Source organism: Suricata suricatta, chromosome 2 (genome assembly GCF_006229205.1).
Source record: "Suricata suricatta isolate VVHF042 chromosome 2, meerkat_22Aug2017_6uvM2_HiC, whole genome shotgun sequence".
NCBI lineage: Eukaryota > Metazoa > Chordata > Mammalia > Carnivora > Herpestidae > Suricata > Suricata suricatta.
In genome coordinates this window covers 32,725,923-32,798,011 of record NC_043701.1, presented here as the reverse complement: position 1 = coordinate 32,798,011, position 72,089 = coordinate 32,725,923, and the positions used below count along the sequence as shown (strand labels likewise).

The window sequence follows — 72,089 nt, the reverse complement described above, 5'->3', positions numbered from 1 at the left end:
ACCGAGATATTTGTTGGGCCTTATCAAAGGACTCTACAATCTGTCCAATAACTATAGTCCCCCACACCTGCTTTTCAAACACATTCACATTTCCTCTGAAGTAAGCTGAATTGATTGAAGGCAAAGCCAGCAGTGCAGAATTAATCCCATCCTCTATTATGTACAAAAGCTGATGTTGCAATCACAGATTATCTCTGAAATTAGTGAGAAAACTTAATGGTCAATATAAACTTATGCGTGTATATGTGTATATATATATTTTGGAGGTGAGGTGGGGGAAGAGTGAAATGCTTTATGATTAAGCATCATTGCCTCACAGGGAGTGGTTGTAGAGATAGATTTCCCCAGGTAAAAGCAACTCCTGGTAAACACTTCATTTACTATGGAAAGAGCCAAAAGGGAACAGAGTTTCCTTTGTTATATAACGGAGCTCTGACTTAAAGCCAGACAGGTTGGTTACAAAACAAAGGGCTTTTGTGGAGGCATCCTCTCAAATATTTACATTAACTTAAAAAAATACAGCATCTGGACACCTTGGTGGCTCAGTCGGTTAAGCGCCCAGCTTTGGCTTAGGTCATGATCTCACAGTCTGTGTGTTTGAGCCCCATGTTGAGCTCTGTGGTGACAGCTCAGAGCCTGCAGCCTGCTTCAGATTGTGTGTCTCCCTCTCTCTCTGCCTCTCCCTCGCTCACTCTCTGTCTTTCTCAAAAATAAAATAAAGACATTAAAAACATTTTTTAAATATATGGCATCTGTATCTCCTTATAATTTTTAGTAGTATTCAGGAGATAATGTTACTTTAATCTTTATCATTTCATTATAGTTAAAATGGAATTTTTAAATTAATTATTTGTAAAAATAAAATGTTTGATGTTCTAATATGCTGTTTACACCCTCTAGTAGTATATTATAAAATGGTAAATATTGCAGATATATGTTATATTACATTATATCATATTATATTTCATTGTCCTATTAGGTTTTTCTATGAGTTAGTCATAAGTTGATAAAACTTATTGAGTTTCCATACTTCTAAAGGGTGCTCATAATTTGGTTTTGCTTGAATAGGAGGAAATATAGTCATTGTCCACATATCTAAATATTTTTCCTCTCTCAGTTAGATATAATGTAGAAATTTTGTTTACCACTTTCCCCAATTTTTCTGAAAATTGCTATGTCCAAGCATTACATTAAATATTTTCAGTCCTGGGTTAGATAAGACTGTAACTATCACTTTTATTATTGATATAAATCTATCTAGATGAAAAAATGAGCCAAATATTTATTTACCTCTTATTTCATGCTTCCTGAATGCATTATGCCAAGCTTATATTATTACTGGGCTCTAAGTTTGGACGAAGATTTTCTCTACTTAAAGAATGCTAGACCAGTTATTTTCTTAGGACTACCATAATCCAGTTATTAAAATTGTCAAGATACGTAGATAACCCAATTTCATAGCAGTTAATTTGATTTCTTATGTCATGATAATGAGATGGTAAATTGAGCCTGGAATTTTGCATGGATCTAAGCACAAATTTAAAATAGCTCAAAGTGATTTGTGTTTGCTTCACTTATCATTTTGTCAATATTTAAATTTACTTTTAAGATGAAAAACCAGGGATACCTGGGTGGCTGAGTTAGTTAAGCGTCCAACATCAGCTCAGGTCATGATCTCACAGTTTGTGAGTTCGAGTCCCACATTAGGCTCTGTGCTGGCAGCTCAGAGTCTGGAGCCTGCTTCAGATTCTGTGTCCTCTCTCTCTGGCCCTCCCCTGTTGGCACTCTGTTTCTCTTTGTCTCTCAAAAATAAATAAAAACATTAAAAAATGTAAGATGAAAAACCAGATTCTTTTATGATTTTGCTTTAACTGCAATTTTTTTAATTTGTTAAAGACAGTATCTCAAAGAAAATATTTTACAGATAAAAGAAAATGTAAGGCTGTAAGTTTTGAATACCTATTTTTAGAGATAATATGTTGCCACATTTTCAAAGAAAACCACAAGTTTCATCAGAACAATAATAATAATAATCCAGAATAATTAATCCATACCAATAGTAATGGCGATGACAATGATAACAAGAGATAACCTAATGTTTTGAAAGTAAGATAAACTGTCAACTATCTTGAAAATCACATTCTGCTTTAAAGCAAGAGAGTGTATCCTGTGACTGGTCTAGGCTCCTCTCTGAGGCCCTCTGCCAAGCATCGTATGTGAGAATCTTCATATAGAAGTTTGCATTTAAGTTTAAGAGAAATTTTTTATGTTACAAACTATTTAATGGGAAGATTTTAAAAATATAAAGCTTTATGAGAATTAAATAAAAGATACCATAAAGTTATATCTCACAAACTAGATTAAAACATGGAAAATTGAAAACCAAAAGCCAGTCCCTAGTGACTAATACATTTAATGTAGATTTGTGTTCTTCACACCTTCCTGTATTCACATCCTTGCCATTGCCTCACCATTGTTGAAAGTCACTTCCCAAATCTTGACTTTAGGCTAGGTCACATGACTTGCCTGGGCCTACAGGATGGGGCAGAATAAACAGTGTGTTATTCCAGGTCTAAGCTTCTAGGAGCCTGTAGCATAATTTTCCTTGTCCCTTTTTGTGGCTGTGTTAGAAATAAGGCTATTTACCCAATCAAAGGAGGGACACGGAGACTGAGAGCACAATGAAGAGAGGCTTTAATCAATGTTCTTGCAAGAGTGTGTATCTGAAGGACAGGCACACTCAGGGCACTTACAGCTAACAATTTATCTCCTAGTATGCAAGTCCCTCCCCTGGTTCCTCATTGGCTGAGTATGACAGAGGTTACAGCCTTACTCAGAAGTTGCCTCTGCCCATCTAAGGCAAAAAGTAGTCTGATTGGAACAAGTGTAAATTCCCTAAAGTGACACAGAGACTTTTAGCCCCTCCTCCCTCTGTTCTTTGGTGCATGCTCATTGCGAAACCCATGAAAATAAGCCCCGGAAACAGAGAGGGTAAGAAGAACCAGGAAGTGAAGTGTCTAAGGGTTTGGAACTCCATTTGGGGTAGAGGTGGTTTGTACTTATTTCCAATAGGTTGCAAACCTATTGTTAATTAGACTGCACAGCTTTTATTTGTTATTTCAGAAAATGAATCATCTCCCTTATTTCTCATAGCTGCTACTTCTTGATCATGAGAAGAATCTTTCTGGTCCAAGGAGGAAAGAGATATGAAAGGGAGCCAGCACAGACTTGGAATGAAAAGCAGAGCTGCCCCAGCCACCCTAGACCACTTCAACTTCAACCCAACCTATAGATCTGTGTAAATAAGTGATTGTTCTTAAGCTGCTGGGTTTTGTTATAATTTATTTATGCCCAATTATTGCAGGAATATTTGATTGAAACACCCTAAAATTCAGCTTTAAAATGTGCATTGGATATATGATGACAAAGAAACGTGTTGGTTGAGGGACCCCTGGGTGCCCTGGGTGCCCAGTGGTTAAGCGTACAACCACAGTTTGTGAGTTATGATTTCACAGTTCTTGAGTTCAAGCCCTGGATCCTCTGTCTCCCTGTCTCTCTCCCTCCCCCTCCCCTCCAAATAAAATAAATAAAAATAAATTGATAAATAAAATCTTAAGAAATTAAAATTTTTTTAATTTTAAAAAGTGTTGTTTCTCATCATATTTCACTTTTAATCAGCTATTGTGATATCACTCAGACATAGCCATAAAGCCTCATCTGTACTGATTTAGTGTGTACAATACAACTACACCTTTACCAATTTTAGTTAGGACATGGAAAACAATTGTACTTTTCTATACAGGATTTGATACCCAAAAGTTTTCCCAAGAATTAATCTTCTTTCAATCATAATACATAACCAGATTTATTTGGACTTGAATAAAAAATATTTGATATAAAAATTATGAAGTAAACTGAGATGATAACTAAAGGCCAGATATATTATTCCACTATCAATATTTTTAGTTAATTAGCAAGATAAAAGCCTTATGCGAGGCTATCAATAAAATATAAATATTGACAGTAGTTCTACTATATTTAAATTTTGAGTTTAAGGGTTTGTTATAATTCAGAAATACTAGATAGGACTGAAGAGATGCTACTGGCAAAATCTTGGTAGGATTTGGTTGAAGGGAAAAAAGAAAACTGAAGGATGACACTTTAGAAATGTTAACTTAGGTTCTTTTCTGGGTGGCCCTGGAGCCCTCCCCTATCCTCACCTAACCCATGCCCAGGGAAGGATCTTACAGCAGAAAAGCAGAGATAAGGATTTTCTTGATTCCAAAAGCCTTGGTGAATCCCTTGGAAGAATTTAGGGCATAAAAAAAATTGTTAGGTGATGATGTGAGAAATAAAGACAGAAGGAAATGGCAGATAAAATTAACTTTCCTTATAACCTGCAGCCCATTGACAGATACTTGGGGCAGGTGGAGTATAATATTTCTCCAGGAACTCCCTAACGTCTTAATGTTAATGCTTTGCTAGAGGGAAAAACCACCTTAGCCTGACAATAACTAGGCCTCCAGGATCTTTGAGTCTTCTTTAGCTTATGAAAACTCCTTTGGAAATTTCCTCTTGACTTTACCTCCCCCAACTCCCAAGTATATAACCAGTTTCTTCTCAAGGTCCCAGTGCAGCTCTTCCTGTTCATGGGTACTGTCCTTTCCTTTAATAAAGTCACCTTTTCTGCATCAAAGACATCTCAAGAATTCTTTATTGGACATTAGCTCTGAACCCCTGTCAACCCAAAACCCCATCAGGTGATACATGAGTATGGCTTCCTGTGCAAGGGAGAGGAAAAATAAGCAAAATTATTTTTGACACATGTGTGTCATTAGCCCAGGTTCAGAAAAATTAAGAAGATCTAATAGCTGAGATATTTGGGCTAAAGGCCTATGAGACAGCAACTCACTAGAGTTTCTCTGCACCAAGGCAGGGTATTTCTTCTCTATACCACACTCACCATGGGAGGCTCCATGCTGCTACATCAGGCCTGCCCACCCAAATTCATTAGATGTAAGTAGACCCCAAGAAAAAAAGAGAAGTAGCAAAAAAGTGTCTGTAGCCCTTAAAAGGCATATTGAATGACCATGAAGGACAGAGTAGCAGTGCCTGAATGGACCAATAATTGAGGACAGAGAGGATGCTAATATATCTATCAGCAGATCTAAGGTGCAGAGCTAAGGAAAAGACTCCTCCACAGATTCACCCTGAGGAGGCTTGGCAATTCATATACCCCTGGAATTCTGATGCAATCCTAACAAAATGGCAGAAACCAGAAATGGACTAAGCCAAAGTTTCTGCCACTTTGAGGAATGGCGGCTTTTGGAAAGAAATTAAGTTCAGTTATGTTGAAGGGTTTTTTTTTCCCCACAATACTCAGGATTTATTGTCTCACAGCTTTAAAGCATGAAGAGGTGAACACAAAATGAGCAACAGGCAAAAGTTTCTTAGAGTATAAGATTAGAAAGGAAGAATAGTAGGAAAGCTCTCCTTACAGATCCTTACAGAGAGTGGACATTTGAAAGTGAATGCCTGCCAACAATAGGCAAGGGTCCTTGTTTTATAAGGCTCCGGTTGCCCCTCCCCTGTCCTCCTCCTTGTGTCTTCTCAGGTTTTATCCTTATTGGCCGGATAACTCTAGGTTCTGAGTTGTCCATTCTTGATTGGCTCGTTTCCATTGTATAAAGGGTGGTCTATGGCCATACCTTGTGGGTCATAGGTTTTATGGTCTACTTATTTTTAGGCAGGTCTTTTGTCAAATTCCTGAAGGAAACCTGAGGGGGAGTCACCTGAGGGAGTTTGCTGTGGTTAGACACTACCAGCATTATTCCAAAACATGTCTTTCCCTACCCAGGTTCTAATCCTTTCCCTTCCTGCCTGTTTTATCCTATTTTTCCCCGTATCATAGTTACAAAAAACAAAGAAAGTTGCATCCCACAAGGGATTGCAGTAGTATCCATATTTTCCATTTAAAAACAATCTGAAGCAAATAAAGCAAAATGGTATTACTTGATCAAGCTTGATAGTTGGTGTTCATTATACTATTTGCTGTATCTTGAAAGGATGAATTATTCTACAATTAAAAAACTTTAAAGTAAAATACATTTATTTCAATTCTGAATCTGTAGGCTGGAATGTGTTCCTAACCCTAGCATCTGGTATGATTTAGGCATTATCCTCGGTGCTTTAAATGCATCTACCCCATTAAATGTTCATAGCACTGTTACTGGGTAGATATCTTGCTTTAATATGTAGATGACTTACTGCTGGCTGGAAGGTCTCAGGAGGATTACATGGAAGGAACTCCTTACCCTCCTTTGGGAAACTGGGTATAAGGTCTCAAGGAAAAAGGCTCAAATCTGTAAAAAAAAAAACAAAAACAAACAAAAAAAAAAACCCAAGTACTTTGGCTTTTACCTCTCCCAGGGACAGTGCCAACTTGGCCCACCCGGAGAAAAAACAGGCCATTTGTTCGATCCCATCCCATTGACCCAATGTCAGGTTTGGGAGTTTCTTGGGGCCACACATTTCTGTAAAATCTGGATACCTAACTTCTCAATCTTGGCAAAACCTCTTGATGAGGCCACAAAAGGGGGAGAGTGGGAACCTCTGTTATGGGAGCAAGTATAGCAAAGGGCCTTTGAAGAGATCAAATGGGCCCTCTCCAACACACCTCATCTGGGGCTCTCAGACATGTCCAAGACCTTTTTCTTGTATGTTCATGAATGTATGGGCATAGTGGTGGAAGTCCTAAACCAGATGTTGGGGTCATGGCATCACCCAGTGGTATATCTCTACAAGCAGCTTCACTCTGTTGCCCAAAGCTGGCCACCCTACCTATGGGCACTTGGCAGCCATGGCCCTCTTAGTATCTGAAGATGACAAGTTAACTATAGGGCAAGAATTAACAATCCAAGTCAACATTCAGTACTGACGTTAATAGAATGCAAGGGACAATACTGGCTAACCAACACCAAGATGATCAGATTATCAGGGAATGATATGTGAGAACCTGCACATTCACTTAGAAGGACCCTAAACCCTGCAACTCTACTGCCTATCAGGCCAGGTCAACCGGATCATGATTGCATTGAAGTCATGAATGAGGTGTTCTTCAGCCGATCATAATTGAGGCACCAGCCCCTCAAGAACCCTGATGCGATTTCACCAATGGCAGTTTTGTAAAAGAGGGAGGAAGCCTTGAAGGGTATACCATGGTGACCCTGAATTCTATTATTGAGGCCAACCCCTTGCCAAAGCAGACTTCAGCACAGAAGGCAGAGCTCATTGTGTTAACCCAAGCCTTCCAACTGGTGGCAGGGATACATATATACAGACTCTAAATATGCATTCATCATCCTCCACATACATGGAACTTTATATAAAGATAAAGTTCTAATAAACTCAGGAGGAAAAGACATAAAGTATGGGAAAGAAATCCCTAAACTCGTAGACACTGTGTGGGCCCCTAAAAGAGTGGCAATCATTGATTGTCAGAGACATCAAAGGGGAGACACCAGGGCTGCATAGGAAAACCCTAAGGCAGACCAAGAGGCAAAGCTTGTGGCCTCCAAAGGAACAGCTAATCAGCGGCTTTAACCACAGCACTGTCCCCTAGTCCATTGGGCAGAATGGGACCCTAATTACTCATAACATAAGAGTACTTGGTTTAAGACCAAAAACAGAAGCTACCTCCCTGGTGGATGGTAGAAATTTGAAGACAGCCAAGTAACAATTCCTGAGGTCCTGGCTCCAGCTTTTGTCAAGCAGTTCCATCAGAAAACCCATATTGGCCAGACAGCTCTCAGGGCTATGTTGAGCCAACATTTCTACATCCCTTGACTCTCCAGCATAGCCCAAGCAGTATGTGACTAATGTGAAACGTGTGCCCACAATAACCCACATCAGGCACCCATGGCTGCCCCTGGGGTGTGGAGTGTCAGGGAAGCCCCATTTGAAAATATGATGGTGGACTTCACTGAGCTTCCCTGGGTCTGAGGCTATAAATATCTGTTGGTCTTCATGTACACTTTCTCAGCCTTGGTGGAAGCCTTCCCTACATGCACAGAAAGGGCACATGAAATGGCCCAACTTCTTCCAAAAGAAATCATTCCTCAATTTGGGATCCCTATCACTACGGGTCAGAATTTCTGGCTGAAGTGGTGCAGCTGGTGGCAAAGGGGTTAAAAGTCATGTGGAAGTTACACATGGCATAGGGACCCAGAGTTCCTGGAAGGTGGAACAAATGAAAATAACCCTGAAGCTGCAATTAAGTAAACTATGTTAGGAAACCCACCTACACTGGTGGTTGTCAACAAGGTATTACCAATCACCTAGTTAAAAATCAGGTTGTAGCCCCATGAAGCAGATGGGGTTCTCCCCCAATGAAATCCTTTATGGGCACCCTCCCCCCATTATCAAGGGCATGAGGGGGGATCTAAATGAGACAGGCAGTCTAACAGGCTACAGATGCAGGCTCTTGGCTCTACCCTAACCACCTTACACCACTGGATTAGGGAGTGGTTACTTATGAGTCTGACCACAGACGCTCACCCCTTTAAACAAGGAGATGCTCTATGGCTGAAGGAGTAGAATGTCCAACCCCTAAAATCCCTCTGGAGAGACCTGTTCACTGTCATTTTGTCCACCCCTATTGCAGAAAAGGTACCGGGGGTGGGTCCTGGATTCACCACAACAGAGTGAAGCTGGCATCTTGAAATTGGGAATGCATTAATGATCCATCAATGTTGTGCAAGCTGACCATATGGAAGAAGCAATTTGCAACTCCAGAGGCTCTGGGAGACTGCAGCCCTGCTTTAGTCACTCTGGAAGCTGATTAATCTACACAGAAGCTTGAGAAATTGACAGTTCAGTGGAACAAATAGATTATCTTCATTTTCTATATCTGTTTCCTTACTGTGATGCACTATCATCCCTTATTTCTCACTGTTATTGTAATTCTTGCTCTATTTTTCACCATAGGATTGGCAGAGGCCACCCCAGCCAGCTGGAAGTGTGGTGAGAGGTTTCTGTTAGCACTTACCTTCCTTTTGTGGATAGGATGCTTCGTTGGTATTGATTGCTTCTAATCTGGATCTCTTCTGTAGATCTACATTCCTCATTATATGACCCATGTATTCACATAAGAAGATCAGACCAGGGAGTCACTATACCATATCTACTTCTCATGCCAAGGAAAAAGTTATAGAGAAGCTTACAGGTAGAATGAAAAAGGTTGCTCATGTCCCAGTCGAGACCTGAAAAGTTTGGGACCCTGGGGAGTTATTGGTGGATGGTTTTCAACTCTCAGGAGATTTAAAACCCTCAAAAGTATTAACTCTCTTGATTTTGGAGGCTTGCTTAATCCTACCTTGCTTAGCTCCCCTGGTTATATGGTTCATCCTCAGGCTCACTGAGGTAATGGTTGAAAAGAAAACTGTCATGCATGTGATGATGTTATAGAAATACAAACCTCTAAACCAATATTATGTTCTTTGACCTAAAATAGGAGGGTCCAAGCATCAAAAGGGGGAATGTGGTGAATACCTTAAGACAAGGGAAGGCAACCTGGCTATGTATGCATCACAACATCCCAACTCTAACGTAGTCAACCCATTCAGACTGTGTGTTACAATATATGGGAGACAAAGGAGTAAAACTTGTACAAAAGGCAGTTCCCTGCTGGGCTGGGGGCTTAGCTTTTTGGGTCTTAGCCCATTGAGCCTGTGCTGGTACAAAGAAAGCTGCTTCCTGAAAAGAAAAACCACGGTGTCCTAAATCTTTGTGTGACTCACCACTACATGATAACCACTATTATGATCCAAAACTGTAATCCCTTTTCTGAACTCACTGACAAACTCATATTTGGGCAGTCTTGGGCTTCTGAATGTTGATAAATTGTGGGAAAGATGCTTCTTCTTAAAACCACGGATATCATCGTAAGTAGTCAAACCTTAGACTCCTAATCCTAGAGGGGAAATTATATGAACCCAGTTTAGCATAAGAGGACCTTGTGGTAACTGGAAAGGGAAGCTGGAGAGGTAGAGTGTGCAGGGAGGGGGGTGTGAGGGGAAAGAAGAGGCTAGACAAGATAAGAGAACACAAATGGCAATTAACTTCGCAATTATTTTTTAATGTGTATTTATTTTTAAGAGAGAGAGAGAGCACAAGCACCTGAGTGTGTGTGCTTGCAGGGGTGGAGGTGCAGAGAGAGAGGAAAGACAGAATACCAAGAAGGCTCCATGCTGTCAGCTGGAAGCACAGAGCCCAACGTGAGGATGGATTTCAGGAACTGTAAGATCCTGACCTGAACCCAAACCAAGAGACCAACACTTAACCGACTGAGCCACCCAGGAACCCCAATTAACTTCATAGTTTTACCATGAGTAGGTACTCACCAGACTACTAAAAAATTCTATGTACCAGAAATTGTTAATGATGAGGGACCATAAGGCAAACTGGGCACCAAGCACAAGCTAGCACACCACCACCACCCACCCACCCCAAGATGGGATGCCTGTGATCTTCCTCAGGCATTCCTGGTTGTCCAAAAACAAAGGAAAGGGCAGAAAACAATTGGTTAAAGTGATAAGAGTCTCCATCAGTTTAAAATATGTTAGTACAATTACAAAAAAAGGGCAATCCTTTCAATAGCTTAAAATCCAGGAATGCCCTACTGTCCTAATGTTAATGCTTTGCTAGAAAGAGAAACAACCTTAGCTTGACAATAGCCAGGCCTTCAGGATACTGTGAGTCTCCTTTAGCACATGGAAATCCCTTTAAGAAACTTTCCCTTGACTTTATCTCCCCCAACTCCATGGTATATAACCAATCACCCTTCATAATCCCAGTGCAGCACCTTCTGCCTATGGGTCTTGTCCTATTGCTTTAATAAAATCACCTTTTTGCACCAAAGATGTCTTCAAGAATTCTCTCTTGGCCATCAGCTCCAAACCTCCATCACAAAACCCCATCAGTTTACAGGTGCTCTAGTTACTTATCAACTTTAAACTGTTTCATTACCCCACAATACTCCTTAAGAACAAATCATTTTTATGTATTTAGACTTGAATTTCCTCATCTCTAAAATGGATGTGTTTGGATGAATGGTGTCCCTTTCAGCTCTATATTTTCAGTAACATATAATGCATAAGCTGGCCTTAAAGATTGTTTCTTTAAAAAAAAAATAGAGGCCATATGAGTTGCCATATACTCATTTTTTAGTAAATGATTTGGAGAAAGTTATTAACTTGACTCCAAGCCTAAAGTTATCTGTGAGGGCATCAAAGAAAAAATATTTTGTTTTCTACATCATCTATTCATTTCAAATCTTATACCTATGCTAACAATGTTCTTCTATCTTTATTTCTCATGAAGTTGGAGCCAGTTCCCCAGTTTAGCCCTTATAACCAGAATACACTCTGTTTCTTTTTGGTTCTAGCTTCTTGTTGAGGCAGGTTAGCAAAGAGTTTGTGGTTTTTCCTCTCATTAGGAATTCATTTTGGCGTTGACAACGCTTCAGTGATCATTATGATTCCCTGTGCTGCTGTTGATTTGGCTTCGCTATGGATTTCCCTCCAGTGAGTGCTAGTTAAGCATTCACTCACAGGCCTCCCCAGAAAGTCCGTTCCTTGCTGGAATGCAGGACACACTCTCTCCCTGTTCCTGTTGACTTTTTTTCATAGTCAGGATTACTCATCACAGCTGAAGACTGAATAACAATAGATGGGAAAGGGTTTCTACATTTTTCCATTGAGCATAACCACACTGCTTTGCAACCAACACTTATGAAGGAAGAGTCAGATGAACAGCAGTTTTTCAGCAATCATTAGAGATAGACTGAGCACCGCACAACACATTGACCCTGACACCATTCTTTCCTAGCATATCATGCTGTGTGTAGGTTAACACACAATTTGTTCAAAGAATTAAAATCACAATTTTTTAGAAGATCTTTAGTATTCTAATAATGACTAGAGAGCATAATTAAAGTAATGCCAACATTTGTGACATTTGCCCTGCCATGCAATTAAAAATTTTTTTAATTATATTGTTTTTTTGGTATCAGCAGTAGCCTGTCCTTTACAGTTTCTTTTATATTTTCATAACTTCTCTCCAACTAGATAATTAACTCTAAGGGTTCCATCTTCTTTTCCTCCTTCTCCTCCATTTGTGCCCCCATCTCTGTGTGCAGATTGCCTGTATTTTTGATCCAGCCTGTGCCCCTTCAGCTTATTCTCAGCTTTTAAATTCCAAGCCATAATTTTACTTCTGACTGCATATGGAACCTTAGTTAAAATGTCCTTCCTGAATAGTGAATTTCTTGACTTATTACAGCTGAAATGTAAAATGATTCCTTATTGTTTAATTCACCTTATGTTGCTTTATAATAAAGCAGCCCCAAACAAAGGAATAGATAAAACATTTTAATTGCTAACAATTTTTTAAACTTCTAATCAATCAATAGAAAAACCAAGTCTCCTCTAACAACCAAGTACATTAGGAAAAAAAGACACTCCATGATAAACTTGCAGCTCCAATTAAATATTTCTACAATTGTAAATATTTTATGTATTTTGCAAAAATGGCATAATGTGTCGGCATGAATTTCCTTTGTTCCAAAAAGGTCAGTAAACTTTAACATTTTCATTTATTTCAAAGCATTTGGGAAAATTTCACAAGTGGTTTGGGAAATATTAAATTCTGCATGTCTGCTTCTCCAAATTTCCATCCACACCGACTGGATGTAAAGGATTGTCACCAAAAGCACACCACACACACTCACCCACACAAATTCCTTCCTTGTGTTTAGATGAAATGCACCTAAAGGTCCGGGGCCATTTTTCATCCCTTCCTTTGTGAAACAGGGAGCTAGCTGTGTCTTGAGCGGCGTTGGAACGTGGGCGATGGGAAGAACGGTTCAGAACAGAGCAGAATTCTTTTTGAAGCTCTAGTGCCCATACTGGGCATCTCTGCTTGCGCGCCGGGTCCCTGCACTCCCCACCCCTTCAAACATGAGGCATTGCAAAAACATTCGCTCTCCGCAGGACGCCTCTCAGTGGTTCATAACTAGGAAAATCTTGCCCCGGGTTTAAAATATCTGCCCAAGCTACCCAGAGCGGGTGAAACGCTTTTTCATTGCTCTTTCCTCCCTGCGGGCGCTCCCCGCCCTCCGCTGCCAGAACCTTGGGGATGTGCCTAGACCCAGCGCAGCGCAAGTCCCGGCCAACCGCGAGCAGAACAAACCTTTGGCCGGCAGCCAGGAGGCTCCCTCCCAGCCACCGCCCCCCCGCCAGCGCCTTTTCCCCCCCGATACAATACAAGATCTTCCTTCCTCAGTTCCCTTAAATAACAGCCCAGGGAAATCTCAGAGCCTTCATCCAGCCACGAGCCAGCATGTCTGGGGGCAAATACGTAGACTCCGAGGTAGGCTTGGGTGGGCGCGCGCCGGACCCTGGGGAGCGCAAAGAGTACCTCCTTCTGCTATCTCCCACTCCAAATATTCCGACTGCTTTCCTTGCCCCAGCCCTCTCTTGACTTCAGAACACTCCTCTCGAGCTGGCACCTCTGAGGAATGGGCCTGGGCGGGGAGCTGAAGAGGAGGCAGGAATGTTTTAAATTTTCCTATTGAAATAGGGGCCCTGGGTCCCCTAAACGAGGGAGAGGCGGAAAAGGGGGCGGGGGTCATGAAATTAGATCTGCTTGCCGGACCGAGGACGAATTTTTCTAGGTGGGTCCGTGGTGCTACTTTATTTCGGGACTCCCTTGGTCCAACCGCTGACTGCTGGGAGTGGGCGAGCTGGAACTCAGAGTGGGAGTCATTCACCCGCAATCCTGGGGACAGTCCCCAAGACTCCCCGCCAGGCACCTGGACCGGCTGGCCGGAGCGGCAGAGTCATGTTTGCACTTTTCAAATCTCTTGGGCCACCTCAAGGACTCTACCTGCATCTTGGCGTCTAGCGGGGGTGTTTAGAGAAGGATGGACCTCTCCTCCCCCTCAACTACCACCACCCGGTCCAACCACCCTCCTGCGCTCGGGCTCCGCCTGAGTGTTGAGACTTCGTTTTCCCAAACCCGGCCGCCGCTCAGCCACCGGCCGGCAGCCTAAGAGTGACCTGAGGGTGGGTCGAGGGCGCAGTGCAGGTGAGATACCATTGTTCTAGGGAGTTTAGGGGGGCGTTGACACATAGCTTGCCCCAGAGATCGGGGCTTTAGGGTTGAGACCACGACGGGGGTGAGGAGAGCAGTGTAGGGACAAAGAGGGCAAAAGGACAGTGGGAGATGGGGCGAACAGGTGGAATAAGATGCGACCAGTAAGCAGCAAAAATGGGAACACCCCATGGGTCGGGGAGTTCAATCTGGATCTGAAAGATAAACTGGAAGAGATTACTGAGAGAAGGAACGGGGGTCGGGGGACGGGAAAATGGAGCACGTGAAGAACTCGGGGGAGCGTGGCGTGGCGGCGAAAGTGGCTGGACGGAAGTCAGACATCGGATCCCCTCCCCTGCCGGGGTCTCCGCGGGGTACCGCGGCAGGGCGAGCGCAGGGCGGGGGGCCTGGGCTGACAGCGCTGCGGGGTTTGCCCTGACCCCTGGCGGCGGACGGGGGAGACTGGAGCTCCCTGCCTGGTACGGAGGGGTGTGGTGTCCTCTGCTCGATCCTCTTAAAAAGCTAGCGGCGCCAAGGAGTTTACTGTGCGAGGAGCCACCGCTGCCTAAGCTGTTAGTTCGATTTTGAGCCTCGAGGTTTTCTCCGCCGCCAGCCTGATCTCTGATCACTTGTTTTTCTTTTTTGAAATTTTCTTCCCATCACCCGGGCCTCCCTCCCCCACCTGGCCATCTGCCCTCCGCAGGGACATCTCTACACGGTTCCCATCCGGGAACAGGGCAACATCTACAAACCCAACAACAAGGCCATGGCAGAAGAGATTAACGAGAAGCAAGTGTACGACGCGCACACCAAGGAGATCGATTTGGTCAACCGCGACCCCAAGCATCTCAACGATGACGTTGTCAAGGTAAGGTGAGGCGGCTAGGGTGTAAAGGACTCCCCCAGCCCAACCCCTTCCCCAGTGACGCTGTCAGGGGTTGAGACAGCTCTCCTCTGGCAAGGAGTCTGTGGATCCTTCTGTACCTTTGCCACACATACCGTTTTCTGGGCTTGATATGTGGGAGCTCCAGCAGTCTTTAGAAATGTCACATATCCCCTCCCCCCTCCTGCTGGTTAGTTCAGCGGGAATGTAGCTAATGGAGTTTCATATAACTGCACTTTTCCTATAACTGCACTTTTCTCTTGGCAAATGAACCTCCAGATCTCTGCAAACAGATTGACCCGCACTCCTTGGGAAGGTGGGACAGTTGCCCTGCAGGTCACCCTCTGTCCATTCCCAGGCTTAATGCCTTGTGCAGGGTGGTGCCCTATCGCACATAGATTTAAAGCAGGAAGGTCATTTTGTAAGGTCTGGTGCCAAGATGAAAACCAGAATGCAGGTTGGGCAGATTATCACGCCTCAAATCAAGATATTTTCTTGAAAATAATATAGTGGGTAAAAATGCTTCAGACTAAGTACAAAGAATACATATATATTATATAATAGGATATAATATTATATATGTGAAAGGTATTTTAACTGGAAAAAGGTGGTACTCATGCACAATCAAGGTAATTTACGCGAACAACAATAATGTGTGCTTCTTGATTTCTCCCATAGGCACCTCTAGTTAGGTATATAAAGTTGTTTCTTTAGTGACTACCTGAGTCCGCCTTCCCTCAGCTAATGGGACACTCCTCTTTATACTTTCAGAATATGATTAGTGATTTAAAAAAAAAGTTAACGAAAGCAGTTATTGGACAAACAGGTTTGAGTCAGTGGTCAGTTTTTCATTATCATTATATTATTCAACTTTGACCCTTTTAGCAAATCAAGTCAGAGAAATTTATTGCTTGAACCCATCTGGATTGGGAAATCATGGGCCTAAGCCATTCTTGGCAGAAGGTTTTCTTTGAGGGGTGGGGAGGGCCAAGGAAAATCCTGGCCTGAAAGATCACAGTGTGAAGACCCAGTTCTGCACAACCCAGAACAGCCAATAGGGCAGATGAGCGATTTCTACGTACCCAGTCTCCTATCGTGAATGGGAGGAGCTAGAGTTCAGAGACTGTTCACATTTATGAATAATATATTTCAAAATGGGAAACAATTTAACCTGTAGCTGGGAAAAAAAATGTAACCTTCAGAATTGACTCTCTTGGCTTGCTGATGGAGGAAAAAGGAAAACTGGAGCCTTAGCGGGCTTTCCTACTAGTCAGATTATGGAATATTTAAAAGCAGAAGCAATAACAAGAGTAGCTTATAAACTGGAAATTAGAGTTGCTAAAAACTATTTACTAAAAGCATTACCTCAAAGGGGTAAGGGAGGAGGGCATTTTTCTTTTTTGCCCGTCACATGTAGTTTTGGACAAGAAGAGATGCCGGGAAAAGAGGCAGATTTCAGAAACGTCCGGCTTCATTGGAGCCTCCCTGTTGTTCCAACATAGTGTGACTGGGGTTCCTGGAGCAAGCAAGCCTCCCAGGATGAGTCAGAGAGGCCAGCAGTGTGGATGTGGGTCTCCACACATAGCATGACTAAGCTGAGAAAGAAAGGCCCCACTGGGAAAAGAGACTTCATTACAGACGGAAAAAAGGCATAACAGGCTTAGAGGAAATAGCAGTTTATAGCATAGCATTTCAAAGAGCAAGTGTGGGGATCCTCATATTAAAAAAAAATTAAAAGGAAGAGTTAGAGCAAGTTCCTGCTGGCCTAGAGAAAGCAGACCCCTCCCATTTGCTCCTGTGAGCAAAACAAGACAGTCAGACAGAAAAATCCACCTTTGGAAGATTTTGGAGACCAGACGTCTAGTCAAGAGAGGACTTCAGAGAATACCCTCCAGAGAGAGACCCAGGCTACAAGTGCAAATTCTACCCAAAGAGTGCTGTCTACGAGTAGGGCCTATATTCTACAGAGACACCTATAGACAACTCAAAGTATTTTTCTTTGAGTCCAATCACAAACATAATGACAAGGATGATTCTCTCCAAAGTACATGGCAGTAAATAATAAATTTCCCTAAATTTTACTCTTGATTACATAGACTTCTTAAAATAACAAAATCATCCCAAGTTCGACTGTGAATGCATGGTAGCTTAAAACTTCATGTGATAATAGAAGAAACAGTGGTCAGGATACCAAATCAGGTAAAGAAAGGTCTGTTTTAAAGGCAAGCAGCTCTATAAAGGCTTCCTTTGCTGAGTCTGTAGTCACTAGCCTCTAGTGGCTCTTTCAATTTAAATGTCAAGTAATTAACATTGAATAAAATTTAAAGTTCAGTTCCTCAGTCACACTAGCCACATTCTGAGTTCTCAGCATATGAGGTTATTAGCTCCTGTATTAGACAGCACAGGTATAGAACATTTCTGTCATCATGGAAATTGCTTTTGGACAGCGCCAGACTAGTTCCCTGCATTTTTAAGTGGCTCTTATACCAAGTTTAGGAAAATAACTCTAGAAGTAGAAGAAATGAAACCCTGATGTACAGTGTGAGGAACAGCATGGTGTGTCTGCGCAGTGTCTTTTCAGACTCATTAAACAGTTACTTAGGGAGGAAAAAAAACTAAGAAGTTGGGTAGGCCATGAATTTATATTTCAAGAGGGTAGCATATTATAAACTATTCTGCTAGTGATAATGACATAAATTGGTCTCTACAATTTATTTCCAATAAAATTAGTTTCTTATCTCACTAAAGGTTTGTTGTACTATGAGATATCTGTATAGACATTTGTCCAAAAATAGTAAGCTTTTTAAAATTTCTTCTGATTAAAGTGATCACAACTTCAGACCCTCATTTTCCATCTAAGATTTCTCTTTTTATGTTCACATTTTCACTTGTATATTTGATATGTAGTTATTTGGAATTTCTATATAAACAAAATGACTTTAGATATCATATTAGCTACCAATCAATTCCTTTGTTAGACTCATATGCTAGACTACACACTGTGTTACATACTGGGAAGGATAATTCCCAAAATAAGTCCTAGCAATCACAAGGGTACAGTTAGTGAGACAAGACGTATGTAGATAAAAAGTTTAAAAAATATACATACACCATATCACAATAGCAAGTCACTGCCAAATGCTAACTAATGGGTCCTTTTTTGCTTTGACTGCCAGGAAGCATATAGCTAGATTTTAAGTTTCAATATCCATGTTACTTATTCTTTCCCACATATGGTTCTGTATTTTCACTTTCTTTTTTAAGACAGGCTATTTTATGTGGTCTCTACTCTAAACCTTATCATCATTTTGGAAATAGATCAAATATATAATATAATAAGTCAAAAGTAAGTATTATTGAATATTGAATAATAAAAAGGCTTTTAAAAAGTGAATGCTAGGGGCGCCTGGGTGGCGTAGTTGGTTAAGTGTACGGCTTCGGCTCAGGTCATGATCTCACAGTTTGTGGGTTCGAGCCCTGCGTCAGGCTCTGTGCTGACAGCTCAGAGCCTAGAGCCTGCTTTGGATTCTGCATCTCCCTCTCTTTCTGACTCTCCCGTGCTTGTGCTGTCTCTTTCCGTCTCTCAATAATAAATAAAAAACACAAAAAATTTTTTTTAAAGTGAATGGTATTATCTTGATCTTGCTAATCAAACAATGTAGATATATATCAGATCATCACATTGAACACTTTGAATACATTCTATTATATTTGTCAATTATTCTTCAACCAAGTTTTTTAAAAAGTGAATGGTATTGATGTTAAGTGTTAGGGAGACCTTCCTGTGGATAGGACAACAAGGTGAAGGAAGGGAGATGGATTACAGTTTAATAGAGAAGAGCACGAAAGAGTGCAATCTGCGTTGGATCACGAAGGACACACAAAACACAAATAGCTGAGAAAAGCACTGGACGGCGTTCTAAATAAGCCAGGCACAGAGATGGGAATGTCGGGGCCTGATAGAAGGGTTAGTAGCCTGTTTTGATTGGAATTAGAGAGTTCATGTGGCAGAATCATTCCTAATAAAGATGAACCAGATGATCATGGCCAGATGTCAGAGTCTTTCATCCAGAACTCATGATAACTTTGGACATTATCATCTCAGCAGTGAGAAGGCAAGAAGACTTCAAGTTTCAGTATGACATGATGAGGGTGGGCTTTCTGGAAGATGATTGGCTAAGCAATGTAATGAAAGATAGCCAGTCCGGATGAGCAGAGAATTGTTAAGAGGTAATCATAGGTTGGCCTAGACATGAAATGAGAAGGACAGTATGCAGTGACACGGGGGATAAAAAGCACAAAATGACAGAATTTTAGATTTGGAAGAGAACATAATGGTTACCAGCCTAACTTCCAATTATTTAAGGGAAATTTAAGGGCTAAAGAAGTTTAAAATTTTATCCATGTTTTCAAATGATTACTGTTCAAAACAGATATTTTGAAATATAAGTAAAGAATAGACAAGCTTATGTGATTTTTATAGACTATTGCTTTAAGGGAAGGAATGAATTAAGATGATTCTGAGATTAATTCTGAGAAAAGTTGGAACATCTGAGAGAAGAACTTTGTTAGAAAATAAAATATGCATTTGTAACTTTCCTAAAATTTGAATGTAATAATTCTTAAATATTTCACACATAAAATTTTCTTTGGTAGTGATGTACATGGTAATCACACCAGTTTTGTTTCAAAATAATGTCCTAATGGCCCCACTCCCGAACCCTTTCAACTAGAAAGCAATCTATGGTGATGGACGATTAATCTCAACATAAAGGTCATGTTAGTTCTCTGTTTGATATGCACATAATCAAAGCATAGAATTTAAAAGATCAGATTGTCTCAAAACACTCAGCACCCTGTTAATATTTTCTCTTGTTGGAGTCGGTTTTGTTGGTTTATTTGTGTAGGAGACAGCCTCACAGGATAGTGATTGACATGCTGCCACATAGGAGGTCATGCATGAGCATGGAATTCAGAATCTCCAGTTTGTAAAGGAGCATTATAGTCATTTTTGGTGGGAAGTTATTCTCACATCACCAAACAAAGAACAATACTAAGATGAGGGATATTATTCATTCTTACGCATCTGAAAACATTTACAAGTTTAACCAACAATGATACACATTTTAAATGTTTACTAAAAGAAAAGTCCCTTTTTCTTCTCCATCTTCTGTCATCAAAAGACACTGGAAGATTAACTCCAATTTTGTTTGGTTATGAAATTTCATAAGACTTATTAAAATTTAGACAAGATACACCAAGTGTCTTTGAATTATGAAAAAGCTCATGATGCGACTTATTCTTCCAATTAACAGCAGCATTGGCTACATTTTAAAAAGGCTTAAAGTAAGAACAGCTGCAATAGTAAACAGCATCTGGAAAGTCCAGTAACTTGAAAAACCACCTGCTTATGTATCCTGCCCGCTCAAGTCCATAAAATAACAGACATTTTCATATTCTGAATGAAACTGCTTTTATTTTGCCCTACTTTTCAACATAAGTTCTCTATGATGTAACGCCCACAGAGAGTTGGCCGCTGGAAGAATGGGGCTGTGTGCACTGACCTGTGGGGTTCTGGGCTCTTTCATGATCCTCCTGGCTTGGTCTGTGTGAAGAAACGGCAAGGGTCCTGTTTTCATACAAAAGTGATTTATGCCAAGAAACATTCTTTTTTCCTCCACTCTCTGGATATTGTATATATTATCTGCTTTAGAGTACCCTAAAGCCATGGAGAAAAAGATTTGCTTGTTATACTTCTTTTAAAAGAAGTTCCTTAAAAAAAGCCCTTGGCCCCTAGATAAAGCCTGACATTGAAGGATTCAGACGCACCTTGATAGAGTGGAAAGAGTATTGTGCAAAGACCAGAAAAAATATTTTTGCAACATTTATAACATTCTTCTCTAAAACTTGCATGTAATTATTCTTAAATATGCAGACACAAAATTCTTTTTCTTTAACAGTCAAGGGAAAGCATCAACATAGTAATCAGATCAGTTTTTGTTTCCACATAATGGCCTAAAGCTTTCATGATCTCTTTCAATTAGAAAGTATCTAGTCCCATTAGTGAAAGACTGGACACCAAGGAAGGAGTAAAGAATGGTAGAGCCAACAGATTTCTTTCCCTCAGCAGTTCCTGAGAATTAGGCTTATAAATAGGAAATCAAACTTGTTTGGCTAATAAATACCAGCCCTAAAAAATTTGGGGCAAGCTATTTTGTTTCTATGCTTCAGTTTCTCTAAATATAAAGAAAAGAACCATCTACCTTTCAGTGAATAATCAGTATATGCTAAGCCCGTGGATACCACATGGAACAATACAGATATGAGCACTACTCACAGGGTATATAGCTAGTTCCTGGCCTCCCTATATATAGTTTCCTTTGTAAACTTTTGCTGGAATTCCTTTAACAATTTCTACTGTTTGTTAAAACTTTATAACCTTGAGGGCTTAGTTAAAAAATGACTCACTTTTATTAATGCTTCAAATTGTTCCTGAGCCAGTAAACAAGGCATAGGCAAAATAAGGAACATATATATTTTTAAACAATTTGCCTTTGTTCCTGTCATATACAAAATGTAATTAAATTATGGAAAACATTTCTGTCCTTTTCATATGCTCCCTTCCTCTACTGGCTCTCAATTTCTAATATTTCTTTGGAAATTTAAGTTTTGCAGCTCTTTAAAAACCTATAGCCTCTTTACAAACCCAAGAGGGCTATAAAATGTGGCTAGGCATCAGAATCACGAGAGGAATTTTTGAAAATACAGGTGACCAGTGCACCTGGGTGGTTGTCGGTTGAGTGCCCAACTTGAACTCAGGTCATGATCTCTTGGTTTGTGAGTTCAAATCCCATATCGGGCTCTGTACTGACAGCTGGAGCCTGCTTCATATTCTGTGCCCCTCTCTCTCTGCCCCTCCCCAACTTGTGCTTGCTCTCTTTGTCTCTCTCTCTCTCTCTCAAAAAATAAATATTTAAAAAAATTTTAAAAATACAGATGCCTGAGCTTACTATTAAGTTAGAATATCTAGAGGTGGACCCTAAGGATCTATATTTTTCAAAATTCGCTATATGATTACATTGTGAAGTCAGGTTTAGAAAATTTGGCTTAAAGACATACACCCTGGATGCCTCTATCCTAAGAAAATAGAGCACTATATAGTAACATTGTATAATTTTAGATATTCTCCCTACCAAAGGGATATTGGAGGGTCAGGCTAGCTTAAACCTACCAGAGAGTTTTAAAACACCATGAAGGGCTGCCAAATCAACTTTGCTCAATGATTCTTCATCTCTTGAGACCACTTGGGCTTATAGCCAAGCTATAAGCTTACAAGCTTAGCACTGCAGGGTGACCTAGGAGTGGGGAGCCATAGGCTCTAGATTGTCCTATTCAGATCAGTTAGTAGTGATCAGCCCCAAGTAACTATTAATAGTGCCCCTTCCACATTCAGAAGTATCATAGCTTAGGAGAAAAAATTATATGGTCACAGACGGATTGGCAATGGCCTATAGCTGATTCCTATGACTTGGAATACATTGGAAATCCCTATATACACTAATTTTTAGCAGAATGGGCAAATTTCCACATGCCAGGCATGACATGCCTTTCTTTCCAGGGTGACCCCTCACAGCCATCAAGCTGCACTATAACTTGAAGGGGGAGCTCTTACGTGTCCATCTACTCTGCTGTCAGACTTTAAGGTTCTCTCTCTGCAGCACAGGGTTAATGAAACTGACATCTGTGCATCACATATCTTGTCAGTTCCTCCATCAAAAATTAAAATGTTTAAAATAGTTTTAGCTATTTTTCAGTTAGTCCAGGAAACATAAAATGGCGTGCTTTCACATGAACCATTGTTTAGGGTCGGAAGAAGTGTTTTTAATTTTGTCTTAAAGGAAATCTGCATGATCCATGTACTGTGCAAACTACCAGGGGAATTCAATGGTAGAACAGATTTACACCTGCACAGAATACATATTTCCTGCCTCTCATGGGAACTATGTTGATGTTTGAGATATAAAATACATCTTGTTTCCTTTATTGAACCTTGAGAAGATGTCTTCTTGTTGGTCATTATTTCATGGCAGGGGAAACACATATTCCTAAAGGCACAACCAAGCATCCTCTTCAGCTATTGTCAGCTGTTTAGGTAATTAAGAGCCAGGCATTTTTAATCTGGAAGAAGTTAAATAAATTTTGATTCTGTATGTATGTGCTTAATATTCTATCTTACAGCAATTTAAAAGTGAAATTTTAAAAACTGCATTCAACATATAAACCATTCCTGAGCCCTGTGAGGACGTTATAGTGTACAAATGGACATTGATAGAGTCTACGTAGAAAGATAAATTGTGCCTAGAGCTTGCACTGGATCATCTCCTATTTGTTACAGATATCAAACACAATTACATTTTCTCAGTAACTGGAAAAGATGCTGATAATAGGGACCAAAGAGTTAAGAAAGTGGAAGATTGGCAGAAAAAGAAGCAAAGATAAAGAAAGAAAGAAGGCCCCTTCTCCCCAGCCTGCCATCTACTCTGTGCTAGAATGAGCTTTGCACATGCCAACTCCAGTATTCCCATGTCCATTTCTTTGCACAAGGCTTCCATATCTGGTGACCCAGTCGGTGGGACAAGAACAAAGGACACAAGCATTACCCAAATAGCAGGGCCTTCTGTGCCCGGCCAAGGCATCTGTCCCTTTATAGGCCACAGCAATCCACAGAGGCATTATTAGGCCAGGAAGCAAACTGATGAGATATGGCCTTTACTAATAAAAAGGGTGAACTTCAAGCAGTGGGGCCAACCAAAGGGTGCCAGATGTGTAGGCAAGAGTCAAACAGGAGATGGGATGCTTCCACCAACATTCCTACATGCTAGTTCAGTGGCACAGATTACTTACTCCTCCAATGACCCTTTGAGGTAGGGACTATTATTATTATCACCATTATATTCACTTTGCAGATAAGGAAACCCAGGCATAGTCATTTACTCAGAATTGCATCAGTAAGAAGTGGTTGAGTCAGAGTTTGAACCTAGCCAGTGAGATCCTAGAGCTCAGATTCTTAATCACCATACTCCAGTGCCTCTCTCTCTCTCTCTCTAGCAGTAGGTCTTAATCCAAGAAGATAGTCGTGTCACCATAGTACAGAAAGAGATGGCTGTGCTCTCAGAGTGGATGGACAGCATTTGGCAAGGGGTATTCCAGAAGTCCTCTGAGTTGGAAGTGATAGGCCTGTGGCCCTAAGGTCAGACTCTAGATGCTTGCAGGTGGGTTGGGGAAGGAGGGAGAAGAACCAATGTGAAGACTAATATAAGACCCCAGACCCCAAGAAATATGGATGCTGGGTGAGTTCCCAGGAGGGTCAAGTCCCAAAGACCAGAATTGGGGTACAAAGTGGGGATGTTGTCTCATTGATGAGAAGTGTAACACATGCCCAGAACCAGACAAGCTGCAGTGCTGACTTGTGCTGAATCACCTGGGTCTTTAAAGCAGCCTAATTTCCCAGGTTGGCCTATGTGCCTGGGGTGTGGCTGGTCCAGCCAGGATGTGTGGGGAGGAATAGATGTGAGAGAATGAGGCATGTTCTGACAGGCACTTTCAATTTAACAGCTTCATTTAAGGTTCTTAATTTGCCTACTAAATTTCTAGACATTTATGCTGTTATAGTAACAAGTTGTGAAAATAGAAAAACAGTTGGAAAAAAACCTTAGTTTTATGCTATTGAAAGGAATGCTCCTTTAATCCTGAAAGTAGTTTCTCTGAGACTTCCTCCCTAGTAATGATGTATTTGTTCTCAAAAACAAATGCCAGAAGTAAGGAACAGACTTAATAAGGCATTTTACAAGGCACCATTAATGTCTCAGAAAAACAATGAGAATGTTCCATCAATCATGGCTCACTGTTGGCCTTTTCTATATGATTAGCCGTAATAAAATACAGCTGGAAATGAGTATACCAAAATATGTCAAGGAAATGGAATTGCATTCATTGTATTTCATCACCAATTATTTTGGTTAGGTCAACAGATCTCTTCTTAACTTGACCTTGATCACCACGCTTCTTAATATGGAGAGAAATTTGTTGTCCAAAATAGTTAATAACCACCAGTTCACCTATTTTAAGTAAACCTTTCCATTACTCTAGTTAGAGAGGTGAGAATGAGAGTCGTTCTCAAATAATGTGCTCCCTTAAAAAGGCCATTTAACAAATATTTAAGAAGCATGCACTTCAAACCAGCACAAAGCATGTTATGAGTCCTTCCACACCAGAATCTTCCTGACAGAACCATAGCCATCTGCCAGGGCTTACCTGAGAGATGGGGGCCTCTGTTAGCTTTTGCTGACCAACCTCATAGGAATTGGTCATCTCTTTTCTTTGCTTCCACCACATTTTGTTTTTATCTCTCTTTTGACATACATAAAAGCCCTCTAAGTATTCTGCTTTTCTATCCCCATGTCCCTCTACCCCCTTCCCTTTTCACTGCATGCCTGAGTCCTTCAGGGACAGACAGTGGCCCCCTGGTAACCCCAGAATTGTGGCTGCCCAGTACCCACCCCAGGGCCCTACACTAGTCTGCCATCAGAAAATGGATGTCAAATTGAATCTACTGAAATTCTTCTTTAAGTAACTAAATGTCTTCTGCGAGTGAAAAGATAACATGATTACATGTGTCTTCTTTTGCCCCTTTTCTCAAGGGCAGTCACACTTTAAACCTTCTAAGAAAAGACATATCCAAATAATAAAGAAATTAAAAACATTCACTCTATTTACTGAAGTAAAGAGAAAATACGTTCTGTGTATATGTTTATTATTAAGAATTTATTTTTGTCTCCAGTTTGAGGAGGACACAAATGCATCTCTCCTGACCCTCAGTAAGCAGGTTATGGCACCTGGATGGTCTTCTGGGGCCTGGAGGATAAGGATAATCTCCTAAATTTCTGGCAGGCAGGGCAGGAAAACTATCAAATGCCAAGAGATGCCATCATTGATGCTTGACATTACCTACTGGGGCCATAAGACTGACAGTTGGGTATTGGGACACACGAGAAATCCCTTGTAAAGAAGGGGGGAGGACTCCCTGTCAGACCACTCATATGCCTCTGGACAATGGCAAACATGAGAGGAATGATTAAGTCAGGAGACAGCCCTGAAGAAAAATCCAAATCTTCCACACCTAAAGGAGCCAAGAGCTCTGAGAAATCCAAGCCTCTTTTTCCTTCTCTTTGGCTTTATTACTTCTAGATCTTAAATACACAGAACTCTGAGATCTTACTAGCTTATAGTTGGTAACCATTAATCCACTACTCCAACAGCATAGAAGAGTCTTGATACCTCAGAGGTCCTCTCTCATAGATCTCATGTCTAAGAAGCAGAAGGAGGAGGAGGAGGGGGAGAAGAAGAAAAACAGACTAATACATATAGATGTCTCTAGAAAGAATCAGATATCATTCATTTCATTGTTGATGTCTGTGCCAAATGAAAAGAAGTTAGCTCCTTTTCCAGATGTGCTTCTTTCTCTTATCTCCTGTGAGAGGAAGTGGATTTACTGCAATATGTATAAAAGTAAGACTTTTTAGTTTGACTCCAAATAGTTTCCAATCAACAAGCTAAGCCTAGAAGATCAGGATCATTATTTAGTTAAGAATAGATAGGGCTAGGAAGTAGCCATCATGAAAAGGGTGATGATATGTAATGAGAATTTTAGGTGTGACTGGTATCTAACGTACAGCCAGGACCACAGCCCCAGCACATTTATTATTTTATCAATGACTGTAATGAACAAGAGGACTCACAACTTACAAATGACAACAATTACAATGACCTTGTTAACATCTGTGATAAAAATAATGTCAAAGTGATTGTGACAAATTATAAGTGCCCATAAAAATAAGATAAAGGCCTATACAAAGTGAGATCATGTTAAATGGATAGAAATAAATGTATAGATATTAAGTAGGAAACAATTTATAAAAAATTTATAAAAACATATTTTAAAATAAGGTAAATTTATTTAAAAAATAAAATACCAGGAAAAGGTTGTCATTTCTGTGGAAGTTTGTGATGTGGAAAACCAAGATGCTTGGTGAGCATAATGGATATGGAAACCCCTTGTTATAATTCCATAGTCCCCAAGGGACCAAGATCTCCAGGATGCTAAATTGTAAACGTGCTCTTAAATGAATCCATCATGATCCATTCCCCTTGGGCAATAGGGGATGCAAAGTAATCTGCCAATTGTTCATAAACATTAAATGTCTCAATAATTTAATGATATTTTAAAGGAAGCATCATAGATAGAATCAAATGGTCAATGCAATCAGAAGAAATGTCACCTATAAGATTCTTTACTTCATTTCCTATTTGTCAGACTTACTAAAAATGCATTTCTGTTTCGATCTTGTGAGAGAGGTAGAGATGCTAGAAAGATCCTAAGGAAGAGCAGAAGGAAAAGGAAGGAGATAAAAGATGACGAGAAACATCCAGGTATGGATGAGGAGGGACTGCTTTCTCTGGACAATTTGTTAGAAGAGTTGGAAGGGAGCATGGAATAACAGCTGCCTTTAGGTATTGCCAGGTTATTATGAGACTTACAAGAAAAATACTGTTTAGACACAATCACCATTCAGGACAAGGAAAAAGGAGGAAGGGGTGTACACTTAAAAAAAAAGTATTAGGTTTCTTAGGAGAAGAAATCTCAAGTAATATCAGTGGTTAATCCCAGGAATGTGTCACAGAGGTTGTTTTCTAATAGTTGTGTGTTAAATTCCTTACTTGTCTATGTAACTGCTCAAATCCCTCCACCTCTACAATTACAAGTAGATGTATAACAACATTGACACACAGTCCCGTAATTAAGCACTGGCATATATGTGAACACGTTCCTCTCTTCCAGCAGGATACCTGGTTTATTTTGGGGCAAAGAGGAGTTGGTAAGGCATTGTTTTAAACAGTTGTTGGGAATGCATGTGGTAAACATCTGAAAGTAGAACACTGAAAAATGCATGCATTGTATGTACCAAAAGGTCAGTATGCAACATTATCTCTATGGCAAGCGTGCCCATCCACTCCCACCTACACATTGCATATTCAATTTCACAGTTTGTATAAACCCCTATTATGATTTAAACTCACTAGACAGTATGGCTTCTGCAAAGGGCCGGCTGTTCTGTGACTTCAGACCAGGAGGTATAAATCATCTGGGGAACATATCAAAATACTGTTGTATCCCATCCCCAGAAATTCTAACTAAACTAATCTATGACAAGGCTCAATCCTATGTATTGTTGTTGTTTTTTTCCTTGTTGTTGTTTTTTGTTGTTTTGGTTTTTTGAAAGCTCTCCAGGTGAGGCTAATGTACAGCCAGATTTGAGTCTGATTTAGACTCTCTGAATTTCTTGGTAATAAAACTATGTGTCATGATAAAACTTTCAGGACCATAGGGCCACTGTGGGAAAAGTATTACTTCTCAAGGTCTTCATTTTGGGGAATCCTTAGTATTTTTATTGGAGTATGATATTGTCTCTCAAATTCCTATTACAAAAAATGTTTCCTGGAACTCTAGTATAGCAACTGCATAAGACAGGCTTTGTATGTGAATAAATCTCATATCACTTATATAATCTAGTCCTGTTGTTTCCCTTTTCTTTTGCTCATTCTTTCTATTCTCCCCAAGAGGAAGATTATCTGGTTAGAATGTCATCCCCATCCCCCTTTTTCTACATGGCTCAGGCATACTAAGAATGGAGCTAACAACATGCACTGGTTTTTCTTCTCCTGGTGCAAAGGCCACAGGAAGCTTCACCGGACCTAGGACAGGCAGGTCTCCTTCATTTCTCCAGTGCCTGGCACAAAGAAGAACCTCAAGTCACTAAGAAGTGCTTTACTAATGCCGATCACTCCTCTGAGCAGATGGGGACACTAAGCCTCAGACGAAATCTGAATTCTAGCCCTCTCTTGGACACTGACCTCAAGTGTTGCCTTGGGCCGTAGAAAAGTCACTTGGACCCTCTGGACAGCACTTTCTTCACCTATAGTAATCAAGAAGAGACTAGATGTTCCCTAAGTTGATTTCATTTCTAAAACTCTATGATCCAGTTGACCAGTATTCATAAGAGTGGAAGCCTGTAAAGGTATATGGAGTCTGACATTCAGAGAGAATGGTGGAGCCCCTCAATACTATTTTTATTACTTTCTTCCTAGATTTTAACAATTGTCATTCCCATTCTTAATATTCAAGCTTTATAATCTTCTTTGAAATACTAGTCTAGGGGCGCCTGGGTGGCTCAGTTGGTTGAGTGTCCAGCTTCGGCTCATGTCACGATCTCGCGGTTTGTGGGTTTGAGCCCCGTGTCAGGCTCTGTCCTGACAGATAGCTCAGAGTCTAGAGCCTGTCTTCAGATTCTGTGTCTCCCCCTCATTCTGACCCTCGCCTGCTCAAGCTGCCTCTCTCTCTGTCTCTCAAAAATAAATAAAACATTAAAACAATTTTTTAAAAAAGAAATACTAGGCTAACAACAGATGGCATGCCGAATGCAAATATTCTACAAATAAATATTTGGGACTAAAGAGATGAAGAGCTGGAGTTTATTTTCCCTTCTCATCTGTGCTCAGAACTCTGTGGTCTTCCCTTTTATTGCCCTTGCCTTAAAACTACATGCTTGTCTTCCAAGATAGATCAGAAAATCAGTTCCAAAGTAAGTTACAAGCTTTTGGTAATCTTTTTTGTAACCAGTTAATTCCTCTTCATTCACTTAACAGATTACACCCTTACTTATAACTTTAGAGCAATAGTCTTTAAAAAATATGACTACATAAAAAAATGCTCAGACTTTCTGAGTGCTGACAGCTGTCAAATTCACCTAGTTCATGTGGCCACATTTCTGAAGTTCTTTTAACAGCCCATCTGTGAACAATAGAATCAGATGACTAAGAGCTACAGAGCAGAAGAACTATTACTTTAAGTCAGATCTTCCCATTAGCCAGCTATAGTTTATTTCTCTCTGATCCATATAAAGTTTCAAAATTAGGGCCCTATATGATTTTAATCCCATCACTTAGCACACAACCTGTACGATGCCAAAAGCAAATACAAATTCCAGACCACCCAAACATTCTTCAGGAACTAATCAACTCCCTAAGCAAAGCTATGTCTAAATCCATAGATTTGAATCCGAATTTCATGAGAAGCAAAAATTGAATTGATCTGACTTTGCTGTTATTAGTCACCTTTGATCACTCTTTCACCAAAATTCACCAAAATTACCATGTTAGAATATATTAATGCAATAAATAAATGCAATTACTAACCCTTGGATGGGATAATAACACATTCAGAACTTTTTTCCTAAAGAAGATTTTATCAGGTTGGTGCTCTTGTAAATAGAAGAAAGAAAAATATAACTAAGCGAATGGTAGCATTAACTAATCCATTCATTTATTCCAGGAAATATTAATTTAGTATTTAATATATTCCAGGGAGCTGGGGACCTGAGGGGCTCAGTGGGTTAAATTCTGACTCTTAATTTTGGCTCAGGTCATGATCTCACAGTCCTAAGACAGAGCCCTGAGTCAGGCTCCATGCTGGGCATAGAACCTGCTTAAGATTCTCTCTCTCCCTCTGCCAGGCTTGTGCACTCTCTCTCTCTCTCTCTCTCTCTCTCTCTCTCTCTCTCTCACACACACACACACACACACACACACATGCACACACACAAACCAAACTATATTTCAGGGATATTATAGTCTAGTAGCAGAAATAATCTCTCTCTAGTGCTTGCCCTCTCTCCATCTTTCTCTCACAAACACACATTCACTCAAATGATTAAATATATCAAAAAGGCTGGATGATAAAACATCCAGGTGAGAAAAGGGGTGGAGACCAGAAAGAAGTCTTTGGAGAAAGAGCATTTAGGTTAATACCTGACAACTCAGAGCTAGCCAGATGAAGAGTGATGGAAGGAGTGTTACAAGCAAAACTAACGGGAGGTGGGGAGGCCATAAGTCAGGGAAGGGCTTCAGCCTTTGTCCTGAAAGAAAATACTCAAAATTCCAGTCTAAATTCAAATGATTACTAATTTGGAAAGGAGCAAGAAAGTGAATTCCTCTGTGACCTTAACAATAAGGTAGTGCACCACAGAAAGACATCACCCTTCCTTGAAAATGATTCCTAAGTAAGCTTGAGCAGCCAGACATAATCTCTATTTTTTTATTTATTTTATTTTTAATGTTTTTTATTTATGTCTGAGAGACAGAGAGAGAGAGCACGAGCAGGGGAGGGTCAGAGAGAGAGGGAGACACAGAATCTGAGTCATCTCCAGGCTCTGAGCTAGCTGTCAGCACAGAGCCTGATGCAGGGCTTGAACCCACGAACCATGAGATCATGTCCTGAGCTGAAGCTTAACCGACTGAGCCACCCAGGCACCTCCATAATCTCTATTTTAATTGCACTGCCCACTTTTCAATGACTCATAATCATCTGTGTCTCCTTGTTTCACTTATTCCATCCTTAAAAGTATTAATGATTTATGAAGTAGGTCCTTCATAAATATTGAACAAATGAATCAATCAACTCACAAGGCCACAGTACTATAAACCAAAAGTGCCAGCAATAAATATACAAGCATTCTAGGCCATAAATACTTCTAAAGTTCAGGTCCCAGCTCATCACATCAAATTCTCATTTTCTAGAGCAGTCGTTTTCAACTAGGGATAATTTTGCTCTCCCTTCTAGGGAATATTTGGCAATGTCTGGAGTTATTTTCAGTTGTCACAGTTTAGGGGGTACTACTGGCATCTACTGGGTAGAGGACAGGGATACTGATAATCATTCTACAGTGCACGGGACAGCATCCCTACCTTCACCCAACCACAAAAAATTATCCAGCCCAAAAGGCCAACAGTGCTCAGACGGACAAACCTTGTGGTAGAAGTTGGGGGCTGTGTCTTGGAAGCCACAAAATGGGCTGTGATTATCCTTGCTTAGAGCTAACAAGAACTCTAGTTTAGATCCTCTTCCTCACTTGCCTAGCAATGTTCAAACCTGCAGAGATTTATTTCATTAATTTTCTATTTGTTTAATAAACAGACTCTAAGCACTGGAAGGGAAAATATTCCAGCAGTGAGGTAAGACGAATGCTATTAGTAACCTTAGTTTGACTTAACTGAATGGTAGGAAATAACTCCTGCCATCAGGAAGTGAATTGTAGAAACTGAAAAGAAGTTAAGAGGGTTGAAAAAGCTCTGGTTCAAATAAATATCTATACAGACCAATGGGTAGTTTGAAAATGGTGAAGACATTTCCGTTTCACGTGTCTTTGTTAGAATAGAAAGAGCTTTTATTTTCTTTAGTGTGGTAATCATTCATATTTGTCCCATGACACACCCAGAAGTTTAAAGAATAACAAACTCCCAAGGGTAAACATAGAATTTTGTGAGCAAGTGAGGCCTCTAGATGAATCCTTATAAATGCTGTTTGGAGATAGGATAAGAGTTCCATGCATTAAACAATGCAGGACTTTTCTATTCAGAGAACTTCCAACATTTCCCAGGGCCAAAGTTATTTCTCTGCAAGGATGACAAACATAAGAGTTCGCAAAGGTACTACTCCTTCCTGTTCAAGTTCAATGCTTCAGCCTCAATGCTCCTATCACTAGTCCTTGCATGGTCTATTTTTACACTGTTCACTGTTCCATGTCACTTGTTTGGTGACACTCAACATCATCAAGTGTCACCAAATTGATACCAGAAGACGGAAGATTTAAATAAGGAATCAAAAGATATGCAGTCTGTTTTGTACTGAGCCATCTGCAACTAGGCACTTTTTGTGATCATGTGAGGCCATGTTTACAGGAGAGATGGTTCAGGTTCCTGAAGAAGACTAAGAGCCAGCTGGTTGCAGGTACGTGGGCAGCCTACTCCAGGAAGTATGAAAATGTTTTGGAACCCGGAAATCATCTCATCCTAGAGGATAGTTTTCAGCAATTTCAAAGGAACCATATATTCATTTCCTAGAGCTATCTTAACAAGAATCCCAAACTGGGTGGCTTAAATCAACAAAAGTTTATATAGTCTCATGGTTCTGGAGGCTAGATGTCCAAAATCAAGATGTCACCAGGGTCATCCTCCCCATGAAACCTGTATGGGAATCCTTTGTCTCTTCCTAGGTTTGCTGGCAATCTTTGGCATTCTTTGGCTTGAAGCTGCATAACTCCAGTCAATCACATGGCCTTCTTCCTCTGTGTCTTCTCATTACCATCTTCTTATAAGGATGCCAGCCATATTGGATGAAGGGCCCACCCTTCTCCAGTATGATCTCATCCTAATTACATCTGCAAGACCTTGTCTCCAAATATGGTTTGTAACATTCTGAAATATTAGGGATTAGGATTTCAATATATCTTTTTGAGGGGGACACAATTCAATGTAACAAGATGTAAGCTAGGAATGTATATATTTGTTATCAAAACAGAGAAATTTAACTTAAAATTTTAAAGTATAATACAAACCCTAGGGTAATTCATACTCCCTCCTAAGAAGAGCAAAAGATGGAGAAACCTGTTGGTTACCTTTAAATGAATGAAAAAGAAGGTAGAAAGGAATTAATCTAAAGCAAAGAGAGTCCCATTATCTGGTTATCTGGTGTTGGTACCCCTTTCTGATACATCCAGGAGCTCAGTCAGCTGGGGCATCATCTTTCCCGGGGTATATTTGGTTGCTGTGTGCCTCATGTTTATAAAAACTCCAGAAAGCTGATGCACTTGATAGAGATGACCTAATACTTCTTGTTTGGATGGTGGCAGAATGCAAAATAAGTACTCATCTGCCTGAAATGACTTCAGGAATGTCAAGATGTTACTTTTCCAAAATATCGACTCCATTCTCCCTACACTCTTACTGAAATCCCTAGTACTTCCCCACTTCTCCTGGTTGGGATGCCTGGGTCAGAAGCTTCTGATATAGCACTGACCATTGACCTCTGGCACTGTCCCAAACATTTTGCATAAGTTAAGTCATTTAGTACATAGAACAGTCCTATGAAGTACGTACTATGTTACCTCTAATTTACAGATGAGAAACTAAGACAGAGAAGCTTAGGAGCTTATGTAAGATAACACTGCAGAGTTGAGATTCAAACTCAGCCATCATGCTGTGAACCAGGGGAGGGGACAATGTTTCCCCTCAAAAGTAGAGAGCAACACAGTAACTAATCTATTATCATGCCCACTCAGAACTGAGGGTCAGATTTTTCAGATCCTCTGACCTAGTAGGGAAAAGCCTAAGGCAGATTTTGTTTCTCAACTTATCCTCCCCAGACCTCTTGCATTAAAATGGGAGAGGGGGTACAGTTACCTGGACCTTACACTCAAACCCACCAATTTAGAATCTCAGAGCACAGGAATCTGCATTTTAACAGGAAACATCTTGAGTATACTAGCATTGGACAACTACTACTGGCCCTACAGGAATAGAATAAGATACATGGTTATGGTAAATATGGAAAAGCCAGAAAGAGATGACAAGCCAGTGGGAACCCTGATGACCAATGGTTAGTCAAATGACCCAAGAGTCCTGGCTATAAAGGAGCCTGGTTGCTGGGGAGTAAAGGTGATGCTTAAAATGGAGGTTTGACAGCAGCAGGACACCCACATTCTCTGGCTTGGGTCATATGCCCTGTCCTGGTAAATGGTTATTTGCTGAATCTGAGAGGCATTCTGTATCCATTTGGATGAGAAGCATGGGTGCAGACAAGGGAGGGCAACCTGAGCATATGGATTCAGAAATTCCGATGTGACTCCCATTTGAATGAGCAGGGTTGCATAAACAGAATGAGAATTTTGATGTGGGGCTCAAAGAATGGTATGATGGAGGAAGAATTGAATGAAGATCTTGAGAGACAAGTATTTAATCCAGTCAATTATTACAACCTCCCTGAGGCTCAGTCTCCTAGTCTGTAAAATTGGGGGGGAAAACCCCTGTCTTGCAGCTAGCTCCTCACATACAGGACGTGATACAAACCCAGTGAGGCATGTGGTGCTCTATAACAGAAGTAACTGCTATTCCAGGCCTCAGAATATAGAGTTGACCCTTGAACAACATGGGGGCTAACAGCACCAACACCCTGTGCAGTCAAACATCCATATATAACTTTTTAAAAGTTTATTTATTTATTTTGAGAGAGAAAGAGAAAGCTTGCACCAGAGCAGGGGAGGAGAAAAGAGAGAGGGAGAAAGAATCCCAGGCAGGCCCCAGGCTGTCAGCGTGGAGCCCAATGCAGGCCTTGAGATCATGACCTGAGCCAAAACCAAGAGTCAGACACTTAATTGACTGAGCAACTCAGGTGCCCCTGAAAATCCATATATAATTTTTGACTCCCCAGAACTTAACTACTAATAGCTTACTGTTAACTGGAAGCTTTCTTGATAACATGAACAACTAACACATATTTTGATTGTAATATGTATTATGTACCATATTCTTAAAATAAAGTAAGCTAGATAAAAAGAAAATGTTATTAAGAAAATCATACAGAAGACAAACACATTTACAGTATGGTACTGTGCTTATCCAAAAAAATCTGTGTGTAAGTGGACCCACATAGTTCAAACCTATGTTGTTCAAGGGTCAACTTATTCTGCTTTCCTAATGCTCTGCCTTTCTCTGTACATCTTCCATTCATGCTAAGAAAGTAAACCGAGTCACTTAAATGCATTCTGAAGCACAAATTACTTGTAGGCCTCCTTTCCTGAACTGGGGACACACACACACACACACACACACACACAACAGGAATTCATGGGAAAAAGAACAAATTCACTTCCTCATTGTAACCATTCCCCACTGGGGTGCTCTGTGACCCCCTGCAGGGCTGGGCCCAGCTGCTATTCCTGTTTCTACCTTTGCTTTCTTTTGGAGACCCCTCCTCACCTTACTTCAGAGCATACCCCTGTTTACATAATTGTAGTTACTCAGATCATTTGGACAAACCCAACCAAGCAAAAATATGCTTAATCAACATTTTCTAAATTCTTATTTCCTTAAAGGTAAAGACTTCTGAGCTTGAATTGCCCCTTTCCATGGTGCCCAAGTCACCTAAATGATAATCACATCATTTTGATCAAAATGGTCATGGCGGTATAGGGCTATGGTAAATAAGAACATCATTTTGAACACATTTAGACACCAAAACAACAGATAAATAAAAGTGCACTTGTGATAGCAGGCAAAGAATTCATAGGAGATAAAATGATGGTTAGTGAAATGTTATATATGCCTAAAGTCTTTCAATGGACATTTATGGCTCCTTTAAAATAGTATACTTACTGAAGAAATATTTATTTGCTAATTAATGTGTGCATAGTACTACTAGGTATCATGGAAGATACAAAGCTGAATGCAACAGACACAGACCTCCTGTAAGTCCTGGTTTGGTCCAGTCATTTATTAGTTAAATGACCTCTTCTTAGTGGGAATGTAAAATATTATTTTCCATTCTTATGATGAAGGTAACCTAGAGCTTCACAGGTTTGTGAATGGAAGCAGATGAGTGAAATAGGGCACTATAAACATGAAATATCATTATTCTGAGGCCTCTATAATGTCTGGAAAGCAACAAGAGGGAAGTCAGTCCAAAGGGAGAGACCCAGAGTTCCCAGTTGGAGGCCCAGGTCAGGGACTACAGATCTCCTCCAGATCCCTCCCCTTGCACCCACACCCTCTTCTCTCATTCACAGAGGTAGGTAAAAACCCCCTTTCACCATTTCAGCTTGAAACCCCAATTAGTAGTGTAACCCTTTCATCCCCCCCACAGGAGGCAAACCTTTGTTCTTCTGCAAGGTCAAGTTGCCTTGTACCTTCCACCCCAAGGTAGCCCAAAATACATCAGTATTCCAACCCAGATTGACATTTTTCTTAGGACTGTGTGTGGACTCTCTGGGAATCCAAGTAATCTCAAAAATTAACAGAACCCAGGCTTCCTATTTTCATTAGAGGCTGCAAGAACACTGCAGCCTTTTCCCTCAGTGGTGCCAGTTCAGCCCAGTGAACACATGGGTATTTGCCCTTGCCCCTAAGAAAACACATGGGCATTAGGGCAAAGTTCCTACATTCTGGTAACATTTAATTGTGCTAGTTTTCAACCCTCTCTACACCCACACATTCATGCACATTTATTCCATTGACTTCAAAGGCTGCTCAACGTCTTGGAAATATATGTGAGAATAGCGAAGGGAGCTTGCAATTAGTCTAAACCTTCTTTTTGTGTGACTGAGTTTCGTACATATGTTTGGATTTCAGAAGTACATATTTGACTTTTTTAAATATACTTTTGTTTATACTGGGTTTAGAGTCATGAAAATAAATCAGGATTTCTATTGCCAGTTAGTGTGTTTTTCATAATAAATAAGTCATTCATCCTTGTTCAACAATACATATTTATAGGATTAAATTAGGAAAAGCTTTTCAAAGAGCATTTCCATTCATTATCCATTAACTTCCACATGCCATCCAGCAGGAGCTCCCAAAGAGAAGCAGAAAGCAAACTAGGACTTCAAAGCATGGAGAGGAAAGAGTAGCATGAACAAAAAGGAGTTATCACTAAATCCAAAGGGGCAGGGCATAACTCTGGTTTGGCCATTTGCATGAGAAATGAAGAGAAATCTTATGAAAAATCAGATTCTCCAGGCCCCTTACCAGAGACTTTGATTTGAGAATGAAAATTCTGAGGGGCCTGAGCATCTGGATTTTAACAAGCACTCTCCTCTAGTTCATTTCTTCGCTACATGGCCCCTGCTGAAAACTCCTGGGAATTGGGGACCCCTGAACTAGTTCACTCACAAGTAATAAATATACCACCTGGGTGGCTCAGTGGGTTAAGCATCCAACTCTTGATCTCAGCTCAGGTCTTGATACCATTAATTGTGAGTTTAAGCTCAATGTTGGGCTAAGTACTGGGCATGAAACCTACTTAAAAGATAGATGATAGATAGATAGATAGATAGATAGATAGATAGATAGATAGATAGAGACAGAGAAATAGAGGTAGCTCCAGATTTGGTGATGAGCCTACTAGACGGAGTAGATGGAGCTGGCTCTTAGTCTTCAGTGACTATTTGGTTATAAATCCAAGCCACTTTAGGTAAATGAATGATGAAACCATAACTACCCTAAAACTTTTCTAACATTCTGTTTTACATACATTAAAGAAAGTTGAAAACACTCTTTCCTTTTCATACATTTCTGAACTTTGCCCCAAGACTGAATTCTAGTATGTTTATATACCTACATGGTATATAATTTTCTTCTTTTAATGTTTATTTATTTTTGAGAGAGAGAGAGAGAGAGAGACAGAGTGTGAATGGGGCAGTGGGAGAGAGAGGGAGACACAGAATCTGAAGCAGGGTCCAGACTCTGAGTTGTCAGCATAGAGCCCAATGTGGCGCTTGAACCCACAAACTGTGAGATCATGACCTGAGCCAAAGTTGGATGCTTAACCAACTGAGCCACACAGGCACCCCTATAATTTTCTATAAGAATGAACATTGAATTAATAGAAAAGACAAATAAAATATAAAATAAAAATGATAATCAAAATAAAGGTAGTTTATTTTGGAATCGTTTTAGTTATCCAGGGCAGCATAACAAATTACCCCAAAATTCAGTGGCCTAAAACAACAAACATTTATTATCTTGCAATGTATCAGGAGTCCAAGTGTGGCTTAGCTTAGTGATTCTGGCTCAGGGCCTCTAACAGGCTGCAATCCAGGTATCAGGGCTAAAGTTACCTCAAGGCTCAACTGAGAGAGGACCCACTTCTAAGCTCACTCACATGGCTGATAGCAGGATTCAGTTCCTCCCAGGTTGTTGGACTATAGGCCTCAGTTGCTCAATGATTGTTGGCCATCATTCTCCTTCAGTTCCTTCCACATAGACCTCTCCATGGGGCAACTTACAACATGGCATTTGGCTTCTAACAGAGTAGGCAAGCAAGAAAGTAAGAAAGGAAGCAAGACAGATGCCACACTCCTTTGTAACCTCATCTTGGAAGTGGCATCCCATCACTCTTGCCATGTTTTTATTATTTAGAACCAAATCCCTAACTCCAGCCCATACTCAAGTGGAGGATGTTACACAGGGCATAAATACCAGGGTAGAAGGGTAGAAGAAATCACTGGGATCCATCTTCGATGCTATTTATCACATAATATGTTAATTTGCCTCTTTTGTAATTAATTTATCATCCTATTTGTACTTTACTGAAAACCAAACGTTAATGTAAAGACCGTATTTTCTGATACAGGTTAGAATCATATTTTGGGAATAGTCTAGTAGTGTTAGAAAAGATACTTTGAGGTTAGAAATTGAACTCGGGTCTCTAACTGTGGAGATATACAAGTACTATGTCAACCAACAGAAGAGACTATTAGTTACTGCATCACTTAGGGGTGTTTTCTGCTATAGGTAACTGAAAATCTAAATAGTTGTGGCTTAAAAATAAGTGCATATATGTGTCACATAAGAAGTCTAGAGAAAGACAGCTACTGGCATTGTTTTTATAGGCTGATAATGACAAACGTAGCATCTTCTATCCTCTTGGCCTTTAAAATATGCATGTCATTTATCATTGCAAGATGCCTTCCCTACATTGAGGCAACACATCATATTCTAAGCAGTATAAAAGAGGAAAGGGCCACATCATGCACCTCTGTCATTTTTCAAAAGGAAGATGAAGCTTTCCTGAAGTCCCACCCAGCATATTTCCACTTAGCCAGAACTGGGCCATATGTCTTCCTTAAACCAATCTTTCACCAAGGAGACTAACACTACCATGGAAAGTCTAAACCAACCATGACTTATCTCTGAGATCAAATAATTCTTGCTAATATCTGAATAAATCAGGATTCTGTGGATTTGGGGCAGACAACAAACAAATCTTCTGTAAACATCTTGTGTATTGTTATTTATGTGTTCTATACAATTACAACTTTCACTAACAGTCTAAAAAGGCATTTTCCCATAGAAATAATATGTTTCTGTAAGCAAGCTTCATTGCTTATGAAATCCTAAATGTACTTAAAGTTTCCTTCTTAAAAAAATCCTTATTCAGAAATAAAATGTCAGATTTTGAGACAAAAAATGACCATGTATTGTATTAATCCTGTGTACATATAAACTTTTTAAAATATTGCCATGACATACTTTTAACAAGCTGAAATATTTTTAGATTCATTATATTAGTCAAGTGTGATCAAAACACAAGGCAGATTGCTTTCCTTGACTGCTGCTAGATTTTTGTTGACTTATGTTTCTGAAATTACAGCATCATAAGTCAATATTGCACAAAGGAATTTAATGCCATTTATAAAAATCTAGTAATGTAAACTTTTGGTTCCTTATAAAGTATCTACTAAGACACAGAAATATCACTGAAACACATTAATCCCTTTGAACCTGAAGTCTGCATAATGATTCTTGCCAGAAGGACAACTTGTTCCATAGATTACAGAACAGAAAATCAGTTCTTAGAGGTGCAGGTCAAGCTCATCTGAGGCATCTCATTTTAAGAAAATAAATGGCACCTGCACCTATTGGCTTTTGTTTTTGTTTTAAAGCAGATCTCTAACTCCTCTACTGCTCCAAACCTAAGTGAGCATATAAAGTCCCACTCTAGGCATCTAAGAGGAGTAAGTCCCTGAGGAAATGGGACTCCAGAGTAATAGTCTTAATGAGGGATAAATCAACCAATGATGGATATGAACAGTGATAACACTGGAGATTGTCAGAGAGAAGTGTTATCATTCATTTAACAATAGACCTGTTAGACCTATTGAGAGAGCAAGATGATGTTCAAGTTTCGATGCAAACCTAGCTGTCTTGCACAGGCTACAGAATATAGCAGCTAGACTGACTAGCGATGTGTGGTGATAGCAGACAGTAGCAGAGGAGCCCAGGAGAATTCCTAAGCCTAAATTCTAATCCTGTATCTGCCATTAAGTGGAAGGTATCCTTGATCCAATCATCTGACAGCTTTGGCTGTCAATTTCTCAAATTGGGTTCCATTTCTTTAAACTTTAAACATCTATGAAAATGCTGAAGCAATTATGCTTTGGGTGATGAGTAATTGTGAACTGACTTTGTATGGAATTACTGATTATCTAGCAGAACTTTATTAGGTTCAATGCTTTGTGAATGCATGTCAAAATGTGCAATGAGGATATTTTTAAAAATATTCCCTCCTTTTTACTTCACCCCAGGTAGATGTACAAAAATGTTCATCTTCATGTTGTTAAAAGGACATTTCTCCTAACCTTACATAGAGATAACTTTCAACTCAATGCCTTAGAACATAATGAGAGACTTACAGGAGACCTAGAGATATGGATGGGATAGATGGAGAAGGTGAGAGAGATGTAATTCCTAGGGATCAAGTGTGGAGCACAGGGCTGGGAATCAGGAAGTTAGAGTTCTAATTGCAGCTTTTCCACAGATCCACTTGGGACTTTAAGAATGTCTGGCCCATTTTAATTGTTCTGTGCCTCAGTTTCCTTATCTGCCAATTAGAGTGAGAGTTCTTGGCTGGGTGCCCAGGCTTGTGAGAACATACTGTACAAGGCCAAGAAAATGCAATCAGTACCAAAAATGCAAAACATCCTAGTTACTAGATGTCCTAACTTAAAATGGAAACACTATCAACAGTAATTCCTTTAATAATCAAAATGTGAATATTTTAAGAAGCATATCTATCTGGGTCAAAATTAAGCAAGTAAGACCATTATAGGGGCTTGTAATCCCAGGTACACATAATCATAAAGAGCTCATACTTGGAGTTGAACAAGTTCCAGCTTTGCCACTTAACATTTGTGTGACCTTGAGTAATTTCTTAACTTCCCATACTACCCTCATCTGTAAAAGGGGAATAATGGTATGCATCTCAGAGGGTTGTGGTGCAGATCATTATAGATGGAAATTACATTTTTTAATGTTTATTTATTTTTGAGAAAGAGAGAGAGAGAAAACGAGTGGAGGAGGGGCACAGAGTGAGGGAGACATAGAATCCGAAGCAACTCCAGGCTCTGAGGTGTCAGCACAGAGCCTGATGTGGGGCTCAAACTCACAAATGCGAGATCATTACCTGAGCTGAAGTAGGACACTTAACCAACAAAGCCACCCAGGTGTCCCAGATGGAAATTACCTCTTTTGAGCCACTAGTGCTTCCTGGTTGATAGTTTCAATAATAATAATAATAATAATAATAATAATAATAATAATTGTTAATTAAAAGGCTTAGTCAACCACAGCAAGGAATTTTTAATGCTACTATTTAATTAGCATTTACTATATTATAATGCTCTATCCCTGTGCTAAGCACTTAACAAATTATCTCATGTACTCCTCACAAAAACCTATTATTCCTATTGCAGAAATGGAAGTAGAGAGAAACTAAGCTTTATTTCTGGCTCCAGTGTGTTTCCTTTATTTACCTTGCTTTCTTTTTCTCAGATGAATCTAATTGACTATACTTTTAGTATTCTTTATCTATTTAAAAATGTCAGGACTAAAGCAGCAACTAATTGAATATATTTATATAACATGTTATTTTTGTCATGTTGCTGTCTACCCCTAGAGACCTGCTCTAAATTCACTTCAAGATAAATCATGCTCACTGGCAGTTAAGAATTTTCAATGTTTGTTGGGGGGAAATGCACTTATAGTTATGTTTAGAAAATAAACTTATTATCAAGAAATCTTACTCACATTCATATGTCCATAGATCTTCACTAACGACCAACTGTATATACAATGTATATAACATCATTGTTAACATTGTCCACCTCAGAGACTCTACTGTGGGAATTCTTACAGTTACCAGAACTGTAAAATTCAGCAATTTTATCTTTTTTGTTAATGTGCCTTTTAATTATGAAATACTATAACTGCCTTGGAGAAAATTTGAATAATATTTTTCTAAAGTGATGTGTTGAAGGAAAAGTCAGTATCTTTCAGACCAGATTCAAACCTCAAATCTATCTCTTATCTCTCTGGAGAATTTATTAACATTTCTGAAGCTTGCATTTTTCTCATAAAATGCGAATAATACATTAGGAGTTGATGTGACTTAAATTGAGAACAGTGTCTGATCATAATAGCCAGTCAATAAATGTTAGTAACTCTCCCTTCCCTAGGAAAAGAATCTTAAGGCAGCCATGCTTCAAGTCTGCTCTGTAAAGAGGTAGAAATACCCTACTCCAGTAATGTGCTTCCTGCCCTCCTTTGAAAGTAGACTATCTTTATTTTTTAACAAAAGTGAGGTACCCTCTTTCATTGTACATTCAAAAGGTATGTTCCCATTTCAGGGCACTCATGGACCACCACTGCCCATCTTTTGATCCCATATTAAGAATGTCTGCTCGGGGCACCTGGGTGGCTCAGTCGGCTAAGCCTCCAACTTCGGCTCAGGTCAGATCTCACATTCGTGGGTTCGAGCCCCGCGTTAGGCTCTGTGCTGACAGCTAGCTCAGAGCCTGGAGCCTGCTTCCGGTTCTGTGCCTCCTTCTCTCTCTGCCCCTACCCCTCTCATGCTCTGTCTCTCCCTGTATCAAAAAATAAAATAAAACATTAAAAAAAAATGTCTGCTCTAGTGTATTGATTTTGACTTCACAAAATCCTTTTATGAAAGGTCATCTTTAAAAGAGAAAACTATTGGATATCTTGCAGTTAGATGAAGAAAAACCACAGACTTATTATTTTCTTAATTTTTTTAATGTTTGTTTATTTTTGAGAGAGAGACAGAGTGCTAGCAAGGGAGGGGCAGACAGAGGAAGACACAGATTCCAAAGCAGGCTCCAGGCTCTGAGCTGTCAGCACAGAGACTAACATGGGACTTAAACCCATGAACCATGAGATCATGACCTGAGCTGAAGTCAGATGCTTAACCAACCGAACCACCCAGGCACCTCCATCGGCTTTTATTCTTAATAGCTTTAGGAAAATACAGTGCCAGAACAAAACCTCATAGTAGACAATTAAGTAAATTGCATGGATTGATCTGATTTGCCACCTATTTCATACGACCTTTTAAAACACACAAGTAAATGCTTACTACGGAGTCTAGAGCTAAATCAAAGAAAAAATTAGAACAACAATAAATCTATTTAACTTCATTTACATAACTGTGAACATACCATTTTTACATATTACGTTATTAGGACACTGGACAATAAATCAAGAAACAGAATGTTCTAGAAAATAAACTTTAACTATTGGTAAGCATCATGTACTTTTTCCAAAAAAAGTTTTATTGTGTTGAATCAAACATGGCTTCTTGGCACTGAGAAGCTCCAGAGTCACCCAAGTCCTCATTCCCTAATTCTAAACTTGCCTGGGTTCCTACTGGCAATCATCAACTTGTCTGGATTTCAAACTACATTAGATCCCTTCATATTTCTGCTTTTGCCAAGCCCTTTAGTTGGCTCTGCCCTACTGTTCTATTGTTAATGTCTTTAATCCTATGCTTCAACTGAGTTCATATAAATCTTTCCAGAGAGATAAAAGCTCCTGGGAGTCATTATTTAGGCAACATATACTGTGGGAGAGAATGCTATTAGGAAAGATGTCAGGTTTGCATTCTGGGCCCACCATTGCTGTGTGCTTCACATTAGCAAGTCACCTTAACGTCTGCGAACTTCTTTTGTGGGTTTTTTTAATGTTCATAAGTGAGAGAGACAGAGAGAGAGAGACAGTGTGTAAGCGAGGGAGGGGCAGGAAGAGGTGGAGACAGAATCTGATGCAGGCTTCAGGCTCTGAGCTATTAGCACAGAGCCTGACATGGGGCTTGAACTCACGAACCATAATATTGTGACCTAAGCTGAAGTAGGACACTTAACTGACTGAGCCACTCAGGAGCCCCTCCACATCTCTGAACTTCTGGATCTTCTTTTGTAAAGTGATACCAATCCACCTTCTCAGATTGGTTTGAAACCCCAGGTCATATGGAGATGATGCATGTAGAAGCACTTGGTTACTTACTGACTATTAAGTGCTATATGACTGCAAAATCATTTGATTACTTCCTAGTGACCACTTCCTGGTGTGGACCACTGATATTTAAATAAACATGTATCTCCCCTAAGCATGTTTTTAACTGCCTTCCTTCCTAATTTTCTTCTTGCTGTTAATGTCATTGTGGTTTCCCCTAGCAGGCAAATCGGAATCTCAAAGCTCAGTAGCTAAGTGAGCTACTTAGGCTTTTTTCTCTCCCTAACCTTGAAGTAACCAAATCACCTCGGGGAGGTCATCCTGTAACATCCCTGAAATTCATTCTTTTCTTTTCTTTCTTCTTTTTCCTGGCCATTATTCCAGTTTGCGAATGGCCATCTCAAACTTGGGATATAGCAAACAGTCTCTCTGCCTTGAGTCCCTTTTCTCCAACCTGCACATTGCTGTCAAGTTCATCCTAATAAATGACTACATTGACTATGACTGCTTTCCCTGCTCCAGTACCTTCAACAGAACCTCCACTGTAGGTAAAGTAAAATCAATATTGGCTTCAACCTGTCTTTCTAGCTCTGTATACAGGTCTGTCTGCCAATACACTCACTGTATCATCTTTCCTTGTTCCTAGAGTCTTGCTCACACCATTTCCAAGGTCCCTTCTTCCTCTCCAAATCATATCCTATTTTCCAAGCCCCGCCCAAGGCCCACCAACCCTCAAAGACTTCTTGAGACCTCATAGCTCACGGTGAACTAATTTGAAGAAATTCTATCAGTTGAGTGTTCAAAGAGTCAGTAATCGACTATGAACTAACCCCCTTAACAGTATGTGTGTAGTTGTGTTGAACTATAATTAGCTTAGGTCATGTCATTTACATTTTACTGAATGCCTTGTATACTTATCCATGTTGCCAGGTTTTACTTAAAGGGGGGAATTTTAAAGAAATAGCTAGAGAACATGTTACAGGTTCTCCTGGATTCTACCCCCAGAGATGCAATAAGGTCTAGGTGGGGCCCAAATATCTGTGTTTCCTCCAACAAGTTCCAAGTGATACTAATGCTTCTGGGTGCCTTTGAGCATCTCACACAGAACCTGTACATAAAAGCTAATACATATTTATGATTGTCAATAGTGGCTGCTTTTCTTTTCTTCTACTATAAGCTCACATTTTGTCACTTCTTCCTTTTAGATTGATTTTGAAGACGTGATTGCAGAACCAGAAGGAACACACAGTTTTGATGGCATCTGGAAGGCCAGCTTCACCACCTTCACTGTGACAAAATACTGGTTTTACCGCTTGCTGTCTGCCCTCTTTGGCATCCCAATGGCACTCATCTGGGGCATTTACTTTGCCATTCTTTCTTTCCTGCACATCTGGGCAGTTGTACCGTGCATTAAGAGTTTCCTGATTGAGATTCAGTGCATCAGCCGTGTCTATTCTATCTACGTCCACACTTTCTGTGACCCGTTCTTTGAGGCTGTTGGCAAAATATTCAGCAATATTCGCATCAGCACACAGAAAGAAATATAAATGACATTTTAGGGATAGAAGTATACCTGATTCTTTTTTTTCCTTTTAATTTTCTTGGTGCCAATTTCAAGTTTCAAGTTGCTAGTACAGCAACAGTATATGAATGAGTTTTCTTGGTTCAGAACAAAGAAATCACTCAGTTTTCATAACTATTATTTGTCTCTCCTGAGCTATTTCATCTATTTTTTTGGTGGTCTCAATTTTTTAAACCCATTTAAAGTTCTTTACATTCTTATTTGCATATGGATCATTGTTTTATTGGCTGAGACATGGGCCTATTTTTGAAAGGTAATTTGAGAGAAATATGAAGAACTGAGGGTGAAAAAAAAAGAACAACCTCAAGTGCCTATTCTAAAATGTTGATCATTTTATTGTAAGGGGAAAATTACAGGTATAGCCATTGAGTGTACAGGTATGTGGGCAAGTTTTAAGCAAACTCTTCCACCACCATCTGAAGTGTTAATAGATTGCTGCCATTCACTTTAAGGATCCAATCGGATCAAGTCATCTTTATCAAGTTAGAAAACATAATCTATATTCACATATTCTGACTAATGCCTTACACTTCTTGAAATTTTAACCTGTGATACTTTCCATGCTTGAATATTTGTCATATAGATAATGAGACCTAAGTGCCTTCCTGTTATTCACATTTTCCTTTTCAAATAGGGTCCAATTAATCAGCATTCATTAGGTTAGCAGCATCCCTGAAGACCAAAATTAGAAAATCCATTACCCAGTTCTCCATGCTTGTTTCTGACTTTCAGAAACAGAGTTGGATGAAGTTTATGTCTGCACTTGATTATGCAGCATCTTTATCCATATTGCGTTTGGTCTACATCAACCCCATGAAATGAATTAAGGTGGACAAGTGGGACTGAGCCCTCTCTGGGCTGGCAGGAGTGGAAGCCAACTTTCCCTGCCTCTCATCAGCTGAATGAGGTCAGCATGTCTATTCAGCTTCGTTTATTTTCAAGAATAATCACGCTTTCCTGACTCCAAACTAATCCATCACTGGGGTGGTTTAGTGGCTGAACATTGTGTTCCCTTTTTGGCTGATCAGCAGGCCTCCGGGGGAAGGGCTGATAAAATGGAGGCCATTGTGCGAGACTGTCAGAGTTGTTGCAAATGTGACCCCTTCAAAGTAAAGCACTTGTAACTGTCTGTTATGCTGTGACACACAGCCCCTCCCCCTGCCACGAGCTTCAGACCTAATCCAAGCTCAGAAAGAAGATGGGGAGGAGGCAGTAATAAATGATTGAAGTAATTTTGCTGGAATAAATTAATATTCTTCTGAACTCAAACTGAGGAATTTCACCTGTAAACCTGAGTCATAAAGAAAGCTGCCTGGTACATCTAAAAGCTTTTTATTCCTCCTGCTCATATTAAGATTCTGCCCTTGGGGACATTATTTTTAACCTTCAGTTATATGCTTTTATTTTTATTTTCATGCACCCATTGGAACTCTGCTTGATTTTATTTTTCATCTCTTCTAGTTTTCCTGACACTTTAACTATCAATTTGTTGCCTATGTTTAAGTTTTGCATTTAAAGCAGACACTGGCATGGACATAGTTTTACTTTTAAACTGTGTACATAACTGAAAATGTAGTATACTGCATACTTTTTAAGTGTAAAGATATTTTTATCTTTATATGAAGAAACTCACTTGGAAAATTGCTTTGTGATTCAATCTGTAAACTGTGTATACCAAGACATGTCTGTTCTAGTCTCTCTTGCAAGTCAATTGCTGGTCCAAAGATTGCTGACATTTTATATGCATACTGATATATTTTACAGTTTTTTTTTTATCTTGCATGTCCTATAAAGGTTACAAGCATCCACAATAAAAATGTTTAACAGTTCAATACTCACCTTTATTATTTTTCCCCAAAACAGGTCTGTATGTGTCAGTGTCTATGTCTGTGTCTGTGTGTGGTGAGCATGTACATAGTGTGTATATAAATTTGCAGTATGTTTGTGGGAGGTAATGGTCTTCTGCTTGTGAATTATTGCAAAGTCATGTAGGTGGAATCTTTATTCTAAGGCCATCATCATGCATGACTCAGATAAAAGTTATAATTAATAACAATTATTTACTCAGCAATTTACCCAATGCTTTATTTTTAAGTTTTATTCATCTAATAATCTATTTTTTTATAATCTACATCCAGGTTAGTTAGCACATGGTGCAACAATGATTTCAGTAGTATATTCCTTAAGCCCCTTCCTCATTTAACCCATCCTCCCTCCTACAACCCCTCCAGCAACCCTCTGTTTATTCTCTATATTTAAGTGTCTCTTATGCTTTGCCCCCTTCCCTGTTTTTATATTATTTTTGCTTCATTTCCTTTATGTTTATCTGTTTTGTATCTTAAATTCCTCATATGAGTGAAATCATATGACACTTGCCTTTCTCTGACTAATTTCAATTAGCATAATACCCTCCAGTTCCATCCACATAGTTGCAAATGGCAAGATTTAATTCCTTTTGATTGTCAAGTAATACTCTATTACACACACACACACACACACATATATATATACCACATCTTCTTCTTTATCTATTCATTCCTTGAATGGGCTCTTTCCATACTTTGGCTATTGTTGATAGTGCTGCTATAAACACTGGGGTACATGTGCCCTTTTGAAACAGCACATCTGTATCCCTTGGATAATACCTAGTAGTGCAGCTCCGGGGTCATAGGGTAGTTCTATTTTTAATTTTTTGAGGAACCTCCATTCTGTTTTCCAGAGTGGCTGCACCAGTTTGCATTCCCACCAGTAGTGCAAAAGAGGCCTTTTCTCCGCATCCTCACCAACAACTCTTGTTGCCTGAGTTGTTAATGTTAGCCATTCTGACAGGTGTGAGGTGATATCTCAATATGGTTTTGATTTGTATTTTTGTATTTCCCGGATGATGAGTGATGTTGAGCATTTTTTTCATGTGTCAGTTGGCCATCTGGATGTCTTCTTTGGAGAAGTGTCTCTTTATGTCTTTTGCCCATTTCTTCACTGGATTATTTGGTTTTTGGATGTTGAGTTTGATAAATTCTCTATAGATTTTGGTTACAAACCCTTTATCTGATATATTGTTTGCAAATATCTTCTCCTATTCCGTCCATTGCCTTTTAGTTATGTTTATTGTTTCCTTTGCTGCACAGAAGCTTTTTATTTTGATGAGGTCCCAATAGTTCATTTTTGCTTTTGTTTCCCTTGCCTTTGGAGACGTGTTGAGGAAGAAGTTGCTGTGGCGAAGGTCAAAGAGGTTTTTGCTCGCGTTCCGCCTTGAGGATTTTAATGGCTTCCTGTCTCGCATTTAGGTCTTCATCCATTTTGAGTTTGTTTTTGTGTATGGTGTAAGAAAGTTGTCCAGGTTCATTTTTCTGCATGTTGCTGTCCAGTTTTCCCAGCACCACTTGCTGAAGAGACTGTCTGTATTGCATTAGATATTCTTTCCTGTTTTGTCAAAGATTAGTGGGACATACATTTGTAGGTCAATTTCTAGGTTCTCTATCCTGTTCCATTGATCTGAGTGTCTGTTCTTGTGCCAGTAACATAATGCCTTGATCATTACTGCTTTGTAATACAAGTTGAAGTCTAGGATTATGATGTATGTGCCTCCAGCTTTCGTTTTCTTTTTCAAGATTGCTTTGGCTATTTGGGTATTTTCTGATTCCATACAAATTTTAGGATTGTTTGTTCTAGCTCAGTGAAGAATGCTGGTGTTATTTTGATAGGAATTGTATTGAATATGTAGACTGCTTTGGGTAGTATTGACATTTTAACAATATTTGTTCTTCCTACCCAGGAGCATGGAATATTTTTTGTGTGTGTCTTCAATTTCTTTCATAAGCTTTCTATAGTTTTCAGTGTATAGATTTTTTACCTCTTTGGTTAGATTTATTCCTAGGTATTTTATGGTTTTTGGTGCAATTGTAAATGGGACCAATTCCTTGATCTCTCTTTATATTTGTTCATTATTTGTGTATAGGGATGCAACCAATTTCTGTGCATTGACTTTATATCCTGAGACTTTGCTGAATTCCTGGATCAGTTCTCGCAGTTTTTGGTGGAATCTTTTGGGTTTTCCATATAGAGTGCCATGTCATCTGCAAAGAGTGAAAAGTTTGACCTCCTCCTGGTCAATTTGGATGCCTTTTATTTCTTTGTGTTGTCTGATTGCTGAGGCTAAGACTTCCAATACTATGTTGAATAACAGTGGCAAGAGTCAACATGCCTGTCTTGTTCCTGACCTTAGGGGGAAAATTCCTAGCTTTTCCCCATTGAGGATGTTATTAGCAGTGGGTCTTGCATATATAGCTTTTATGATCTTAAGGGATGATCCTTCTATCCCTACTTTCTTGAGGGTTTTTATCAAGAAAGGATGCTGTATTTTGTCAAATGTTTTCTCTGCATCTGTTGAGAGGATCATGTGGTTCTTATCCTTCTTTTATTGATGTGATGAATCACATTGATTGTTTTGCAGATATTGAACCAGTCCTGCATCCCAGGTATAAATCCCACTTGGTCATGGTGAATACTTTTTTAATGTTTTGTTAGATCTAGTTGGCTAGTATCTTGTTGAGGATTTTTGTGTCCATGTTCATCAGGAAAATTGGTCTATAGTTCTCCTTTTTCATCGGGTCTTTGTCTGGTTTTGGAATTAAGATAATGCTGGTTTCATAGAAAGAGTTTGGAAGTTTTCCTTCCACTTTTGGAACAGCTTCAAGATAATAGGTGTTAACTCTTCTTTAAATGTTTGGTAGAATTCCCCTGGAAAGCCATCTGGCTCTGGACTCTTGTTTTTTGGGAGATTTTTGATTACTAATTCGATTTCTTTACTGGTTATTGATCTGTTCAGATTTTCTATTTCTTCCTGTTTCAGTTTTGGTAGTTTATATGTTTCTAGGAATTTGTTCATTTCTTTCAGATTGCCCATTTTATTGGCATATAATTGCTCATAATATTCTCTTATTATTGTTTGTATTTCTGCTGTGTTGGTTGTGATCTCTCCTCTTTCATTCTTGATTTTATTTATTTGGAATCTTTCCTTTTTATTTTTGATCAAACTAACTAGGGGTTTATCAATTTTGTTAATTCTTTCAAAGAAACAACTTCTGGTTTCATTGATCTGTTCTACTTTTTTTTTTTTTTGGTATCTATAGCATTGATTTATGCTCTAATCTTTATTATTTCCTGTCTTCTGCTGGTTATAGGTTTTATTTACTATTTTTTTCCAGCTCTTTAAGGTGTAAGGTTAGGTTGTGTTCTTAAGGTTTTATTTAAATTCCAGTTAGTTAATACACAGTGTAATATTAGTTTCAGGCGTATGATACAGAGATTGAACACTTTCATAATACACCCAGTGCTCATTACAAGTACACTCCTTGATCTCCATCATCTGTTTAACCCATCTCTCCACCCACCTTATATGTCAACTGTTTAACCCATCTCCATACCCACCTTATAGGTCAACTAATTTGAGACCCCAAAAACTTTGTGTGATGTATTTATACTCTTCTTTGGTAAATGACACATCCAGAGGCTTTGAAATTTGCCATGTCTTAACTGGGATTTTTTAAGAGGAATATTTCAGTTATAATTTATTTTTGGCCTTGGCTAAGTTTACATTTACAGCTGGTGTATTAGGGTTCTCCAGAGAAGCAGAATGAATAAAAATATATATTGGTTGTTCATATTCACAAATATATGGGTATATAAGGAATAATATACGTAGATATATAAAGATATATAGAGATAGATAAAGAGATTTATTTTAAGGAATTGGTTCACATGATTTAGAGTTTAAAAAGTCTCAATGTAATGCAGAGTGAGTTGATGAGTTGGTGACCTAAGAGAACCAATGACATAATTCCTGTCAGAAAGCTGGAAAGCTCAAGACCCAGGAAAAGCTGATATTTTAGTTCAAGTTCAAAGACAGTAAAAAAAAACACAAAAAACCCAATGTCTCGGTTTTAAGGCGGTCATACAGAAGGAATTCTCTTACGCAGAGAAGGACCAGCCATTTATTTTATCCAGTCCCTTCAACTGACTGGATATGGCCCACCTATACTGGGGAGTGCAGTCTGCTCTACTTGGTTCTACCAATGTGAGTGAGATTCATCAAAAAACACCCAGAATAATGTTTGACCAAATATCTGGGTGCTTTGTGACCCAGTCAAACTGACACATAAAATTAACTATTACAGCTTCCAAAAAATTTTTGCAAAGGGGATCTTCTAATTTCTCTCGATCTGAAATTTCTTTAATGAAGTTTATAGAGTCTCTCTTTTTGTTGGATTATCAAGCAGGCACTGAGGCCACTTATTTAATAGCCCAATCTGGCATTTATATTTACTCAACAAATCCATTTCTAGTATATGAAGTAGAAAAATGCCTTTAACCATTGCTGCATGTAAAATCCTGACCAAAGTTATGCACTCAAGTCAAGAAAAATTCATAAAGTGACTATAAAGAAGGATTATATTTCTTTTGGTTTTATTATTTGAGTTGTTAAATGAATGCATATTAACAAAATCAAGACTTTACTTAAATTTTTTGGTTCAGCCATACACATCAAACAGTTCCATTTCTGGACATATAAATAACTGCATGGCTTCAGACAACTTGTATTCCATATTGGAAATAAGCAGCTACATACTCCACACATTCAGTAAGTGTTAATGAAATAATAATTCACACTAACCACACCAACGTAATGGATTAGAGCTCTGTCTGTATAGCTAATTCATACTTCTCTGATGTAGGCACTGATATTTAAATGTTCTAGTTATATATTAAAATTCATATTTCTAAAACTAGGAGGAAAGGGGAGAGGTAGAGAAAGATCATTGTAACATAACACAAAGAGAAAAATCATAGAAGAGAATATCATGGGCGTGCATACATAAAAATGTTAAACTTCTATATGCGCCTGGGTGGCTCAGTTAAGCCTCTGACTCTTGGTTTGGCTCAGTTCACGATCTCACGATTTTGTGAGTTTGAGCTCCACATCAGGCTCTGGGGCTGGCAGCACAGAACCTGCTTGGGATTCTCTCCTCCCTCTCTCTCTCTGCCCCTCCCCCATTCATGCCATCTCTGTCTCTCTCAGAAAATAAATTTAAAAATTGTTAAACTTCTCTATATCAAGAATAATAGAAACAAATATAAAACGATGATAAAGAGTGCTAAAAGAAAATATGTGTTGTGTATCTATATTATTGTGCATACAAATTTATGTATATATATGTATATATTGCAAAGCATTATGGCACACTTAAAATCAAGAAAAAGATGAACACAGCAATAGAAAAATAGGCAAAGATATGAAAAGATAATTCACACAAAAAAAGTGCACAACAATCATGAAAACACATTTATATTCATTAGTAATAGTGTAATAAAAATCAAAACAATGAGATGTTATTTTCACCTGAGTTTGCAGTGATCAAAATAAAAAATCATATTCAAGTTGGTGAGGATCCCAGGAAGCAAGCACATTCAACCATTGCTTCTGTGAATGTAGTTGGTACAAGCCTTTTGGAGGGCAATTAAATGTGCTTATGATTGATCCAACAATTTCACTTATTAATAAATATAACAGATATACCAAGGTTCAACACCATAAATGTTTATTATTTGATTGTCAAGAGTAGGGAATATTGGAAACATCATAAATATTCAGAAATAGGGAACTGGTTAAATAAATTATGGTGTATATAGTTTAATAAGCTACTATTAGCTTTTAAAATATTCTTATGTAGTTAAGTATTAATGACATGAAATTGTTCATGATATGTTAATTTAAAAAGTAAAATTAAAAATTGTATGGAAGATGTGCTACTTCTTTTTTTGCTTTAAATAATTAAGAAGGATTCAAAAAACTGCATCACTTCTGAGTATTTTAAAAGCATTATGTAATTTTACAAGATTTCAAAATGTATTGATGTCCTCATTTTGCAAAAGATTTCATTTTAGGGAATTACCCATTCATATAACTAATAAGCATCTTGTTTAATCCAGGTATATCTGACAACCAAAGCCCTGCTCTTTCTGTTCCTCTATCTGCACTGTATGGTTTCTGACCCTTAACTTTTCTTCCTTTTCATGAAGTTTTCTATTCCTACTGGCTTGCAGAATCATTTCATTTACTCTTAAATACATAATAAGTAATGTGAGCAGGGTTGGAATAAACTTTAGCAGTGGTTAAATATATAGTTCACTTAATCCCCTCAATAACCCTATGTGGTATGTACTATCATTATTATCTCAATTTTATACATTAGGAAATTTAACCACAGAGAAGACAAGTAACTTGCTCAAGTTCTCAAAAAGCCAGTAAGTGACATGGAGTCCGACTCCAGAGTCTGGAACCTGAACCATGGCACCAAACTACAGAATTAACGATAATGCCAAAACCCAGAAAAGCAAGTTGTGCCTCTATCGAGAACAAGTAATTGTCAACAGTATGGATGGCATGTAAAAGGTAAACTAAAATGTTTTACATCTAAAATATAAAATTAAAGTTATTCTCACAGATTTACCAAAGTCTTCCAATATTTAAATGTAAGGTTTTACAACATAAAAAAATGTTTTGCAATTGTGTATATTCGATCACATTATAATTTAGTGACTCTCAAGACCATAAAATGACTAAGTGACAAGTTAATGTACAGATTCCAGGACAGTTCAATGATGGAAAGAAACATATAAACTTTTTGAGATGAACCATAATATTTATGTTAATTCAGAAAATTAAATAATGTATTAAAATCCAATTAGATATACATAACTGACAGAACCATTTTACCACTAAGATTTAAAACACTTCTATTTTTTTCTCTAGGAATCCTTTCATTTACTTGACTTTCATATGCATTCTCAGATCTGCCAGTTGCTTGAGCAATAATGAGTTTCTCTAAGTATTATTCATCACCCAACTTAGTGGAGCCATCAACGCAAACTCTCTCCTCTTCCCACAAGAGACAATGAATCTACTTATATTTGCTCCCATTTTCTTCTCCCATTCCCTTCTGCTAAAATGGAGGAAAATTCCCTAATCTGACAAAAAGCTACTTCCTTGACATGTCTCCTGAATTTCATTGCTTCTTATTTTCCCAAGACCTTTGCTCCTTCATTATCAGCTCCATGGCATTACCATCAGTCTGTCTGTATTCTGGATTATTTTCATCAGCCTACAAATATCACATATATCTTTCTCCCTAAACCAAAACAAAACAAAAAGCTCTCCCTTGAAATCAGATCCTCCTCCAATCATCAACAATTTTTTCTTTCACAGCCAAATTTCTCAAAAAAATTATCTACAGATACCAAATACCATGAAATTATCCTAGCTAAAACTGTATTTTTAAGCCAAATAGGTTTTTAAAATAATTTTTTATTTCAGGTGCCCAGATGTAAGCATAGGCAAAGTCATAGGTCAACATCATCATTGGTCTTCTGTGGCTCTCATTATTTTATTTTATTTATTTTGTTATTTAGTTATCATTAATTAGTACCCATGAGTTCATCACTTAATCAAAGTAAAAAGCAAACAAAAAACCTCACAACCACTATTTGTTTCTTCTCTTTCCCATTCACCTGTCCCCTTCCACCCTTTTGAAGCAATCATTCTCCTAAATTTTATATTTATCATTTCCTTGACTTAAAAAAAGTTTTATATATAAACAATCTCCCAAGCAGAAAATTACTTAGTTTTAGCTATTTTTATGCTTTTTTTAAAAGAGTATAATTGTGGAATGGAATATTCTGACACTTGATTTTTTTCATTTTACTTTAAGAATCATCCATATTATTGAATATAATTCTACTTCGTTTTCACTGCTATTCAGCAAATGAACATTCTACTATTTATTCAGTTGCTTTTTTATCAGCCCTTGGGATGCCAATGGTGCTGTTATAAACATTCTTGTACATTTCTCCTGAGGGGCTTATGGACATATGTTCCTCTAGGGGTTATCATCATTAAGACTAAATTGTTCCATCTTGACACATTCCCAATTTTTCTAGATAATTACAAATGGCTTTTCAATCATTATTATTAGAAAACAATTCACAGTCGAACCAGAATTTGGAACTGGCACACTTCTTTAAATTTTGCTAATCAAGTGGGTATAAAATAGTATCTTATTTTAGTCTTGATTTATAACTTTGATTACTCGTGAGTTTGAGCATCTCTTCATTTGTTTATTGATCATGTGGCTTTCCACTTCTGTGAAATGACCTCCCACGTCATTTAGCAATTTTTTCTTACAATGGTTTCACTTACATCATTGAGTCAGAATTTTGTCAATTCTATTGACTATGTTATCTTGCTTTGGTATTCTGGCCTCATCTCCACTGTCACTACCTCAGTGTGAGCAACCATCATTTAAATCTTGGTCTACCCTAGCTAGTCTTTTTGTTTCCATTCTTGTTCTCAATGTAACTCATTTGGCCATTTCGCTATATAGCAACAAAGTCACACACATATATACATATGTATACATAGTTTAAAACCCTCCAGTGACATTTCACTGCATTTACTGTAAAATCTAATCCCTTTATCAAGGCTGGCAAAGTCTTACATGACCCACCCCCTACCTATTTCTCTCACATTACCTCGTACCACCACCTCTACACTATTTGGGCTCCTGACACACTGATCATTCAATTCCAAGAACATGTTAAGCCCTATCAGCTCACAGGATTTTGCACAGTTGGTCCCTCTGACCAAATGCTCTTACACCTTCCTCTCTTTGTTACTGGCTTATTCTTATCCTTTGGGTCTCAGTTTCAATGACTCTTGAGAAAGAAGTCTTCCATGTCTTCCCTACCTGAAGCAAGTTCTCCCTTCTTAATCTCTATCTTAACCTCTTGCCTATTTCCCTCACAGCACACATCACATTGAGTAATCATTTTATTCATCTGTTTACAATTTTTAGTTTTTATCCCCATTAGGATATAAACTCCACGAAGCACAGATTTCACCATAATTGACACGCAATTAATATTTGTTAGATGCATTAATGGATGGATGGATAGTCAGACCATCCTGGAGACTATGAAGACATGAGGTGCAAAGCTTCTGCTTTACCATAAATAGTGTCATGAAGAAAGTTATCTAACACATTCTGATATAAATTACAGCATTACCAACAACATACTGGCCATTTGCTCTTCCACTTTATTTTTCCATGATTTTGTTTCCTCATCAAAAATTTTCTCTATTGTACCCATTTACACATTTTGATATGTCAAAATATGAGTTTCATCAATGAGAATTTTAGCAAAAAACTACCCATGGATATTTGATTCACGTATTTTTCCTAATTTAATAATAGCAAACACATGTTGATACAGTTACTAAGGAAAAAGATGACTTTCCAGCAGCTGTTGACTTCATCAACTCCACTATGTGATGAGTCACATAAAATTCCACAGAGCTAGAAAGTTACAAGTAAGGAAGGATTTTTTTTATTATGGAGAGAAGAATGGGAAGAGTGAGACATAGGGACATGGGGAAAGCAAATAAAATCAAGTGGAATGAGAGATTTGATGCTACAGAAAGTTGAATCATTTACTGTACACCTACCTAGTACTTTAACTGAACAACTGAAAAATATATGACAACTACCATAAAGTTTGGAGTGTTTGCAATAGGAATAATGCAGTCAAAAAAAAAAAAAAAAGATAAGAGCCATCAGCCTGAGCCACTAAATGAATGGACGAACCCTTTTTGGAGTGAAGCCAACTCTTCATTTTTATTATACCAATTATTAGTGAGATAATAACTATTCCAGGCATTAGTCAAAGTCCATTTTGAGAGGATATTTCTTAAATCCTTTATCACATTGCAAAACCTCTTGGAAAAGGTGAGATTTACTTACCTGCCAACTCTGAAAAGAAACTGCAGAACACAAGTAAGCAATCTGAAATGCATAGCATAATGCTCACATTGATGGATGTAATTTGGCTTGACATTGACTTTACATTTTCACAGTGATTTTCTTCTTTGCCTCATTATTTTTAATATTGGCCTCAAAATAAAAATAACTTCCATATATTGAGTATATAACATATGCCAAGAAGTTTGTTAAGCATTTCATAACTAGTACTCCTATGATAGCGATACGGCTTATGTATTATTATTATGTGTTAAGAGGCTACCATTACTCTGTCTTTGAGATCAGAATATAGAAGCTCAGAGGAGCTAAATAACTCACTCAAGGTTACCCAGTGAATTTAACACTCATGACTATTAGTTCCAAAGCTCTTCTTTATGGAGAAATTCACTCCATTCTTGGGAGAAATCACAAAAGCAGACAACCATTTGACAGTATTACAATAGTAGCTTTGTTATTAAGAAGAAAAAAAAAGAATACTAAATGGTTAAAAGCCATGCAGATAATGTGTGCCCTAGCCCAAGGTTCTGTTCACATAATGGTTCACTTTGTTCCTTCAATAGACATTTATAGAATAAGTATTTGGTGTAGCAGGAAATAGAAAGATAAGACAAAGATGGATGAGATGAAGGTCTTTGTCTTCAAGGCAGCTCAGTAAAAGTATCAATGAAGGATTCCAAGATGGAATTAATATTTTGCCATTTTTTATGCTGAGAAAATAGTTTTTTGTACAATAAAAATTATTGATAATAAATTTCATGGTTTTAAAACTGTGCTCTATAGAATCCAGAAGTGTTGACTAGGTTCCCTAAGATTATAGAGGTTAGAGTGTAGAGATGTGAGGAATAACATCCACCACTTCCTTCAGACAGATAAGCTCCACCATTATAATTTCTTTTCATATTACATTTCAGCATAATATTTTGTTTGATTAAACAAGTTTCATTGCCAAGAAAATTTGAAAACCACTGATGGATTTGTTGATGAAATAATACACATTTTATACCAGCTTAAATGAAATGTTGATACTTGCTTTTGTGATTATCACTAAATACGTTCTAATAGTATTTTTTGAAGGTACAGGCTCAAACCAAGGAGATGACCAAAGTCAGAAAATATCTATCAAAACCATGAGTACATACCAATTAAAATATATGACTCTCTTGCAAACTCTCACACTCTGGGTCTAATAGAAATGAGTAATGATTTGAGTGGGATGAATAGGGAAAAAAAAGTAGCCGTGTCATTTATATTCCTGAGGAGAAAATAAATTTAGCATGAAGTTTTTGGCATTAGGACACACATCATCCAGGATGATGTCAAATGTTGCCCAGGCAATTTACAAATAAAATATCAGTCTTCACTATCTACGATGGACTAGAAGAATTTCTTTAGATCTTCTTATTTCAACCTTAAACAGTAATGAATGCAAATAATAAGCCATCCTGTAATAGAAAAAAAGAACCCTTGAACTTAGAAGCAGAAACCTGTAATCAAATCCTCAACCAACCTCTGAAGCAGCTGTGAGCATGGATAAGTCATATAACTGACGAAGCTCTCTTAGTCAAACTGGCAGCCATATTGCCTCCTGTATCATTAGATTGAAAAATGTGAAAATGCCTAAAACAAGCCAGACCTAATTAAAATTAGGAAGTTTCAGACAACCCCTCACTCCATCACCCTATTGCATTCTTTAGAGTGCCTCAGAGTCACTTACCTTAACACATCCAAATCATTCTTTGAACATATTCATTCATTCAACATTCATTGAATATATCTCTTCTGTGCTCCTCGGTATGAACTGAGTCAAAAATGTCCAAATCTATCTGATCTTTTACTTCAAAGATCCATCATCATCTGGCTTCCATTTCTGTCTCTACATTAACAGACTCAAGAGGGTCATCTGATTGGCTCAGACTAGATTATATATTGGCTCCTCCTACATTTATTGTCTACTCTGGTCCAGTCATTTGTAGCTTGGTTTGAAAAGTTGCCCATTCAATGAGTTGTGGAAGGAAGGAGAAGCTAATCAGCAAGACAAATGTGACTGGCAAACATGGCTACTACAATCTAAATCTCCATAAAACTTTAGTCTTCTGGACATCTCTGTTCTTCTGTATTCCCATTAAATAGGAAGAGAAGTGTACTCATAACCCCATTTTACATATGAAAATAATAAAACATGAGGGACAAATGACTTACCTAGGGTCACTTAGTGAGCGACTGGTGGAGGAAGAAATAAATCTAGAGTTTCTGAGAGTTTAGGCTCCAGGTCTCTCTTTAGCAATTAGAATTTCAAAGATTTCAAAACAAAGAGCAAGCCCAACAAATGTTGTACCAGTATCAATTGTAGAGGCAGAAACTCAGGCACAGATAAAAAGAAGTAACTACCCAAGGTCACTAAAGTAAGGGAATAAACCATCTTGAAATAGACTTCTGTCTTCACAGCAATGTGCTTTCACTCCTTGGCAACTTCCTCTCTTTAAAGTAACATTAATGCCAGTGAGAAAAGAACGTGAGGGTTAAATCCTTGGCACCAGTCCTTGACGGTGATGAAGAACTCCCCTTCATCCCTTCCAGAATTCAGCCAATGAATACATGCCTCTTTCATATGAGTCTTGGAAAATACAGTTAATATTCAGCCACTGCCCACAAATTAAATGAGGAGTTATCTTACTGTAAATGACATAGCTATTTCATTATTTATGCAATTTAAATGAGACCTAATAAAGAAAAAAGAGAGACAAAACAGCTGCTGCCAGAAATTTCAAAAGAAGATCACTGCTGACCACTTAGAACTGTGAGACTATCACTAAAGACAAAGATCTACTGCACCTGACCCATGGTGTTGGGGAGAGGACAGGAAGAAGGCTCTCGCTGCTTTAAGCAGCAGAGGTCAAAGAGAAGTGTCATTGGCAGAAGGTCATAGCTCCCACCCAATGGTCCAGGCTCATTTGTAAAACAGAGCAAAGGAAGCTTAGTGCTTTGAGATTGTTAAAGCAAAATTATAATACTTGCTTTTTATAAAAGACAGTTATTATTTTCTGTGTTATTCATGTTTATGGATAGAGAATACAGAAAATACGGGAACAATTGTGTTTTCCTCTCATAACTTTCCCAGGCAGAGAGAGCTGTTCTGGTCCTCAAGGATTTGAGGTATTTTTATTCATATCTTCATTGAACTGTAATATACTGTGGGGCAGAGACTAATTTTTGGCCATAACTATGTCCACACAGTTTAGTATAGTGGTTGGCACAATAAATATCTGCTAAACTTAACTGATAAGTCTACTATAAAATTTACTGTAATATATTCTAAGTTCTGCTATAATAATTATAACTTCTTAAAATAGAGAGACCAAGTCTGATCCCTTTAAAATTTTGTAACTATGGAGGAGTGCTGTTCAATAGAACTTTCTGTGATTACTGAAAAGCTCTTATTTCCATTATCATAAATGGAAAACTCTTAAAGAAACTTTAGGAATCTGTATCTACATTGTCCAATAGTAGCCACCAGTCAGTCATATGTGGCTATTTTGAAATGTATCTAGGGTGACTAGGATCAAAAAAATGTAATTGCACTTAATCTCAATTTAAATCACTACTGGTTCATGACTACTGTATTGGACAGAGTAGCACTGGAGTCTAAGATGATGCTTGGCACATAGAAACTGCTATTCAAGTGTTTTTGAATGAATGGATTACTGCACATACCTAATGAAACCTTCATAAACCTACATCCCTCCCAAAGCTCTCAGCTTCACAATTCTGGAAGCATTCAATACCTACCTACTGTCTTGGCTTGGTTAGGGTTAAATATGTGGTCTAAAGGAAGAGAGAATGAAGATATTCACTGGATATTATGAGGAAAGCTTTTTGTAGCTAATTCAAAAGATGTACTGCAAAGTTGCTGATTTGCCCCATACTACCCAAAGCATCTACAGATTTAATGTAATCCTTATCAAAATACTAACATCATTTTTCATGTAAGTAGCACAAATAATCATAAAATTTGTATGGAACCACAAAATACCTCAAATAGCCAAAATCAATCTTGGAAAAAAAAGGACAAACCTGGAGGTACCACAGTCCCTATTTTCAAGATATGCTACAAAACTGTCATAATCAAAACAGTATGGTACTGGCACAGAAACAGACACATAGATCAACAGAGTAGAATGGAAAGCCCAGAAATAAATCCACAATTATATAGTCAATTAATCTTTGAAAAAGGAGGCAAGAATATACAATGAGAAAAAGACAGTCTCTTCAACAAATGATGTTGAGAAAACTGGACAGTTCCATGAAGAAAGAATGAAAGTGGACAGCTTTCTTAAACCATACACAAAAATAAACTCAGAATGGATTAAAGACCTAAATGTGAGACCTAAAACCATAAGAATCAAAGAAGAGACCATAGGCAGTGATTTCTGATTGCTCTGACATTTGCCATCACAACATTTTTCTAGGTGTGTCTCCTAAAGCAAAGGAAGGAAAAGTAAAAAAAAAAAACAAAAAAAACTATTGGGATTACATCAAAATAGTAAGCTTTTGGGGGTGCCTGGGTGGCTTAGTCAGTTAAGCATGTGACTCTTGATTTCAGCTCAGGTCATGATTTCATGGTTCCTGGGTTAGAACCCCATGTTGGGCTCCATGCTGACAGCATGGAGTCTACTTGGGATCCTCTCCCTCTGTCTCTGCCCCTCCCACACTCATGTGTGTGCACATGCATGCAAGAGCTTTCTCTTTCTCTAAAAATAAATAAACTTTAAAATAAATAAAAATATATATATACATAAATAAATAACAATTTAAAAATCCCTTTCAACAGCAAAGGAAACAACAAAACAAAAAGACAACCTACTGAATCAGAAAAGGTATTGCAAATGAGCTATCTGATAATATTCAAAATATATAAATAACTTATACAGGTCAACACAAAAAACAAATAGCCCAAATAAAAAATGGGCAGAAGACATGAACAGACATTTCATCAAAGAAGACATGCAGGTAGCTAACAGATACATAAAGATACACTAAAGATACACTAAATATCATTCATCATCAGGAAAATGCAAATCAAAACCACACTGAGATATCACCTAATACCTGTCGAAATGGCTAAAATAAAAAACACAAGAAACAGCAAGTGTTAGTGAGGATGCAGAGAAAAAGGAACTCTTGTGCACTGTTGTGTTGGTGCTGCCACTCTGGAAAATAGTGTGGAGGTTCCTCAGAAAATAAAAATAGAATTACCATATAATCCAGGAATTCCACTACTGGGTATTTAGCCAAAAAATATGAAAACACTAATTCAGAAAGATATATGCACTCTATGTTTATTGTAGCATTATTTACAATAGCCAAAATATGGAAGTAACCCAACTATCCATCTATAGTTGAATGGATAAAGAATGTGTTATATATAAATACAATGGAATATTACTCAGCCATGAATAGGTCATCTATACACCATATTTTTACTTCCAGTCTCATAGCTTAGGTCAGAGTGCTTAAGTAGAAAAGCAGTCTACCTGTCTACCAGCTGATTGACTTTGGAGCTCAAGTACCATGAAAAGCACTTAACTTTTCTTTGTTGCAAAATGGGGAAATCCTATCTGCTGTGTCTCCTTCCCAGGATGTGGTCAACAGCAAATGAGATCATGTGCATGAAAATATATAAAGCTAAACAAATGTAGATTATTATTAACATATGTTACTCATTTTCAATTAAATAATACTTTTTTTAAACTTTTTAAAAATGTTTTATTTATTTTGATACAAAGAGAGACAGAGCATGAGAGGGGGAGGGGCAGAGAGAGAAGGAGACACAGAACCGGAAGCAGGCTCCAGGCTCTGAGCTAGCTGTCAGCACAGAGCCTGACGCGGGGCTCGAACCCACAAACATGAGATCTGACCTGAGCCGAAGTTGGAGGCTTAACCGACTGAGCCACCCAGGCGCCCCAATAATACTTTAAAATAACAATTTTTATAGCTATGATGCTTGTGTTATTAGCAAATGATTGAACATACATTTTCATGAAAAATAAAGATATTCATTTGCCACCCTCCCCCCTGCCAAAAAAGTCAAAAATTGCTTTCTTCCACTTTTATTTCCACTTTTATTCCACTTAGGAATGGCTACCTAGAGTTCCTAAGGAGGTTGGACCCTGGGCACTGGTCTCTTAGCTCTGGCAATGACCCCAGTGTCCCAGGAGAGCCCCCGTCCTTTAGGAATAGTATTTCTCTGAATACTGACAACTGTGATCTTTGGGGACCAAATACAAGAAACCCTTTGGGGATTCACATGCTTCCAAGAAGCACCCCATTAGGACAAAGCTTGTCCTTTCCACAAGTTAGGCCAAATAGGCGACTGGAGCATATTACATTTATTTAGAGAAAGGAAACAAATGTAATATTACTCACATCCTGTGTTTTGAAGAAAAATCATATGGCTATTCACTTTATGACTGTGCCTGAAAGCAGGGCTGCCTTCTACTCCAAATTTTTATAGGGGCCATAATGAGGTGGCTTTTGGATTCATTCTTTATCACAGCCCCATCTCCATAGAACTGTGAGGGCTAAGCTGAAGACAAATCTAATTAAAACTCACTAGGCTGTATTCAAAAACCAGTGTTTCTCTTCAACCCTCTAACAATTTTCTTAGATTAAATGAGTGTACCTAGGGGAACTGATTTAAGCTAATTTGGTTGTTCATGAGTTTTAGATTATGCTGGCAGATATCTATCATTTCGAGTAACTGCAAATGAATGAAAATTTTAATACTTCTTCCCCACAATCCCATTACCAAGGGATATGCTTCACTGAAAGCATATTCCAAACCAAAGAAGCCATGTGTTAAAATATCCATTATAACAAGGCCCCAAACAACTAGATAACCCAAGACAGTAAATACAACAAATTCCCAAGTAACACCAGATCTAAAAGAGTTACTCAAGCATATACCAGTGCTCTTGTGAAGAATTCATATGAACTTGCAGTCAGAAGTCAGGCCACATGATCCTCATTCAGGTGTGAAGCAAAGCCTGGAGAGCCAGGGGTCCAAAAACCCCTGTGAAGAAGGTAGACAGCTGGGCTCTTTCTAGAGTCTTATTCCCTATTGTTCATACAAGGGCATTGGTGCCTGTACAGTATTTCCAGCTAATCCACATAACTTGATCACCACTCGTTTCACTAAAGAAAAATTATTGTAGCAGCCCTTGTGCTAACTTGCAAACTTTCTTGGGTTCACTGGAGATAAAGTTATAATTGTATTGCTGGTTATATTCTTTCAAGTACCAGCTGTATACTCACAGAGTGTGAATTTCTAAACCCAGTATTTCAAAAGTTAACTATCCACCGCTAAGGTAAAATACACACACACACACACACACACACACACACACACACGCACAGCTTACATACACACATATCCTTCTGTTTGTGCTAAAGAATTATAATTTACAGAGAATATAACAGTATTGTTTTCCCTTCTGAGTTATTCCCCTGAGTGGGTGAGAGGTCTGAACTCTTCCTTCTTCTAGTCAGAGGCTTAACCTTGAAGTTCAGGGTTTCCCTTCATTGTCTTTCTTCTAAATCCCCCATAAATGTAAGCCTCTGATAAGCCCACAGAGCTGGCCTGAGATAACCACACTTATATGAGATCACAGTGAGCATATGCATTGTACATGCCCTGCTGCTGGTTCTCCCAGCCAGTCAACACACTAGAACCATTCCTAAAATAAGTGCAAACCCAGTAGTGTTGTTCCAAACCTTTAGGAGCCTCTCAGTTTCCTCCCAATGTCCATTAGGTATTTCCTCCCAAATATCTATTTGTCTCATTTGAAACACAGTGTATCTTCTCACTGAACTGGGAATATCTGAAAAAATTCCCACCTGGTGCCTAACAGCCTGGTACCTACAATTTATTTTTTCTTTCTTCTACGAACAGAGGATGTTAATTAATTATGAGTTCTAATAACAAAGCTGGCTACATAGCTATCTTTAGAGACAATGAATAATAGTGTGTAAATTCCCTTCTTGAACTTTTCTTCCTTTAAGAATCCTGTTTTATTGGTCTCTGTTTTGATTAGTATGTCTCCTTCAACTAATGTTTCTCAAACTGTAAATGCTGACCTATTATAGAATTGCAAAACTGACTTTGTGGGTAATAGCTTTCATTTTTCAATGAGAATAGAATAAAATAGGATGGTATGGGATGGTATAGGAGAGAAATATTAAATATCTCTATCTGTAATCTAAAAATAGATCACAGATAGCAAAGGTAATAGGATTAATTTAGTGAGATCTGTTTCACTTTTATGAGTGTGTGTGTATGAGGAATTGCAATATAGAGCCATTTTTTACTGAGGATAATAACAAAAAAAGTTTTAGGCCACTGCCATAATTTGTGTGGAGATAAATTTTCTTTGAATCTCAAAAAAGTAAAGGAAAATTCTAATGGGAATCACCATGTGTCAATCAAGATTAGCTAAGGGAGGAGGTTGGGAGTAAACTCTATCATAATCCCAAAATAACTGTATGGGGAAACATTATTTTGAAAGTATCAGAATAACCCCTGCGTGAGGCCCAGGCTATTTTTCGGAAAAGTAGTCTTTGAATTCTCCCAAAAGCAGATCCTGAGACAAAGATTCACATACAAACCATATATTTGAAAAGAGCAGGCAACATCAGTTGGGAGCTAGAAAAGTAACACAGGGAATAAAAGGCAGCTATAAGAGTCAGCTATTATGCTTAGCTTGTGTGCACAGAAAACTTGAACCAACAGTGTACAACACATCCCTCAGAATTGTATCACCACAAGGGTAAGAGGAAAGGCATTTATATCCAGTTCCCAAGTTGACTGAAGCCTGACACCAGGGCTCAGGGTAGAGGTACTAGTGTTAATTCCCTGGTATTTTCAGCCTTCCCTGCTGCTGGGCAAAGTGAGGTAAAGAAATTTACCTGCTCTGCCTTCCAAAAAAAAAACCCTTGGACCCTGAAATGCAGATACTGAAAGGTCTAAGGGTTATGGGTTGAGCGCTGCTGATGACATCTGCTCCTGGGGCCCCATCTTACCTGACTCACCTGAGACTCATCTGATAGGCGATGAGATCCTCTCCAACCTAGTCTACTACACTCAACGGGGGACAGTAAGTGGACCACCCTGTTATATCTGAGGGTGGAAAGCAGCTAAGTAATGTCAAATACTGTTTTGGTTCTCATGGTTGGTAGCAAATAAAGGGTAGGTAAAACCATTATGATAATCCTAAAATTTCTACCACTTTTGTGATGAGAACAAAGCTTGCAGAGACCTAAAAGTAAAGTCCTAATTTTAGCAGATTTTAAACCACTCTTGCTAGTTTCCCTGGCTCTGAACCATTAGGCACATACTCAAACTTTGCCTGCTGCAAATCTGTCCCTCCAATAATGAGAATGCAGCCTGAAATTCTGGGCCATGAACTCCTGCATGGTTTATGAAGTAGCCTACTCTTCTGGCCTCAGTGTTCCCAGCCACCTGAAGGGTTTGTGGTAGGCAACTGCAGTCCTCAGACTCTTAGCCCTTCCCTTTCACTTTCGCCCTAGGCCTGATGCCCTAGTTATAAAAGTTCTTCTCTCTGGGCCCCTGGGATCATGAGTGGGAGGGTGATTTGCTAAAATTCCATGGTCACTTGGATTCACTGAGCTGAAATGGACAGATCCAAGGCATCTCCATATCCTGTGCTGGAAAATGCCCCATCTGAGAAAGGTATTACTCATAGGTGTGAGTGAGTCCAGAGGGCTACCAAAGGGACTAGTAATTACATAGTTTTTCATCAATTATACAATTCCAGATCCACAAGGGGGTTCTTGGCTCTGACAAGCTGTCTGGATAGGAAAATGAATTATATAACCAAGATGAGTTTAGAGCTATAGCGAAATAAACCTTGAAGACTCAACCAAAATGTCTACTAGATTCAACGAAAGAGATAAAGAGTTTATGTAACTATACTCCTTAACCACAACCAACTGAAGAGATAACAGACGTTTACCCTACTCACTTCCGTGGTTCATTTCACTGAATCTGGCAAAGTTCTAGAGACCCCTCTCAATCAGGTGGTATGGTCTGGAATTTGGCTTTCCATATCATGTCCAGTACACTTGTCTCAGACACTGAGCACCCATCCATAGCCCAGGCTATAACTTCTCCTATTTTGTTGTATTAGCCAAGGAAGTATGACTAAGTTTCCATCTTGGATTTCCTGGAGATAACTTTGACTTCTACCAAGATTGAAGATTGTTTTGGCCTGGATCATTTGGCTGTGATCTTCTACACTGCAACCCTGCTTGGTTCTTCCAAGTCTTGTCTTCTCACCCCCAAGGAGAAAAACCCAATTCTCTATGTCTCTGCCACTGGCCTCTTCAAACTAAACAGACTCTCTTAGAAGCGGATACAACTTCTTATCTGACTTCAAGAACCACCCAGTCCCTGGCATCAATACCAGCCATGCTAGGAAGTAGACTTTGGCCACTGTAACAAAGACTGGTTAATTATGCACAAAACTTGTTTTACCTTTTTTTTCTGGGCATACAGCTAAACTACATTTCCCAATCCTTCTTGAATGGCCATATGACTCAGATCTGGCATGGGATTTGGGGCAGAAATTATGTGCTCTGTTTCCAGGCCTAGGCCACAAAAACCTCCCACATGTCCCTCCATCTGTTGGCTGGATGTCTAGATCAAGAGCATCTATGAAAAACATGTGCTGAAACGGCAGAAGATCTCTTCTCTTAGGTCCTCCAAAGACTATGTAGAGAGAAATGCCATCCTCCACCCCCACCTCATTCTTCAGCACTAATGGGTTCTTACATGAGTAAAAACTGAACTACTAAGATTTCAGGGGTTTATCTGTTATAGCAGCTGCACTCATATTAAACCAATGCAGAGACCCATGGCAAAGGCTAGGCCAGCAGCCAAGTTGGTTACCACAGCTGTCTGCAGCTTGCTTCGCTTTCCCTCACAGTTGTGAAGGTCCCAACTTTCTTTACTTCCCAAGGAGGTAGTGTTAGAAATACAACATGTGTGGATGCATGGTAGGTACTGTCAAAGAGATGTTTCCCAAGGGAAAAACTTTGCTTTTCCATGTTTAGTAATCAGAATTTTCCATGGTCATTCAATGAGTCAGAGGCAAAGTGAGGATTCATGTTCTCCCTCTGCTGGGGTATCTTTCCTCCTGCAGGATGAGGTTTAGGTTCTGTGTTTAGGAATGTGGGGAATCAATCATGAGAATAGTCATGAAATCAGGATCCTACCTTCTGACATAGACCATTATGATTTAAGCCAGCCAGCCTCAGACAAGTGAGGAAGTTTAAAATCAGCTGGATAATTCCTTTTTGGTTTAAATACAGAACTGTTCGCTCCCTCTCCCAAGTGACTCTATCCCATTACTATTTTCATTTCATTAAAAATGCACATTCCTATTGTTTAATCTGTAAACTACATCATCCAATTCATTCATACAAAGAAGTAAATTGAAAACCACAGTTAGCTAAGTGTTGCCACTCAAATGCATAGCAAATTAGCTTAGGAACTGAGAAGAAAACGTGCTTTAACAGGGTATCTTGAGACCCTGACCCCATGCCTGGTCTCCACAACCAGCTTGCTTCCTCCAGGAAAGAATTCATGTAACTCCAAAGTAAGTTTCGTGTACCCTCAGGGAATTTAGGAACACTTCATCAGCCCTACCCCAAAGAGAAAGATTCCTCAGAGCGGTGCAAAAGGCAGAGTGCAAAGAAAGGGGGAGGAGGCACATGACATGTAGCAGGCCTTGTCTACAGAGAAACGGCTGGGCCTGGGAGTGCCTTGCTGAGCCTATATTTAGTTCGTTCAGTGACATCTTTGCACCTCATTGCCATCTCTCACGCTAGCAAAGGCCTGTGAGACCAAACGTTTTTCTCATTGTAGCAAGGTTCTGACTCATGAGTTTAAAAAAATATGAGAACAATAAGACCCAAGGGGACAAGAGAGGTCCAAAAAATAATAATAATAAAAGAAACAGTCAAGCATTCTTGTAGGCTGAATAAAAAATGATGGTCCTGGAAAACTTTTCAAGCAGCCTCCAAAAAGCTCTTTTTTTTTTTTTTTTTTTTTTTGTTAAAGCACAAATCCAAATTGCACCAAACACTAGTTTATAATTTCCAATGAGTTCTGAAAAACACTAGCCTCTTTTTGTAATGAGTGTTTGCAAAATGAAAAACTGTTTGCACTGACTACAGACCAGCATTGCAGAGCTGACTCCAAATGTAGAAGTACCATATTTGAGCCAAGTAGTGGCCTGTTTTGATTTGGTCTTGACCCCTAAAAGAGGTTACAGACAAACTGAATATTTTTAATCAATCCTCCTTTAAATCTGTGAATAACTTACTGCAAAATTTTTCTGGACCAAATAGTAAATATTTTTAAGCTTTGCAGGACATATGGTCTTTGTCACAACTAGTCAACTTTGCCATTCCAAATTTTGGCTGTGTTCCAATAAAACTTTATTTCATTGGACAAAAATAGGAGCTAGGCTGAATTTGTACTGTGGCCATAGTGTGCTGATCCCTGACTTAGTGGTCAGAACCACCATTAATGAGGCTAGGCATTCAAACACAACCCAGGGCTTCACCCTGTTTTATGGCCAGAGATGTCCCCCTACCCCAACTCCAGCAGTCTTCAGGGGAAGATGTCAAGAGGTAATAAACAGGCTATTGGCACTTGTCTTGACTATGTATGTCTAAGCCTGTCTGATTCACCTACTAACAGGAGCCAACAGAAGAAAGGAGCAGTATGTGGCTATGTCCATGGCAACCACCTGAGATCTTTTCTCATTGCTCCATCCTAGCTCTCAGTCCAGCTTTCCCAGCTTTGCCCATCTTCTGAAATTTCACCTTCATAAAAGGTAGAATTAAGTAGCTTTAGAATTAAGTGGGCTTTAGAGCAATGGTTCTAAACCCTGGATGCACATTAAAACCACCCAGGAGTTTAGAAAAACCCCAGTGCGGAGACCAACTAAATGAGAATTTCTAGGTATAAGGCCAGGTATCCAGCTAGTTTAAAGCCCCTGGAAACTGGTTTAAATCAGATGGCCTGAGTTCAGAGTTCAGCAAAACCAATTACCCATTCTAAGTCTCAGTTTCCTCATGTATAAAATGGTAATAATCAGAGTGCTGATTTATAAGGATTAAATGAGTTGATTTATGTCAACAGCTCTGAAACATTAGCTCTTAGCACCTAGTTTCCTCTTTGTGGCTTCCCAGTTTTGAACTTCAGTGCCTTCCAAATATTTAGTTTTTCCTCACCCTCTGTGTTCTCCTGTATCAGGTTGCTTTAGATATGGCTCCAACCATAAGTTACATAGTTGGCCCCTAGGCAAGGCTCACCTGTACCAAGACCAAGGGCCACTGAACAGGCATTGGAGGGTCCAACACTGAAGAATACATTGAGAGAGTACAGTTACAAGCAGAGTAGCTAACTGTTACAGTTTGCTCAGGACAGAGGAGTTTTCCAGGATTAGGAATTTTAGTGCTAAAACAAGGACAGTCTGGGGCAATTTGGGACAGGTTGGTCATGCAGGAAATCAATGGAGACAGGAGTCATCTTGAAGGAAGT

The 72,089-nt window shown here is 38.8% G+C and overlaps 1 protein-coding gene across 2 annotated transcripts; it reads left to right on the top strand.

Moving 5' to 3' along the window:
* The first annotated feature begins 13,122 nt into the window (after positions 1 to 13,122).
* On the top strand, positions 13,123 to 48,421 carry CAV1 (caveolin 1). Of its 2 annotated transcripts, none has more exons than XM_029924586.1 (3): positions 13,123 to 13,428; positions 14,855 to 15,019; positions 46,213 to 48,421. In XM_029924586.1, exons 1-3 carry the CDS (start codon positions 13,399 to 13,401, stop codon positions 46,552 to 46,554), a joined length of 537 nt encoding a protein of 178 aa, XP_029780446.1. In that variant the 5' UTR covers positions 13,123 to 13,398; the 3' UTR covers positions 46,555 to 48,421. The 2 variants fall into 2 exon arrangements, with proteins under 2 accessions (XP_029780446.1, XP_029780455.1); XM_029924595.1 differs by lacking the exon at positions 13,123 to 13,428 and adding an exon at positions 13,822 to 14,145.
* Positions 48,422 to 72,089: the final 23,668 nt, after the last annotated feature.

What these genes read in the sequence shown, in the direction of transcription:
- CAV1 (XM_029924586.1), top strand. Translation starts at nt 13,399, where the DNA reads ATGTCTGGGGGCAAATACGTAGACTCCGAG. An exon ending in GCAAATACGTAGACTCCGAG is followed by an intron (nt 13,429 to 14,854) that starts GTAGGCTTGGGT and finishes TGCCCTCCGCAG; the next exon opens with GGACATCTCTACACGGTTCC. An exon ending in TCAACGATGACGTTGTCAAG is followed by an intron (nt 15,020 to 46,212) that starts GTAAGGTGAGGC and finishes TCTTCCTTTTAG; the next exon opens with ATTGATTTTGAAGACGTGAT.